General features: G+C 42.6%; 2 protein-coding genes, 2 long non-coding RNA genes and 1 pseudogene across 6 annotated transcripts; 3 read left to right on the forward strand and 2 right to left on the reverse strand.

Moving 5' to 3' along the window:
- The first annotated feature begins 20,228 nt into the window (after nt 1–20,228).
- LOC120660398 lies at nt 20,229–21,086 on the forward strand. The gene is made up of 2 exons (XR_005669584.1): nt 20,229–20,662; nt 20,916–21,086. It is a non-coding gene; the product is annotated as an uncharacterized LOC120660398 (long non-coding RNA).
- A 3,059-nt stretch (nt 21,087–24,145) lies between these two features.
- Nucleotides 24,146–25,041, forward strand: LOC120658825. Its single transcript, XR_005668860.1, has 4 exons — nt 24,146–24,333; nt 24,411–24,489; nt 24,571–24,672; nt 24,761–25,041. It is a non-coding gene; the product is annotated as an uncharacterized LOC120658825 (long non-coding RNA).
- Nucleotides 25,042–33,727: 8,686 nt separating this feature from the next.
- LOC120662592 lies at nt 33,728–39,202 on the forward strand (annotated as a pseudogene).
- A 2,536-nt stretch (nt 39,203–41,738) lies between these two features.
- Nucleotides 41,739–46,348, reverse strand: LOC120660399 (signal recognition particle receptor subunit alpha-like). 3 transcript variants are annotated; one of them, XM_039938919.1, is made up of 9 exons: nt 46,200–46,348; nt 44,970–45,938; nt 44,033–44,117; nt 43,846–43,941; nt 43,478–43,738; nt 42,569–42,688; nt 42,336–42,461; nt 42,138–42,221; nt 41,739–42,067 (listed from the first exon to the last, which is right to left on the reverse strand). In XM_039938919.1, exons 2-9 carry the CDS (start codon nt 45,926–45,928, stop codon nt 41,942–41,944), a joined length of 1,857 nt encoding a protein of 618 aa, XP_039794853.1. In that variant the 5' UTR covers nt 45,929–45,938; nt 46,200–46,348; the 3' UTR covers nt 41,739–41,941. The 3 variants fall into 3 exon arrangements, with proteins under 3 accessions (XP_039794853.1, XP_039794854.1, XP_039794855.1); XM_039938920.1 differs by having other exon boundaries at nt 44,970–45,942; nt 46,201–46,337; XM_039938921.1 differs by having other exon boundaries at nt 44,970–45,945; nt 46,201–46,302.
- A 20,463-nt stretch (nt 46,349–66,811) lies between these two features.
- Nucleotides 66,812–71,105, reverse strand: LOC120660400 (signal recognition particle receptor subunit alpha-like). The gene is made up of 9 exons (XM_039938922.1): nt 71,087–71,105; nt 69,994–70,962; nt 69,095–69,179; nt 68,908–69,003; nt 68,540–68,800; nt 67,633–67,752; nt 67,400–67,525; nt 67,202–67,285; nt 66,812–67,131 (listed from the first exon to the last, which is right to left on the reverse strand). Coding segments are annotated over exons 1-9 (1,869 nt in total). The 5' UTR covers nt 71,089–71,105; the 3' UTR covers nt 66,812–67,005.
- Between the last annotated feature and the right edge of the window lie 984 nt (nt 71,106–72,089).

Consider the following 72,089-nt stretch of genomic DNA (forward strand, 5'->3'; position numbering starts at 1 on the left):
TGCGCCACCGAGCACCGCTCCCATGCGCCGCCGCCGTCGACGCTCCTCGCTCTGCAGCTCTGCGCCGCCGCCACCGAGCACCGCTCCCGTGCATCGCCACCGTCGATCCGCCGCCCCGCCGTGCCACTTCGCCGCCCGTTCGTCACCGGAGCTAGGTGAGGTGGTGAGGAAGCCCCATACCCCCTTTCCTCTCTCTCTGTCGCTCTATCTCACCGGCGATTCCTCGCCGAAGCCGCGGCTCCGCCCCCTCGCCGCCGAGCGGCCACCTCCGGCCACCGCCGCACCTCCTGGACCCCCTATCCGCGTTCCCCGTCGACCCCTCTCCCTCCCCGGCCAAACCCCGCCACAAACTGAGCCCCGGAGTACCGTTTTCGGTGTACTCTGGCAGTCCGCCGCCGCCTCTGTTCGCCGCCGGCGCAAAGCGCCGCCCGCCCGAGCCGCCGGCTCCGCCTAGCGCCAAGCCGCGGCGTTGCCAGAGCCGCTAGCCAAGCCACTGTACGCCTGAGCCGTCGCCCGAGCAGAGCCGAGCCGCAGCTGAGCCAGCAGCCACGTCTCAAGCCGCCCCCACCCTGTTTCAGCCATTAGATCGAGATCCAACGGATCGGATCTAATCCGAGCCGAACCAGAGCCGCCCCGGCGCTTTTGCTAAAGAGACCCTAAGTTTCTTCAAAATTAACCCGCAGTCCTTCCTAGTTCAAAAGAAATTCCAGAGAGGCCTTTTCTAGATTTTTCTTGTAAATAAGCCCCAAGAATCTTGTTTTAGCCATATCTTTCACATTTTGACTCCGATTTTAGCAATTTTTGCGCTCACGCGATCCTTGCATCGTGCTCTACATCTTTTCAACTTTTCCAGTACTTTTCCAGTACATCGTTGTGCCGTGCCTCTATTATTAGTCTTATGTATAGTGTACAATGTTTTCATTATATATAGTGTATAATTTAGTTATAGAATTTAGTTATTAGAGAGACTTTATTTAATCATGTATTTAAATAGAGAGTGAATAATACTTGTATTTATGTATTTATCATGTATTTCTGTAACTCATGTATTTATCATGTAACTCATGTATTTATCATGTAACTCGTGTATTTCTGTAACTCATGCATGTATTTATGTATTATGAATTCTTCATTCTTAATTATGAAATCAAACACGACGCTCTCTCCTTCTTAACGACTTCTTAATGGCGATCGATCTCTTGCTAACTCTTGTTGTCTCCTTGTCCCCGACGCTCTCTTGCTGTCTCCCCACCGACGCTCTCTCGCTGTCTCCTCACCGATGCTCGGTCTCTCGCTCACACACACGCGCACACACAACACACACACACACACACACACACACACTCACTCACACACTCACTCACACACACTCACACTGACTCACACACACACTAACTCTCTCTCTCTTTCTCTGTCCCACTAACACACAAACACACACACACACTCACTAACTCTCTCTCTCTTTCTCTGTCCCACTAACACACAAACACACACACTCTCTCTCCCTCTAACATACATACACTCTCTCTCTCACACACACACACACTCTCTCTCTCTCTCTTTCAAACACGCATATTCGTTCAAAGAATTGAATTCTCCTGCTTCATTTAAGGATGGACACATACTCTAACACATTTTTACGGTTTCAGTTAAGGATGGACCCCTTCGGTGATGACGAGGTCACCAAGCAATACATGTTGGACGCAATAAACGAAGATACGAGGGCCAACACCACCCAGCCAATCGCTGAAGAAGATGCTCGGACAACTGATTCGTTCCTGAATATGTCTGTAGATGCCGATGAAGAAGATGATGACTTTGCGCCGCCGCCCAATCAACAGCAGCATGTTCCAGTATGAATATTAAAACTATATGCATAGTGACTTCAGTAGATTAGTTTTGCGATTAACATATCTTTTCTATAATTTAGTCGACCTCCGCATCGACTTCGTTGAGCCAGTCAAAAGGGAGATGCCGGCCAACCAAGAAAATGGAGGGAAGACAGGTCATCACAGAAGTGGACGCAGAGGGTTGTCCAAGTGCTCCAGAGGCTGCTAGCACAAAATTTGTCAACCAATGTGGGGTTATTGTTCGGGCAAGAATTCCGATCACCACAAGACTATGGAAAACGAGCAAAGCCGAAGAACAGCAACACGCCGTGCCTGCACATCAGAAGGAAATGCTATGGGCAGAACTCAAGGATATGTTCACTCTTCCTGAAGGAGTTGACCAAGAACTTGTGAAAAAATGTGCCTTGAAAAAGATGGCCCTTGCCTTTGCAACTTTCAAGAAGTTGTACATCAATTACATCAAGAAGGATAAGGAGCCGAACTGGGACGATCTTCCTCAGGTTAAACCATACTGGGAGGAGTTCAAACAATACAAACTATCAGAGGAAGCCCAAGAAAAATCCGAACAGGCCAAGGTGAATGCAGCAAATAAGAAGTACAACCACCACCTTGGGGCTGCCGGGTACAAGAAGTCAATAAAAAATGGCAGAAGATGGAGTAAGACCTTATGGATAGAGGCATCAGGCCGACGACTTGGGATTGGCCGGATAGATCCAAGTGGTGGTTATTTCCTAATGGCGTGACACTGAACCAGTTGGATGGAAATTTGGTCGTGCCCGAGCATATGCAAGAAGTGTCCCGCGATCTAGTCGCTGCAATAGATGAGACCCAACAAGGAACATTCCAGCCTCAAAGGGAGAATGATGAGCTGACAAGGGCATTAAAGAATCCGGAACACCCTGGACGAGCCCGCGGCATCGGCGTGGTCCCATGGAAAGTTGCTTGGGCCGGAGATTCCTCTTACAAGACTCACCGAAAGAGCAAAGTCGAACAGGAAGAGAAACTTCATGCCATGCAAGAAGAGATGACAAGGAAGGTTGCGTTCATGGAATCTCAGATGGACGCTAGGGTCAATAAGGCAGTGCAGCTAGCTCTGAGCCAAAGGGGCACTGCTGGGTCGCACCCGGATGTTGTGATAAGCCTGGTCTCTCAGCGACGCAGCAGCTGTGCATCCACAGCGGCGCCCGACGTACAAGCGGAACAGCAACCCCAGATTGTGCAAACGGCGGTATATGACCAGAGGTATCCAGTGGACGATGTCACCATGCCGACACCGTGCGAGCTTCATGTGCGAGCAAGAAATATATCCATTCATGTCGCATACGGGTCAGCCCTACCCTTGAATCCTTCTACTACAATTCATGGAAGGCTGATACCCCCTGGCTACACCTCCGTCACAGTCGAGCAGATAGTTGGAAACAATGAGGATCTTGAGCTCGAATTTGTTGGAGGGGATGGAGAGAAGACATTGGGAGATGCACTGCACGGGGTCGTTCTATGGCGCAAGGCCGACATCAAACTTACTGCAAGCACAACGGCTCCTGTGCAGACCGATCGCCCGTCTCCGCGGTCTCCCTCACCGCCGTCCCCACAACCACCTCCTTCACCACCGTCTCCGCCGGCGCAAAGGGCCACGAGTACTCCAACTCCTCCTGACCCAGAAAAAGGAAAGAAAAAGACAGCATCCCTCCCAGCGGCTGGACCCTCAAAGAAGAAGCAGAAAACGGTCGAAAGAAAATTAACCAACGAGAAAACCGCTGAGGAGTTAGAAGAGGAGACTGCTCGATATATAAAAGAACAATTGAAGCCTAAAGTCCCCCCGCCGAGGGAAAAGGTACCTCTAGAACTAGGGAAAAAGCTTCTCGCAAACCTAGACAACCCACCAAAACCGAAAAGCTTACCCTCGGACTATGATCGTACTCTGACAAAAGCATACAAGGTGAGAAATCTGAAGAAAAAATATGGCAAGACCATTCCTCAGCTTCGCACACAACAAAAAGGACTCGAGCCCCTCCGGGTGCCAGGGTTGCCACTCCTACACCCGACGGACGTACAACTCCAGACGGACCTACAGGCCGCGATATTTCTTTCTGAAACTGGATTAACGCTAGAGGAGACAACGGGGCAAGTGGAGGCGGAAATCCCTGTCGCTCCCGTTCTTACTCCATTCCAGCATGGAAAATCTTTTGTCACTGAGGAAGAGGAGAAAAGTCTAGGCACGCAGATGTTTAATTTGCATAGATGGTACCTGCGAATGTCGAATGACGAAGGGAAAATGTTTGGAGTCAAGTATCGTGACCATGATTTCTTCCGCGGGGAGGACGACTTCTGGGTGTACTTCGAAAATTTATATCACATTTACCATCGACCAGCCCTCGACGCCTCTATCATCATCATTTGGGTTTTGTAAGTATCACTTACCTCTACATTAATACTTTTTGTTAACAAGAACATAATTATATGTGTGCATTATAAAATTTCTATTGTATCATTTAGACAGGAGACCCAAAGAAGCCGAAAACATGGATGGCACCATCAGATCGGCTTCATGTCTCCTTTGCTAGTCAACCAGAAAGTGCTCAACGAAAATTACAAGGAAACATGCCAAAACATGTACGATTCGTTGACTAGGCAAAATTACAAATCCTATATATTCATACCATACAATTTTGGGTAAGGACTCAATCCTCAGTTATATTACTAAATAAATACTAAGTCGTCTAATGCATGTATATATACCCTATCTATATCCGCAGTTATCATTGGATTTTACTCATACTTTCCGTAGAGACCGGCAATCTTATAGTCTTTGACTCAATGAGAAATCCAAAGGCCGCAATCTAACATATCCTAGACCCCTTGAACAGGTAAGTTCAATTTGCACAATCAAATCTTTTTTCTGTTAATAACAATTCCTGAATATCAAACTTAACTTTAAGCGTAGGGTTTGGAAAAAAATTGTGAAAAATAACAAAGGACGTGGTCAATGGAGGCCCGAACTGAACGTTAACATGGATTATCCGGTATGTTGATTCATAAAGATTTGTCTAGTTAAGTATATAATCCCAAATTGTTCTAAATTGAGTAATTTATTTGTTTCTCCTTAAGTGTGCGAGACAACAACAAGGAACTAATTGGTGCGGGTACTACGTATGCGACTACTTGCACATCATGACTCCATGCGGGAAGGCTACTGATGAAGACACGAGAGTACGTCCAAACCGTTCACTAGTATATTTTCATAATTGTACTAACACACATGATGTTAATCCTTTTTTTCTAAATGATAGATGTCTCAAATGGGGGATGAATGTTACTCTACTGATCGGATCAACGCCGTGTGCGAGCAGCTCGCCGGATTCATTTTGAACAAGATCTTGGATCCTAGAGGCGAGTTCTACCACGACGGTCACATCCATAGAGGGCTTCCATCGACCTCCTGAGGGGACCAGTAGTTGGACTACAAACATGACTTGTACATTTGTAAATATTTTTAAACATTATGTCTTGATGTTTGTAAATTTGTAAATATATTAGTTCATCTAATTAGTTTAATTATATGCTCGCATTTCACTTTTAGTTAGCTTCAAATATTCTCTGAAAACGAACACGAATGACCAATGAACGTATAGTACTGTAGAGCTTAAGTGCGTTTAGCAATTATAAAAGAATAAACAATAATAAATATAACAAACAAAACTGGATTTAGGAAAAAAAGGGAAAAGATCATTGGTACCGGTTGGAAAGACCAACCGGTACCAAAGGGGCTGCCACCTTGCGTCAGCGTGGCAGCCTCTTTGGTACCGGTTGGACTTTCCAACCGGTACCAATGGGTGCCTAAGGCACCGGGTTAAATACCCGGTGTCCTAAGGCGAGGCCATTGGTCTCGGTTGGCAGGAACCGATTGGAAAACCGGTGCCTAAGGCCATTTCCAACCGGTTCCCATGGCCCGTTTTCTAGTAGTGTATATTGTTGAATTTTTGTTGCCTCCTGAACTTTTGGAATTAGCGTAATAATACCAAAGTTTAGGCTGAAGAGGTTCAAATCCTCGTTGTGGAAGTCCGCAAAAAGAGCCATAAGGTCGTCCTTAATTACTTCCCAGAAGACTTATAGAATTCAGCCGGGAAGCCATCAGGACCAGGAGCTTTGTTGTGTTCCATTTGGAACATAGCATTTTTCACCTCAGACTCAGTGAACTCACTAGTGAGCAGGTCATTATCCTCTTGGGTCACTTGTGGAATATCCTGAATTCGATCTTCCTCAAGTGTAATCTCCGAAACATCCAAAGGCCCGAACAGGTCCTTATAAAACTGGGTGATATAGCTCTTAAGCTGGGCATCACCAATAACAATTCCTCGATCATTTTCAAGTTTATAAATATGTTGTTTTCGGTGTTTCCCATCCTTGATCAGGTCAGAGTATCTCCCAAGGAGTGCGACACTTTCGCTGCATGAAATCTAATATGGTGGTGAAGTGGAAAGAAATAATCTTGTCGAGATAGTGAAGAACTGCTTGAAACCCCCTACGTACTGAGCACAACATTTTCATCACACTAGGTGCTCAAGCCGGCCTTGCAATGTTGCACCCACCATGACGAACCACTGGGGCCACAAGGTAGAGACACCAAGCATAAGTACAACGCTACCGAGGGGTGGCTCTGCTCAGATTTACAACTAGTAGCATGAGGAGGAGCGAAGGCGCAGGTCTGCATGCCAACGAGGCCCTCCCAGCTGCCCCCCCCAACCAACCTCAGAATCGCCGATGATGGGGCCCTACCCTAGGAGCAAGTGTAGAGGGGTTGCCAACCTAATGACCGAGGAAAGGGAGCCTATGAGGCGCTCGGGTGAGTAGCTCAGGAGGTCGGACCTAGGAACGGGGAAAATCTCGCTTAGGAAAGATTGTACTTCTACATTCATGACTTGCTACATTAACAGACCTTCCAGCATATGCAATCGTCGAGCTCTTTCACACTGTTCATCTTCCAATGTTGCTCCTGCTCCTTCACAGTAAGAAACATGGTCCATTTGGCCATAGTTTGATGGGACTAATAAAGTTTGTGAGTGCATATTTGTATGATTTAGGTCCCATGGATGTAGTCCAATCCATAGTCAAGATGTCCAAATTATAGTGAAAACCAGAGAGAATACTTTAGAAGTGTCCAAATGAAAGCCGAGACGAATTGAACTAGTGCCAGCAAGAATCAATGGACCGGTTGAACCGATGGTATCAAGAATCAACTGGTCAGTGCATTGAGAAATTGCAACCATGAACAGGTGCAGAAAAACTAGTGGCACCTGTTAAACTGACACTACTAGAAGATATGCGTCGGTGCAATGCTGAGTTGACAAAGCGATCAAGTGAAGAAATGATAGAGGCACGAGTTGAACCGACAATGCAAAAAGAAGGCGTCGGTGCAAGCGTGCTATGATTACCTAGAGAGCATGTCAAGCGGTAGAAGAGGGCGAGGGATAAAGCCTTCAGGACCGGTTAAACCGACGTAGGTTGGTGGAAGGCTTCGTTGCAATGATGGCAGCAGAAGTGGGTAGTTGGAGTTCAACGGCCAGTTGCAGACTTAGTGTAACCGGTTAACCGACACCAATGATCGGTTTAATCAATGCTTTATGCTTTTTGGTAGATCAGCTAGTAACGGTTATGTGCTGCCCTCTAGCCTATATAAGGCTATCCGCACCACACAGCTCCTTATTGGTTTGCCGATGGGGATAGAGGCGGGGCGGCGGCGTAGAGCTGCGTTTTTTACTGATCTCTAAATCGGCTTTGACAGGTGGGCCATGCTCGTTTAGAGGTGAGTTTATGGTGCAGTGCAGATAGCCTAACCGCCTCACCCCAGATCATTTGAGGTTGTTGGAGTTCAAAGAAGTTACCTACACACTGAAGAAGTCCTCCAAGCCACTAGAGAGCCAATTGATCACATCAATAGGCTTTAGTACATTCTTTGAGAGTGTTAGTGCTAGGGTCGCTCTAGAGAGAGTGAGAGAGAGCAAGGTGTGGTGATTTGTGTTTGGTTCTAGAGTGAACTACAGTAGTATTCTTGATGAGCTGGCCCCTTGGATTCTTGATGACTCACGGCAAGTCTTCGACCCTCCAGCTTGGTATGGAGTGGCATCGACGATGTTGTGCGGGGGGACGTGGAGCCCCTCTTCCTTCGTGGAGAAGCTTCTTAGTGCAAAGTGGCATCAAGGTAACCAGGGAACTTGGCGTGAGCCTTTGTGACAAGTCAAGGGGTTCCAGAAGAGACTTGGTGACCGATAAGCAATACTCTTAGTGAGTGATTCAACAACGTGGACTAGGGGTGCCTTAGTGTCTACCGATATCATGGAATAAATCCTCATGTTAAGAGTTTGCTTCCCTTCGTCCCTTCTTTTATGTTTCCGTATTTCATACTTGCAACTTGTATGCTTTTTACATTCTTAGTGTAGTATCTTGCTAGTATTAGCTATAGGTTGGAAAACTTTTTTTAGGCACACTAGTTGAACCATACACTGCTGGAAACCAAAATTTTTCTGTGTGCCAGAAACCATTAGGGATATAGGGGAAAACCATCCGGGAAATTATTTCGGATAGTAAACCGATAGGCAAATCCCGACAGGGATAAAGTGATAGAGAAATTACAATTTCTTGTCGATTTACCGATAGAAATGATTTCCCTGATGGGATTTCCATGTGTGATGACTCACAAGAATATTAGGATTTGTCAGGTTAAAGGATTCGTCGGGAATCATTTCCCTGTAGGACGTTCCCGACAGGGAAATCGAATGTCCTTGTCGGTTCCCCATCGGTGTTATTAATTTATCCCTGACGGTAAACTACTGATAGAAAAATTGACAAACCGACCGAAAAAATTGAGTTATTTCTTGTCGGGCACAACCAACAAGGTTTTCAAGTTATTCTGCTGACTAGCATTTCAGGCACTAATATAGCATTTTGCAGTAATAGTATTGTAACAAATATTCAAGCTCAAGATAACATTATACGTTTCATAATTTCACATCTCTAGCATCCAGATTACAAAGCTAGAGTTCAACCAAATACATCGGCAACTAGATACACAAATATCTTTACCATCACTACATAAAGTTGACAAGTACATGATCACATGAGTAATCATTGTTCTACCGTGCCTATGTTCAAAAGAAAAGATACCGAATAGCTATACAGTTTTCAAAACACAAAAGCCATATGTTCTAAAGATAAAAATTAGATGCTATTGCTGGTTGCTGTCGATTCAGGTTTGTGCCAATAGCCATGATTAGACTTATAGTATACCCATCCTATAAAGCAAAATAGATCATTAGGTCCTGTTTCAAGAATATTGAATTCATCCATGTTCTTACAAGCTCAGAACGTTAAAAAGCTACGCTCATCAAGTCATGCTATATCAAGTTAACAGATTGTACTGAACTTTTTTTCTTGCACAAGGAAACATAGTGATGCGCATGTATCATGCTTACATGCTATTGTTACCATCATGCATGCATAATTGGTGTAGCATGCAATAAAAAAAATATTGTAAAGAACCTGATATACATGCATGCAGCTTAACACTATATACATACATTCAGCTTAACCTGGTTACGATCATGCATGTCTTATTAGCTTTGCACATTAAAAGTTCTACATACTCCAAGCCTGGTGAAGAAATGTGAGAAGTAAAGCAGAGAAACTGTAATTTTTCTGCTAAATCCTGGGAATTGTGGCCTGAATATGGAACATAGCTGTTGATGTCACAAACTAAGAATCAGAACACAGCCTAACCACATTTAACAGATCATACAAGAATATGATCGTCCAAAATATAAAAGATGCAACACAGTTTTGATATATCCCATGACAGATGCAAAAAAATAAAATAAAAGATAACTCTCTTGTAGAACTTCACCATGTATCACAATAGGTACTGAACACATTAGTTTTGGAATCCAAGAAAAGAGATTACCTTCCCATTTATAAACTTGCACCAACATGTAATCTCTTATCCTGAAATCCATTATCACCATGTATTGTTAACATAACTCATTGGGGATGGGCATGTTAGCTAGATGTATGAAAACCAAACAGTTGTGTGTAATTCACCAAAGAAGCTACCCAGCAAGTAAATTTACCAAAGAATTTGCTAGCTGACATGCGATAAGACTTGCACAAATGAACTGCATCTCTTTACCATTAATTTGGCCAAAGCTAGGCTTGCACTTGCACAAGCACTTCTACATAATCTAAAGATTCCTTCTTGCAGATAAGTAATAATCATTACAACAGATGATAAATAGAAAAGATAATGAAGAGAAGTGCTCAAGCATTTACTTTTCAAGAGACTTAAGAAAAAACACATCCATAATTCCTATGTAATGCCTACAGTACTGGTCATCACAACAACTAGATAAAACAAGCAGATGGCTCAAATCAATAAATTGTAGCATGCTGAATTATTTATAATGTTGGGAGAATGATGAGGACGCACGCTAAGTACCTTATTGATCTTCTCGAAGGAGTCAGCACGGCGCGGGAGCAGTGGTTGATTGCCTCCCAAGATGTCATTTGATAATCTTGGGCGGTTCTCGAGAATACAAAGCCATTGAAAAGCATGTTCTTGCTTCTTCCTTGCAAGCGCATTTGATGGATCCAGTTCAGATATAGGGAACTCCACATTAAAGTATAGTGGGTGATTGCCGCTATTATTCTGAATATTTGACCTCAAGCAATATAGTAAAGGATGTATTTAAAGATAAACTTGACAATTGTCCAATTAACAACTGATAAAAATGATTTCACATAGGCAAACACATGTAACCATTTAGCCAGCACATGCCCAATTTCCAACCAGGTGACGAGCACATGAATTTTTCAGAGACTTATACTACTAGGCCGGGTTCCACAGGTCATATGTTGCATCACGAGTATAATCTGTACAACCTCACTAGGCCAAGATAAATCGATCTTCTAGAGTGCCAGAGCATGCTACATTTTAGTAGAGAAAGAACAGAGAACTAGGAAAAGGGAGTACTGACCAGTGAGCAGCTATGGCCAGCTGCAATTCCAGCCGGCCAGTGAACACGATAAAGGGCAAGCATATGACTACGCGGAAGCATGATAGCAAACACAAAATTGGTGCTCCCGAGGGAAGAGTCGACATGGAGCTAGGCAAGGGCAAGGGTGAGCAGGGTGGCGCCAGAGAACACGAAGAGCCCGCGCCGACCTCCCATACACAGTGTTTGCCGAAGCCGTGGTAGCCGAGCGGGTGCAGGGTGCAGCGCCGGAGCCCAAGCTGCCGAGGTCACTGCAGCTGGTTGCCCATCGAGATCCCGCCCTGCTGCCAGCAGGCCAGCCGCTGCACCTGCTTATTGGCCCCGCCAGCTACCGATCCGGTGCGCCAATGCACCAGCCCGCGGCAAGGGATTCCGTGGCGGCAGGCGATGAAGGGGATGATGTGTAGGGCGCCTCCTCCTGCGCCAGATTTGGCCGTGCCGCAGCCCCACACACCACTGCCTAGCCACCACTACCGGAAACCGGCCATTTTCCGTGTGCCCAAGTCTTTGCCGTGTGAATTCTAGTGGTTCATGTGCCGCCCAAGCATGGAGAGGGAGAGAGAGGGATGGAGGGAGGTGCGACGTGTGACAATGGCCATGGAGGTGGCGATGACTTGGATCTTGTGGGGGAAGTGGAGGTTCGTAGAGGGAGAAGGGGGAAGGGAGAAAGGGTTAGGGTTTCATGCAGGTGTTGCCGACCCGGTGACATCGCCTTTTATTCTAGTGCGGGGCGAATGACAAGTGTCTGATCGAGATTGGACGGTGCGCAACTGATCTAGGACGAGATACTAATTTATTTGGGCTATGATGGGCTGATTTAGATGTTTTAGCCCAATATTACTCGATATTTTACCAAACTAATTATTAGATCATCCTTGTGAAGCAACTCATAAAAATAATTATCTTACATACCCCCCATATATTTTTTATATATAGTACACAACATCTGAGTTGCCTTGTATAAGTTTCAAAAATTTTCTAACTCAATTAATATTTTTAATAGTTTAAATGAATTTATGTGAGTTTATTGAATGTAATGACAATTTGAACTACATGTATCTCAAATAATACTTGAACAATTTTACAAAAATATTTTTTTAAGTATCTATGTTCTATTATAGCTCGTATCTTGAAAATAGATGAAAATTTCAAATGTTTGCTTGGGATAATTCAAACTTTTACATGCAACCATGTTACAAAATAATGATAATAATACCTAAAACATCTCCAAAAATTCTAAAAATTGGCACATATTCAATTTATGGACGTTTAAGATTAAAATAAATTTTTCATTAGATTTGAAAAAATTAGGGTATACATTGTTCACAAAATGGATGGATCCTTGAAGTTTGTACACCTAAAGTGTTTTCCTAATCATATATACCTCGAACAAAATCTAACTTTACCCTATCATTAATATTTGTAGATTTACATTGCCACTTGTTGTGCAAAGAAATTATTTTTCTATTTTTAAATAACTAATTAACATAACCTTGTGAAGTAAATCGCAAAACTAACTATTCTATAGATCCAAATATAATTTTTACATGTAATAGACAACATCTAAGTTGTTAGGAGTTTCAAGAATTATAGAATAGATTTGGTATTTTCTATTTAGATAAATTTATACATGCTTGTTGAATGTAATTAGAATTTAAACTACAATTATCTCTCAAATAATATCTAAAAAAATCCCAAAAAATAAATTTATGCAAACGTATAGAACTTAGCCCATATCCTGAGAAATAGATGAACAACTCAAATGTTTGTTAGGGATAATATTAGCCCATATCATAGTGTTAGTTTGAGTCAATTTCCCTACGAGTTACACATAAACCGACAAGAAAATTAGTATTTCGTTGAGTTCCATTGAAACCGACAAGGAAATTGCAATATTCTGTGAGTTTAGGAAACCAACAAGGAAATTAGAATTTCTCTGTGAGCCTTTGTGGTACCATCAAAAAATTTCCTGACACACATGGAAATTTCAATGACCGGTCACTACTAGAAAACGGGCCAAAGGTCTTGGCCAAAGGTACCAACTACTGTTGCAGCCGGTACTAATGCCACGCATCAGTACCGATTGCAACAGCAGCTGGTACCTTTGGCCAGCGGCGCTCAAAGAGAGGGCTTTTGGTACCGGGTTAAAGCACCACCCGGTACCAAAACTCACAAATAGGTTGTCCTTCCCCCGCCGTGTAAGTGTGGCCGCCGGCCAACATTTCATTTTTTCTTTTAACATTTTATTTTTTAGTAAATCTATTTTTATTTATTTATAGAGTTTATTAGGCAATTTAATTATACATATAGTGTTTGTATTTTTAGATATATTAACTACAATTTAATTATAGATATAGTGTTTGTATTATTAGATATATTAACTAGAATTGAATTATAAAGATATTTTTAGAATTCAATTATGGATATAGTGTTTCCATTATTAGATATTAACTAGAATTTAATTATAGAGATATTTTTAGAATTCAATTATAGATATAGTGTTTCCATTATTATATATTTACTAGAATTTAATTTCCTTTATGGTTATCAATGATAAATTTTCATTAATTATCCTTATTCAATGTACATGTCAATTTTTTTAAATTACTTTTCTTTACATGTGTAATTCTATGTCCTTATTCAATGTACATGTCTTCAAAGATATTAATTTATCATGTACTTATTATTTAATTATGTAATTCTTAATTCAAAGGTGTCATTACAATGGATATCTTTGTAGCTTAGGAGGGTGCGAATCGCATCAGGATATAACAATGCTTCTTCGATTGTTATATGCATACCCATAGGGAGTACAATAGTGGCTCGTCCATATCCCACTATCGTAGCATCGCGTCCAGCGATGGTTAAAACATTTCCCTAAGCACAGTATTTGATGAACAACTGTCCACCAGGCATATCTCTTCCTCCATCGGATCTACTCCCGTAGAAAAATCTATATAATTTGCTGAATTTGAACATAAAAACTCATGCAAATATATAGAAACACATACGAATGTCATAGATATTTTAAATAAAGTGCTAGTACAAACCAAAGTAAGGACAACATCTGTCACAATATTACAGGCCTTGTAAATCAAATTATCCGAATACATAACAAATAGGATAATTAATCTAGTTAAGGTCCCCGAAGATGTCATTGGACTCATATTTCATGATCATCTTGTCGTCACCCAAAGAATTCTCCCCCCAGATGGAGAGTCTTGGTCTCACTTGGTCCCGCTCCATTGGAGCCCGGGGCCGAAGTGCCAGTCTCATGCTCATGAGTGATGAAGTGTGCTTCATACTTCATGCCTTGAGCCTTCTGCCCATTGCCTGTGGATTTCTGATACAGATCCACCAGAAGTTGTGGGGTCTTGCACTTCTTAGCAAAATGATCGTAACAACCACACTTGAAGCAAGCCTTGTTGCTGTTGTTACTTTTAGGCTTAGAAATGCCTTTACCCTTGTTGTTGAAGTTTCCCTGAGGCTTATGGAACTTCTTTCGCTTACCACGAATGGTTTCTAAGATGACTGCTAGAGCCATCCCTCCCAGTCCTTTGAGTGACATGCACTTCAGGCAGAGGAGCAGTACCCGGAGGGCAATGTTGTGAGTTCCAAACAGTGAGCTCATGATTTTTCTCCGCCTGATGCAAAATCTATATTAGATTTGCATAGACTGTGAAACCCTTCTCGCGGTACTGCTGAGTGATGAGTCGCTCTAATGGAAGCATTGTGGACAATGTCTTCTCAATCTTTTCAGTATCAGAGGGCTCCTTCTCACAGAACTTGAGTTTCTGGCTTATCTTATGAACATCATGGTTGTATGCATCCACGGATTTGAAATCCTGGATGCGCAACTGGTTCAACTCATAGGAAGCCTAGAAAAGACAATCGTCTTTTGCTGTTCATACCTTTGCTTCAGGGAGTCCCACAACTTCAGTGGGTCCATCTCCAACATATACTCAGACTTCAAATCTGGGTGAATATGGTTCCTTATAATATATAAGGCCTCATACTTCACTGTTTCTGGTATAGGTGGATCATTTGTACCAGGTGGAGTCAAACACTGGTACACTTCACGGGTCGACAGACTAACCTTGATGTCCGTCGCGCCATTGAGGAAAGTTGGACCCATCGAGTACGAGAACCTCGAACTCTTTGGCTGCCATTTTTCCTACAAAATCTAATGCCAAATATAAATTATTTGGCATAAACAATGCAATTATGCGAATTCAATGAACTTGAATTCCAGCAATAAATTCTCAACCTGATTTGGAATAATTATGACGGCAATCATCAGTATAGAGTAGACCTTATAACTCAAAATTCAAAATTAGATACGCACGTTGAGGATAGTTACTATGCAGAACATAGTGTAGATCCCGCAGTAGTATAGAGATACTACCTTGTGTATGAACAATTTTAAAATGAATTAAGATAATATGTAATTTGATGTAATCCATTACGAATTCAATCTTCAAATTGAATTCATGGTTATCACCCAAAATGGTGTAGATCTTCTGTCCAAATTTTTTGTTGGAATCTCACTTAGAAATAGTCACTATGTAGAAACATAGCGTAGATTCCTCCTCGTGTATGACCAACATCTAAGAAAATGGGCCAAATTATTCCAAAATTTGAGAATCAATATATTGCATTGTATGAAGCATAGTAAAATGGACCATAATGATAAATTTGCAATGTAATATTAAAATGACATGGCAATGAACCAAACTTGAGTACAAACACATATTTACAATTACATATGACCAATCATGAACAGTACTAGAAAACATGAAGCAAATGCACTTAGTACTGCATAATTGAAATTGGCTGAAAATAACAAAGTTAATCGGCTGGCAGCTGCTCTGGCATGCTCGCCCTGTGTTGGCCCGAGTCACGCTGGCCAAAATCACCGGTCTGCAAGCCAAGTCGCGCAGGACCGCTTGCCACACCGGCCCTTCAGCCATGCTGGCCCAGTGCTGAGCCGGCCTGGCAGTCTCGCCCGCCCAGCGCCGGCCCGCTCGCCGCAACGCCGGCCCGCTTGCTGCAGCACCGGCCCGCTCGCCGCATCGCTGGCCCGCTCACCATATCGCCGGCCTGCCAGCGGCTTCGCTCCGGGCCGCTTGCAGTGCGCCGGCCCGCTCGCCCCGCGCTGGCCCGCTCGCCATGCGCCGGCCTGCTCGCCGCGCGGAAGTTTTTTCTTTTTTATATTTAAAAAAAATTAAAATTTCAAAAATATATGTCGGTTTTGAAAAATTTCAAAAATATACCCCGATCGCCCTATGGGGGGCGACAGGGCTCAAATGTAATTTTTTTTCTTCAAATTTGCAACGAAGTCCTTGGAAAAAAAAAGAGGGGGGCCTGTCGCCCCCCCAACGGGCGACAGGCCCCTGTCGCCCACCCCAGGGGCAATAGGCCAGTGGGCCCGCCAGGGGGGCCAGTCGCCCCTCCTGCGGGCGACAGGGGGGTCCTGTCGCCCCCCCCCACGGGCGATCGGGTCAGCCCGCCTATATAAGGCCTCCCCCTCATTCCCTCCTCTCATTTCACCTCAAAAAATCCAGAAAATAGAGAGGGGTGAGAAGAAGGGAAGCAGCGAAGCTCTGCCGAATTCCGCACTTGTGATCTACCGGTAACTTTCGTATAAATTCGTTGATATTGTATAACAATTTAATTTAATTAGCAGATTAGCTGAATTAGATTTGGTGCTTTAGAACACTGGTTTAGTATTACAATTTGAGTACTATTACAGACTTTTTCAAATAAAATAATTATACATTAGAATAGAATTATGATAGTACCTTATTGATATTGCAGTATAAGACAATAGAATTATAACAGTACCTATATTTTCACGCATCGATTTGGTATACGATATGTGCATTGCTTAAATTATGGTTTGTTATTTGGCGCACCACACTATAGCGCCAATGTCTTCGTCAGGATCAACCTACATTCCGTGGAGCAAGTGTAAAGCCACCGTACCCAAAGAAATTGATGTGCCAATGTGCTTCTGCGGTTCGTTATGCAAGTTCATGCAATCTGAGGTTTTAGGAGATGACTACGGCATGAGGTTCTTTATGTGTGAGAACTACGAATATGATCCACCTAAGCGATATGGCAAAGACCGGGCCAAGGTAGCAGGACAACATACGCTATTTTTCTATATGACCTAACATTGAGTTATGATTCTAACTTGTGTTGGATAAAGTCTCCTCCGCCTCTTTGTGATTTTATGCAGTGGTTCGACACCGTGCAGTCGCAGCAGGCAAAGGACATTGTCGAACAAAAAGCAAGATGGGCTGCAGAACGTTGGCGCCGAATGAAGCACGAGGAACAGCAAGAGGAGAAGCGCAACAAAGAGCAAGAAGAGATCCGCAAGAGGATGGAGGAGGTGGATCGTAAGGCGGCGGCCGAACGTGAAGCTGACAGGGGGAGAAAGCGAGAGAGGGCAAGCCGTGCGAAGGAAGCCGGGCCCGAAGCAATTAGGAAGGGCAAATATCCTAGGTGCACTCAGTAGAGTAGTACCATGTAATCCTGGCATTTTACATTCCATAAGGCATGGTAGGTTTAGATGCAACAAGAAATTATCTTGTCGCGTGCACATGCCACTGCAATTAGTTGTTTGTGTTTTAAGTTGAGAGCTTAACTCTGTGTGTTGTAGCCTTTACCATTAATTTGCAGTTGTAGCCGGGAGTCTATGAAATCTTTGAACTTTTCTTTAATATTTTCGGAGCTTTTCATGTCACTAGAATACTAAAAAACACACATTAATATAACGATAAGAATTAAGAACTAAGAAATACATCAGGGTCTGCTGCTAAAAAGCTCGAATAGCTCAAAATAGGAACCATAGTGTATCTAGCTGCGAGTACGAGATCACAGGTTGCCACTGCTCAGCACGGCGATCACGGGTTTCCCAAATGTCGCATTCTTTGCCCAGACATACGTGACAAAAGACGACAACCCAATAGCAGTGCTCTTCCAACATTTCAAAAAGATGTGACAACACGGCAACCACACCAGCTCACCTTCAAAGCAGTCTCTCTGGCGAGGACGACGGACCTGTCATTCTACAGCGAAGGTCTGTGGCGTGTAGTGGGGAAGGCGGCATCCAGGCGCGATCGACCGAGCGGCAGTAATGCAGTGCTGTGAGTCTGCATGCACAGAGATGCATCGAGTAGTCATTTCGAGAATCGAATCTAGCCTTTTCAGTGTTAGGTCAGCTAGCCTCTTCACTGTGTTGTCATGTAGGTTTTTTAGGTGCATTTACACTCCACACTCCGGGTATCAGACCTTTGTGCGCCTATAAATACTCCCAAGTTTGTGAACTCCCAGCACAACTCAAACATCAAACCTCATTGTATACCCAATGTCTGGAGGTGGGTCTAGCGAGAAGAATTACTATGGTTTTGGGAAAGGAAAAGGGGGAAGAAAGGGAGACCCCATAATATGGGAGGGGCCTCTTGGACCTGATTCCTTTCCGGAACCAGTGTTTGAGTTTCCGCCACAGCACAAGAGTGAATTTACCAATGAAACTCCTCTTCGACAATACGATAACCGTAGAGAACCGTGGCCAAAATGCAGACATGGTGAGGACTGCTTAGTGCAGATGTGCACCGACGGGATGGATGGCGGTCGGCGTTTCTTTAAATGTCCACATGCATGGGTAATACTCGGTTGTTTCATTTCTTTATCTTCAATGAGACACCTTACATGGAATTTGTTTTGCAGTCTTCCGATGCACCAGAAAACTGTGGTTTTACTAGGTGGGTAGATCCTGCACCAATTGATTCTATTCAGGAGTTCATCGAGTACCTCCAGATAAAGATCTTTGATCTGGAATGTAAGGTGAACCATTATGAGGAAGTGAGTGAGGGTAACAAAGACGACGAAGTTGATGATATCAGCAATGCAGCCGTTTCACAGGATGAACCATGCACTATTCCTTACTGCAACTGCCCTTGTCACAAGAAGAAGGGCCATGCGCCTCCGGCACCACCGCCTGCACCACCTGCAATGGGTGGATACTGCGGAGAAGGCTCAACGCAGTTTGCTACGTGGGGGTACGGCTACTAAGACTACCCTAGTGCTAGTGACATGCTGTATCATTGTGTTTATTCTAGTTTTTTTTAAATTACCTAAGGCATGTTAGGTTAGTCCAGAATCTGTTTACCGTAGTTTGCAACGGGTTCTGACATGCCACTGCATGTGTGATGTGTGTTTCATTATCGTTGTATTATGATGTAAAATTTGGTGGTTCACATTACGTAATGCATTTCTTAGTTCTTATTTCTTATCGTTATATTAATTACATGTGTGCTTTTAAGTTACCTGTAGATCAGGAGTACGCAATTCGGCAGAGCTTCGCCGCTTTTCTTCTCCTCACCCCTCTCTTTTTTTCTGAATTTTTAGGCTCAAATGACAAAGGGAATGGTGGCGAATGGTGGCCAGGGTTTAAGCAATAACGGAAGCAGCAGCAATTAGTGGATTCATGTTGAGTTCCTCGTGTCAAAAAAAAAGAAATGGTTAAGGATACAATCAACCAAGAAATTATTACTTCGAACTTGTAAGCTCTATTGGTAGAAGTAACTAATAAGTACAAGTAAATGATAATCGAAATCGTCCGAATTGCTTCGAGACCTCGTTTTTTGTTTCTAATCATTATAGGTTTGTGTAAATCAACGTGAAATCTGCATCTACCAGACATCCGCGCTGACAAAAAAGTTTATAGTTTGAAATCACATGAAAAGTAGTTTATCTAGTGTCATCCTTTAGAGGCCGTATCACCCACCAAAATTGACATCCGACACCTTCCGTAAATTTCATGATAATTCGAACTCGATTTCCAAATCCTTCTGCAAATATATCACAATAAATTTTCGGACGCTGGAGGAATTTTATGCAATTCAATAGGCTTTGTTGGCCAAACACAGGATCCTGTCGCCCCCCCAACGGGCGACAGGGGCCTGTCGCCCCTGGGGTGGGCGATAGGGGCCTGTCGCCCGTTGGGGGGGCGACAGGCCCCCCTCTTTTTTTTCCAGGGACTTCGTTGCAAATTTGAAGAAAAAAAATTTACATTTGAGCCCTGTCGCCCCCCATAGGGCGACCGGGGTATATTTTTGAAATTTTCCAAAACCGACATATATTTTTGAAATTTTAATTTTTTTTAAATATAAAAAAGAAAAAACCGCCGCCGCGCGCTGGCCTGCTCGCCATGCGCCGGCCTGCTAGCGACGCGCGGCCTGCTCGCCATGCGCCGGCCTGCTAGCGACGCCGGTCCGCCAGCCCATTGCTGAGTACAAGACCGAGCCGTTTGGGTTTTGGAACCCTAACCGGTCTTCTCAGCCTCAGCATCCGCCGCCGTTGTCTCCTCCTCTGGAAGTGCCGCCGCCGCCTCTGATCCAGCGCCGCCACCGCCGCACCACCAACTTGCTCGCCGGATCCATGGCCACCGGTGCCAGATCGGCTCATGGCTCGGCCGTATCCGGCCATCCTTCCCCCTTCCCCTCCCCTCCCCCAAGACTAGGCGGCCATCGCTCAAACCCCCTCGGAGGAGGGCTCAAGACAGAGGGGCGAGAGCAGGGTCGATGGGAGGCCACATTGCCGGTTCTCCACGGCGTGCGGTCACGTGCCCCGGCGCTCTGGGCCGGCAGGCGCGGGCGAAGGAGGCACGACGAAAGAGGACGACGATCTCACGGCGGCGCCGGCCTCGAAGTTGGCGACGGCGAGGAAGACGAAGAACAGGGCCATTGATTGATTCCATGGACGGTAACCCTCTCGGCATGTACCTTGCATCGAGTCGCCAGGAGTTTGTCTCCTCTCGTGAAGTCGAAACCGATTTCCCGTCGATCGAGTTCGAGTTTTTCAGTCCTGTTCTTCTTCACGATCTTCTCCTATTCTTCTTAGTGGCCAAGCAAAGTGCCTGATAACGTGTAACAAGTAATTAGATTCGCGAGTAGACAAAGTGAAAAGCAAAGCAACCAGTGATCCTTTCATTGATCTTGTGTTCATATATATACAGGATGAAGCGACGCCATGAACGGGCGTCTCCTTGCACGCACGCAGTAACTGCCCCTTGAAGGGACACACCGATTCACCAAGAGGGATGGATGAGATCAACCCTTAATTATTTATAACAATTATGAGATGTACATGTATTACGTGTCCTTATATAGAGAATTTTTATACTTTTCATTTCAAAATCACTCACGCAAACACTTGCTCAAACTCTCGCTGTCTCCTCTCACATGCCCGATCTCTCGCTGTCACTCTCTCTCGCTCTCGCACACACATTCTCTCTCACATACATACATATTCGTTCAAAGAATTAAATTCTTGTACTTTAGTTAAGTATGGACATAGAGGCTAACATATTTTTACAATTTCAGTTAAGGATGGACACCTTCGGTGATGAGGAGGCCGCCGGGCAATACATGTTGGACGCAATAAACAAAGATACGAGGGCCAACGCTGCCCAGCAAATCGGTGAATAAGAGGCTCGGACAGCTGATTTGTTTCTGAATATGTCTGGAGATAGTGATGAAGAAGATGATGACTTTGCGCCACTGCCCAATCAGCAGCACGTTTCAATATGTATTTTAATTATGCATTGTGACTTACGTAGATTAGTTTTGTGATTAACATATCTTTTCTGTAATTTAGTCGATCTCCGCATCGACTTTGTTGAGCTAATCAAAAGGGAGACGTCGGCCGACCAAGAAAATAGAGGGAAGACATGTCGTCACAGAAGTGGACGCAGAGGGCTTTCCAAGTGCTCCAGAGGCTGCTAGCACGAAATTTATCAACCAATGTGGGGTTATTGTTCGGGCAAGAATTTCGATCATCACAAGACTATGGAAATCGAGCAAACCAGAAGAACAGTAACACACCGTGCCTCCACATCAGAAGGAAATGCTATGGATAGAGCTCAAGGATATGTTCACTCTTTCTGAAGGAGTTGATTAAGAACTTGTGAAGATATGTGCCTTGAAAAAGATGGCCCTTGACTTTGTAACTTTTAAGAAGAAGTTGTACACCAATTACATCAAGAAGGATAAGAAACCGAACTGGACGATCTTTCTCAGGTTAAACCATACTGGGAGGAGTTCAAACAATACAAACTATCAGAGGAAGCCCAAGGAAAATCTGAACAGGCCAAGACGAATGCATCAAAGAAAAAGTATAGCCACCACCTTGGGGCTGGAGGGTACACGAAGGCAGTTAAAAAATAGCAGAAGATGGAGCAAAACCTTATGGATAGAGGCATCAGACCGGCAATTTGGGAATGGCCGAATAGATCCAAGTGGTGGTTATTTGCTAACGGCGTGACATTAAACCAATTGGATGGAACTTTGGTCGTGCCAGAGCATATGCAAGAAGTGTCCCGCGATCTGGTCACAGCAATAGATGAGGCCCAACAAGGAACATTCCAGCCTCAAAGGGAGAATGATGAACTGACCAGGGCATTAAAGAATCCGGAACACCCTGGACGAACCCGCGGCATTGGCGTGGTCCCATGGAAAATTGATTGGGCCGGAGATTGCTCTTACAAGACTCACCGAAAGAGCGAAGCCGAACAAGAAGAGAAACTTCGTGCCTTACAAGAAGAGATGAACAGGAAGGTTGCGTCCTTGGAATCTCAAATGGACGCCAGGGTCAATGAGGCAGTGCAACTAGCTCTGAGCCAAAGGGGCACTGCTGGGTCGACCCGGATGTGGTGATAAGGCCGACCTCTCAGCGACGCAGCAGCTGTGCATCCACAGCGGCGCCCGATGTACAAGCTGAGCACCCCCAGATTGAGGCACCGGCGGTAGATGACCAGAGGTATCTAGGGGATGATATCACCATGCCAACAGCATGCGAGCTACATGTGCGAGCAAAGAATATATCCGTTCATGTAGCATACGGGTCAGCCCTGCCACTGAGTCCTTCTACTACAATTCATGGAAGGACGGTACCCCCTGGCTACGCCTCGTCACTGTTGGGCAGATAGTTAGAAACAATGACAATCTTGGGCTCAACTTCGTTGGTGGGGATGGAGAGAAGGGAGACGCACTCCACGGGGTCGTTCTATGGCGGAAGGCCGACATCAAACTTATTGCAAATACAACGGCTTCCGTGGATCCCGACGATCGTCCGTCTCTGCATCCTCCCTCACCACCATCCCCACATTCTGCCTCACCACCGTCTCCGCCCGAGCAAAGGGCCATGAGTACTCCAACTCCTCCAGCACCGGAAAAGGGAAAGAAATGGACTTCATCGTTCCCAGCGGTTGGAACCCAAACCAAGAAGCAGAAAAAGGTCGAGAAGGATACAGCCCCGCGGAAAAAATTAACCTACGAGAAGACCGCTGAGGAGTTGGAAGCGAATACTGCTCGATATATAAAAGAACAGTTGAAGGCTAAAGTCCCCCCGAAGAGGCAACCAGTACCTCTAGATGTAGGAAAAAAACTTCTCGCAGACCTAGACAATCCACCAAAACCAAAAAGTTTACCCTCGGACTATGATCGGACTGTGGTAAAGGCCCACAAGCAGAGAAATTAGAAGAAATGTGGAAAGACCATTCCTCAGCTTGGCACACAACAAAAAGAACTCGAGCCCCTCCGGGTGCCAAGGTTGCCAGTCCTACACGAGTCAGACCTACACAAGGCGCAATTTCTTGCTGAAACAGGATTAACGCTAGAGCAGGCAAGGGGCGAAGAGAAGGATATCCCTGTCACTCCCGTTGTTGCTCCATACGAACATGGAAAACCTTTTGTCACTGAGAAACAGGAGATGTGTCTGGACACGCAGATGTTCAATTTGCATAGATGGTACATGCGAATGTCTAATGACAAAATGAAAATATTTGGAGTCAAGTATCGTGACCATGATTTCTTCCGCGGGGAGGACGACTTCTGGGTGTACTTTGACAATCTATATCACATATACCATCGACAAGCCCTCGACGCCTCTATCATCACCATTTGAGTTCTGTAAGTATCACTTACCTCTACATTAATATTTTTTATTAATAAGCAACATAAATATCTGTGTGCATTATATAATTTCTATTGTATCGTTTAGTATGGAGATTCAAAGATCTTGAAAAGAAGGATGTCAACATCAGATCGGCTTCATGTCTACGTTGCTAGTCAACCAAAAAGTGCTCAACGAAAATTACAAGGAAACGTGCCAAAACATGTACGATTCGTTGACTAGGCAAAATTACAAATCCTATATATTCATACCATACAACTATGGGTAAGTCTTGGTCGACTCAATTCTTTTTTATATTTTTAAATAAATACTAAGTCTAATGCATGTATATATGCTATCTATTTCTGCAGTTATTATTGGATTTTACTCATACTTGCCGTAGAGAGCGGCAATCTTGTACTGTTTGACTCAATGAGAAAACCAAAGTCTGCAATCTAACATATCATAGACCCCTTAAACAGGTAAGTTCAGTTTGCACAATCAAATCTTTTTTCAGTTTATAACAATAGTTGAATATCAAACTTAACTTTGAGCGTAGGGTGTGGAAAAAATTTGTGAAAACGAACAAAGGATGTGGTCAATGGAGGCCCGAACTGAATGTTAAAATGGATTATCCGGTATGTTGATTCATGAACCTTTTTCTAATTAAGTAATCCCAATTTTTTTTGTATTGAGTAATTTATTTGTTTCTCCTTAAGTATGCGAGACAAAAACAAGGAACAGATTGTTGCGGGTACTACATATGCGACTTCTTGCACATCATGACTCCATGCGGGAAGTCTACTACGGAGGACCTAAGAGTACGTACAAACCGTTCACTAGTACATTTTCCTAATTATACTAACGCGATGAAATTAATATATCAGTCCATTTTTTTCTAAATAATAGATGTCTCGGATCACGGATGAAGTTTATTCTACCGATCGGATCAACGCCATGTGCGAGCAGCTCGCCGGATTCATTTTGAACGAGATCCTGGATCCTAGAGAAGAGTTCTACCACGACGATTACATCCATAGAGGATTTACATCGACATCCTGAGGGCCTATTAGACTATAAACATGACTTGTACATTTATAAATATTTCTAAACGTGATGTCTTGTTGTTTGTATATTTGTAAATATATTAGTTTAGCTAATTAGCTTAATTATATGTTTGCATTTGACTTTTAGTTAGTTCAAATATTTTGTGAAATTGAACACGACCAATGAACGTATAGTATTGTAGAGCTCGAGTATGCTTAGCAATTATAAAAGCATAAATAGTAATAAATAAAACAAACAAAACTGGATTTGGTCAAAATAGGAAAAACTCATTGGTACCGGTTGGAAAGTCCAACAGGTACCAAAGGGGCTGCCAGTTTGCGTCAGCGTGGCAGTCTCTTTGGTACCGGTTGGTCTTTCCAACCGGTTCCAATGAGTGCCTAAGGCACCAGTTGAAAAACCCGGTGTCTTAGAACGAGGCCATTTGTCTCGGTTTGGGGGAACCGGTTGGAAAACCGGTTCCTAATGCCGTTTCCAACCGGTTCCCATGGGCCATTTTCTAGTAGTGAGTAGTGATAGTAGCACGTCCAGATGCATGATATAGTTCATGATTTATGCTAAATTAGATTGATCCATAGGTTAAGGTCATAAGTATGGTTAATTCACCTCTCCTTTTAGGCTAGGAGCACCGATTCCTTTCATGGACCGAATTGCATAACGCATGAACTCTTGGTACTTGAACTCTAATATTTTCTAATATGCCATACCATTCAGTGAGAACAAAAGTACTTCAAATATATGTTAGGCCGATGATTTTGCTGAAATTTTTTGAAAGGGAATCTTACTAATTTGGAGTATTAAATAAAATTTATTTACAAATTTTTTTACACATATAGATTGTAAATCGCGAGGCGAATCTAATAAACTTAATTAATTCATAATTAGCGTATAGTTACTGTAGTATTACTGTTGCAAATCATGGATTAAGTAGGCTCATTAGATTCGTCTTGCAATTTACAATCTATCCGTGCAAAAAATTTTGTAAATAGATTTTATTTAATACTCCATGCATATGTCCAAATATTTAATGTGATGTTTTTGCATGTAAAATTTTGGAATCTAAACACAGCCTTAGTTCCATTGATTTGATCATGTTGCCGCTCAATAAAAAATACACAAAAGAGCACCATGATTCAGATAAACTGAAACTGTACCACGTAAGCTTAGTTAATCACTTAATCGGCATGGTAATAAGGTCCGGTCGGGGGCAGCAGTTTTCGGTACGCCACCTTTCAAATCCACTTTTGTGTTTGTTACATTAAAAATCCGATGCGTTGCTCCACTTTGCAATGTTCGATAACATGCGACTATCCTAAACATTCTTTTCGTGTAAGTAGAGGAAACAAAAAAGAATATTTGGACCAAAGCGCATGTTGAGCAACAGATCGAGCAGCTAATAATAGCATGGCCCCACACAAAAGGGAATGCTTCATTTCTCGCAATGCATCCGCTCCCTTGCATTGGCGTAACAGAAAAATGTGACACTAGAGGTGCAAATTGATGACTATTAGGTGCACTACAGAACATTGTTGTACCTAGATTGCAAACAAGGCCAAAAGAAGTTGGGCACCACATTGGAATTGTTGCAATGGAAGGCATCAAATGATTTGTCTGACAAGGGATTCGAGGAGTTGCTGAAACTTATAAAAAACTTACTCCCTGAGGGTAACACCTTGCCGGAGACAACATACGAAGCAAAAAAGGTTGTTTGTCCTTTAGGATTAGAGACACAGAAGATACTTGCTTGTCCTAATGACTGCATCCTATATCGAGGAGAGTATGAAAATTTGGATTCATGCCCTATATGCAACGCATGCCGGTATAAGATCCCTCGAGATGATCCGGGTGATGTTGAGGGGATGCGTGTCAAGAAGAGGGTGCCTGCCAAGGTGATGTTGTATTTCCCTCTAATACCACATCTGAAACATTTATTCATGAACAAAACAAATGCTAAATTGATGCGATGGCACAAAGAAGAACGTAAGCAAGACAATTTGTTGAGGCACCCCGCTGATGGGCCGCAGTGGAGAAAGGTGGACAGAACATTCCCAACATTTGCAAATGATGCGAGGAATATAAGGTTCGGCTTAAGTACGGATGGTATGAATCCTTTCGGTGAGCAAAGCAATGGCCATAGTACCTGGCCTGTGACACTCTATATATACAACCTTCCTCCTTGGTTGTGTATGAAGCGGAAATTCATTATGATGCCGGTGCTTATTCCCGGCCCGAAGCAACCTGGTAACGATATAGATGTATATCTAAAACCACTAATTGAGGATCTTCTATTGTTGTGGAAAGAGTAGGGTGTTTGTATGTGGGATGCGCACGCAGAGGAACATTTGAACCTTCGTGCATTGCTTTTCATAACCACCAACGACTGGCCAGCACTAAGCAACCTCTCCGGACATTCCAATAAGGGTTATGGGGTATGCACCCATTGTTTAGAAGAAACCGACAGCACATATCTCAAGCACTGTAGGAAGATTGTGTATATGGGTCATCGTCGATTTCTTCCGATCAAGCACCCATTAAGAAGGAGGCATGCTCACTACGGTGGAAAGGCAGATCATCGTACCAAACCTAGGCACTATTGTGGAAAAATAGTGTTTAAAATGGTTAAAGATATAAAAGTAGTATTCGGAAAAGGACCTGGCAGCAGATCAGTGCAGAGTGATGACGGAAGTGCACCTATGTGGAAGATGAAGAGTATTTTTTGGGAGTTACATTATTGGGAAGTATTAGAGGTCCGCCACGCAATTGATGTGATGCACCTAACGAAGAATCTTTGTGTGAACTTTCTAGGCTTCCTTGGTGTCTACGGTAAGCCAAAGGATACACTGGAAGCGCGGCAAGATCTTCAACGTATGAAACAACGGACCGCCCTACATCCAGAAAAAAGAGACAAAGGACGGCATTATCTAGGTCCTGCGTGCTACACTCTTAGTAAGGAAGAGAAGCAAAGTATGTTCGACTGTTTGTACAGTATCAAGGTCCCATCAGGCTACTCTTCAAATATAAAGAGGTTACTGAACCTGAAGGAGAAGAAATTTGCACACATAAAGTCCCATGACTGTCACGTGTTGATGACGCAATTAATTCTAGTTGCACTTAGAGGTATTCTACCAGCTAATGTTCGGGCAACAATCGTAAATCTATGCACATTTCTGAACACAATTTCTCAGAAGGCAATCGATCCATCGAGTCTAAGCAGGCTACAAGAGGATGTTGTCCAAAGTTTAGTTAGTCTTGAGATGATATTTCCTCAATCATTCTTCAATATTATGATACATCTTCTAGTTCACCTGGTCAAAGAGATTGGTATTCTCGGTCCTATTTTCCTTCATAATATGTTCCCTTTTGAACGATACTTTGCAGTCCTAAAGAAATGTGTTCGTAATCGGGCTCGTCCAGAAGGAAGCATTGCCAAGGGTTACGTCACAGAGGAGGTCATTGAGTTTTATGTTGATTATCTGGAAGAACTCTGCCAATTGGGATTCCAGTATCACGTCATGAGGGGCGACTGATTGGAAAGGGCACACTTGGAAGGAAATCAGTAAATGCCACTGATCATGCCACGTTGAGCAAAGCACATCTCACAGTTCTGCAATAATTAGCCTTGGTGGCTCCATATATGGAGGAGCACATGTAAATTGTGCGAAGCATGTACCCTTTGAAGTCTCAGACATGGATTACAAAACATCATAACGATACATTCGCCACCTGGTTGCAAAAGGAAGTCATGGCCAACGATGAAATTCACGAGCAGCTAGCTTGGCTGGCCAGGGGTCCTGCAAATTCAATCCTGATGTACCAAGGATATGAAATTAATGGATACATATTTTATACAAGAGCCCAAGATAACAAGAGCACCAATCAAAATAGTGGTGTCCGTATAGATGCCACTGACTTTAGTGGGCAAACGAACTTATATTTTGGTTATATTGAAGAGATCTGGGAACTCGACTATGGGCCGCTGAGATCCCTCTATTTCATTGCCAATGGGTTAAACTCACAGGAAAAGGTGTCGATATCGATGAGTACGGAATGACAACAGTAGATCTCAAAGAGCTTGGCTATCGAGACAAACCATTCGTCCTAGCTAAGGATGTCACTCAAGTTTTCTATGTGCAGGATATGTCCAGAAATAAATCAAATTTTCTAGGTGCTGGAGATGAGTCAAAGCGCCACATAGATGAAGAAGAATACAACAAGGTTGAAGATATGACTCCATTCGCAGTGGAGGTTGACACAAGTATTCTTTTAGTCGAAGAGGAGGCTCCCTACGCACGCCATGGTCACAATGAAGGGACGATTGTAAAGCGAACCACCGTTAATATTCCATTTGTTGAATGATTATGTCTTGTAATACTTATTTTGCAATTATCAAATTTATTATGCATTTAAATGATTTATTATGCAATGATCCGATTTATTATGCAGTTAAATGATTTATTATGCAATTATCTGATTTATTATACATTTAAATGATTTATTATGCAATTATCAGATTTATTATGCATTTAAATGATTTATTATTTAATTATCCGATTTATTATGCATTTAAATGATTTATTATGCAATTATATGATTTATTATGCAATTATCCAATTTATTGTGAATTTTAATGATTTATTATTCAGTTATCAGATTTATTATGCATTTAAATGATTTATTATGTAATTACCAGATTTATTATACATTTAAATGATTTATTATGTAATTAATAGAATTATTGTGCATTTAAATAATTTATTATACAATTATCAGAATCATTATGCATTTAAATGATTTACTATGCTATTATCAGATTTATTATACAATTAAATGATTTACTATTCAATTATCCGATTTTGTAAATAACCTATTGGTACCGGTTGAAATTTCCAACCGGTAACAAAATGGCTTGACAAAAAAAGTTGGTGCGCAGAAGTCGAACGCGGGCCGCGGGGAACAGAATGGTTTGGGCTACCACTGAGTTACTCGCAGTTTATCGACTCATGGGCGGCAATACACTTAAAATACAAAAAATTCAATTGCCTTAGGCATCGGTTTTGGTTTACCAACCGGTGCCTTAGGCACTTTTCAATTCTCGCCCGTTGAGGCCTTTGGTACCGGTTGGATTCCGAACCGGTGCCTATGGGGTGCCTTTGGTACCGGTTGGATTCCTAACCGGTGCCTTAGGCCGTTTTAGGCACTGGGTGGAGTTTTCACCCGGTACCAAAGGTCTCTACGGTATAAAAGGTACTGCTCTGTTCACTCTTTTTCCCCACTTCGCCGCCCAGTCCTCGACGGCCCATCCGCCGACGATCGTCCTCCGCCGCCCCCTCCGACGCCGCCACCTGGTCGTCCACCGCCGCACCGTCTTGACGCCGCCGCGTCGTCTCGACGCCGCCGCCAATCACTCCTCCACCGCCGCACCTCCTCCACCGCCGCGCCTTCTCCACTACCTCCCCGTTCGCCTCACGAGCACCCGAGCCTCCCAAGCGCCCGAGCTCCGCCGCCGTTCGCCGTTCCGGCCGAACCCCGTCGACCTCCCCCTTCCGGCCTTCCTCCGCCCGATTGAACCCCGCGGTGAGCTTCCCCGCGATCCCTTCCCGCTCCCCGACCCCTTTCCCCTCCCTTTCTCGCGCCACCGCCGGCAGAATGCCGGCGCGGCCGCCATGGCCGCCGCTGCGTCGTCGCGGGCCGCCCCTGCGCGGGCCCTTGTGGCGCCGCCGGGCGCTCCTGCTCCGCCGGCCCGCCCTGGCCGCGGGCCTGCCATGCCGCGCCGCCACGGCCACTCGGCCAGGGCTGGCTACTGCGCCGGCCGTGGCCACGGCGCGCGCGCTGGCAGCCAGGGGCTGCCCTGTGCCTCCCACTGACGGGTGGGGCCTAGTCGTCAGCCCAGTTTAGGGTTTTATTTCTTTTATTGTTTAAATGGCTGAAGCCTTTGAAAATGTGTAGAAAATTATAAAAAAATGCTAAAAATACAAAATAAATTTTTTTAGTTTACTTAAATCAAGATCTTGAGATGAAAAATATTAGTTCATGTTAAATGTTAGTTTCCTATTTTATATATTAAATAGAATTGAATTATAGAGATATTCTTAGAATTGAATTATGGAGATATTCTTAGAATTCAATTATGGATATAATGTTTCCTTTATTATATATTAAGTAGAATTGAATTATAGACATATTCTTAGAATTCAATTATGGATATAATGTTTCCTTTATTATATATTAAATATATAAGTAGAAGTGAATTATAGAGATATTCTTAGAATTGAATTATGGATAGAGTGTTTTCTTTAATTACTTTTTCTTTACATGTGTATTTCTATGTCCTTATTCAATGTACATGTCAATTATGTAATTTTTAATTCTTAATTCAAATGTGTCATTATGAGATGTACATTTATTGCATGTCCTTATATAGTGAATTTTTATACTTTCATTTCAAACTAACTCACGCAAACACTCGCGCAATTATGGGTAAGTCTTGCTCGACTCGATCCTCTTTTATAAATTTTGTGCTAGCAGCCTCTGGAGCACTTGGACAGCCATCTGCGTCCACTTCTGTGACGACCTGTCTTTCCTCCATTTTCTTTGTTGGCCGGCGTCTCCCTTTTGATTGGCTCAACGAAGTCGATGCGGAGGTTGACTAAATTACAGAAAAGATATGTTAATTGCAAAACTATTCACTATATATTCATACCATACAATGGGTAAGTCTTGCTCGACTCGATCCTCTTTTATATTTCTAAATAAATACTAAGTCCTCTAATGCATATATGTATATATACTATTTATATCTGCAGGTATCATTGGGTTTTACTTATACTTGTCGTAGAGACTGGCAATCTCGTAGTGTTTGACACAATGAGAAAACTAAAGTCCGCAATCCAACATATCATAGACCCCTTGAACAGGTAAGTTCAGTTTGCACAATCAAATCCGTTTTCAGTTAATAACAATTGTTGAATATCAAACTTAACTTTGAGCGCAAGGTGTGGAAAAAATTTGTGAAAACGAACAAAGGACGTGGTCAATGGAGGCCCGAACGAAACATTAAAATGGATTATTCGGTATGTAGATTCACGAACATTTTTCTAATTAAGTAATCCTAAATTGTTCTAAATTGAGTAATTTATTTGTTTCTTCTTAAATGCGCGAGACAAAAACAAGGAACTGATTGGTGCGGGTACTACGTATGCAACTTCTTGCACATCATGACTCCATGCGGGAAGTCTACTACGGAGGACCTAAGAGTACGTACAAACCGTTCACTAGTACATTTTCATAATTATACTAACGCACATGATGTTAATATATCAGTCCTTTTTTCCTAAATGATAGATGGCTCGACTCGGGGATGAATGTTATTCTACCGACCGGATCAACGTCGTGTGCGAGCAGCTCGCCGGATTCATTTTGAACGAGATCCTGTTCGCAACATCAGTAATAAACAAAGCGTCAAACCGTCAATCCTCAGAAATCCATTTAAAATCCTGAAGTATTCAAACTTCTTTACATTTTTCAATCGTATAAAGTACGTAGTACTGGAAATTTATAGGGTCGCTTTGTTTGCATTGAGTACAATCAAAAGCCAAAAAAAAAGAAGTCTAGCTAGCTGTTACATTTTAATCCTACTAATCTAGTTATAATAAACTAATTTCCTAATTTACAAAACTCATATTTTAACTAATATCTATGTTTAACAAAAAATTTAAGTTGAGCAAATTAAACTAATAAAACGAATAAAAAATGGCAAGACACTATTAGGTTGTTGATGTTATAGGTTTTATCAAGATAAATCCAAAGTAATCCTGGGACAGATCCTATATATACATCCCTACGGTTCTACTTCTCGCATCCATAATATCATAAGAATAATACAAAATTTTATCCATATATACAAACCTAAGAGATTTTTTTGGCTTCTCCAACAACTCTTCGCAACACCACCATTTGAAGAATATGATACCAGGAACCGTCCTCCTCACAAAATCATTGAATCAAAGCAGGTCCTTGGCTGATGATTGTGTAGGAAGATACATATTATGCTTATTGTATCTATTAGAGAGAATCTCCAGCAATGGCAGAAGTAAACTTGTGAAGTACTCATATAATGGACTGCTGCCAGTGTCGGTCTGTGTGTTTGATTCTTCTGTTCAGACAGCTCCTCAAATAAACATGTGCTTGCGATATTGGCAAGTAAAATGCAACCATAAAGAAACAATGTAATGTATCTCCAGGGTTCACATGTCATCCCTCATATCTGATGGCAATTTGAGCCGGGTGGCATGTCAAGAAAAATCGTTTTCTAGTAGTGCCTAAAAAGTATGGGTGCATGAAATCTCACAACTGTTAAATCAGTATGCAATGGACTAACAAAAAACTCGACATTGATTCCGGCAACAGTGAGCTGGGTTAGGGTGTCCAGCAGATGGTGTCGCTGCGGTGGAGTTGTAAATAATGGCCCTAGATTTTCTATTCATTGTTGGTCAACCTCATATATTATTATTATCTTTTTCTTGGTGACAGATTGATGTGCTCCTAAAGTTTTCTTCCAAAAAGCGTACAGTCCAGACATGGAATCAGATCCTAGACGTCCGACAAAAGGGAGATTAGCAAAAAGAAAAGCCAAGCTTCCAACATGCAGTAGCAGAGCAGCATATATAATAAAACTGTCCCGATTGGGTTTGAACGAACAACCGACCCCCCTTATACATTGAGCAATAATCCAAGTGCAATTAGGAAGTTCAAGGGACAGAGGGAGTTGCAACTTATGGCACAGCCGCCGCCTGCCCGCCTCCTAGCTTCGCCATGGCGGCTGATGCTCGAGAAGTGGCCATGGATGCCAAAATGATGGTGGCCACCGATCATGGGGATTGCCAGCGCCTGAGAGAACTGGTGACCAAGGAGGAAGCTACTACCATGGTGGTGGTAATGTCTAGGAAAGAAGCGCCGGCCAAGAAGCCTACACCGGCGAGCATGGACCCGCTGCTAGCAGAGGCCGCATGCAGAGGCGACTGGGAAGAAATTAACTTTCTTCTCGACAGGGAAGACCTGCAAGAAGGGCATTCAACAAGTAAGACTCCTAGCCAAAAGTTTCTTGACAAGCTAGCGGCATATCCTCCCCAGGGCCAGCTGATGCTACTGACGTGGAACAAGGCATCAGTAGTGCAGTGCCACTTCTGAAGGGTGTTACCGTGGAGGGAGACACCGCACTACATTTGGTGGCAGCCAATGGGGAGGACAGTAACTTCGTCAGGTGTGCCGTCCTCATCCACGGCAAGGATAAAGGCTTGCTGTCCAAGCAAAAACTGCAAGGGTGACACGCCACTGCACTGCGCTGCAAGGGCAGGGAAACCCCAAATGGTGTCTCATCTTATTGTTCTAGCAACTGGCGACAACATAATTGAAGACCTCGTTAGGCGGGAGAACAATAGTAAGGAGACCATTCTGCATGTGGCTGTCCGTAATGGGGCTCATCAATTGGTCATGGATTTGTTGGCAACCGATCCAAAGTTGGTTTGTTTTCCCCAAGAAGACACTTCACCACTGTATCTAGCAATCCTACTGAAACACAACACCATTGCACAGACGCTGTATGAGAAAAGTGAAAATAATGTCCTCTCCTATTCCGGCCCAAAAGGACAAAATGCGTTGCATGCTGCGGTTATGCGAGGCCCAGGTACATTCTCTAGAAGCATGCATTTATTTACTATAATTCTTAATTATACTTACGCCCATGCTTGTTATTAGGGATGTGGATCGGATTTGGAAAGAAAAAAAAAGAAACTATGAGTACCTGCAGTACGGAGATATTTTTACATATTTATATTTCTACACGGCACATATTTCTTGTATATTAGATTGTTATTTTTTTACGAAACACAGTACAAAAGCAGACAGTCACAAACACATGTACTGTTTTACCAGGTTACAGATCTGAATTAAGTTTGAAATATCACGCTACGAGTCTATATATGAATGATCACCTTTTTTTCAGGATATCATATATGGGCTTCTAAGAGTCATTTACTTATAACTTTCAAAATGTGTCAGAACTCACATTTTGCAATGAGTGCTCGCAGACTCACTGTAGATACCTGCAATAATGATATATTAAATGAGAAAAGCCATGGGCCAAATAGCTAGTTTCCAGCAGACGAAATAAAGCTCGATTCCAAAATGTAAAAAAAAAACATCATGGAAATGTTAGGAGCTAATACAATCTTTGTATATATGTACACAAGGGCTAGTGTACCATTTTCCACATCAATTATAATTTTTTTACGTGTACTTTCTTTGTAGATTGAGTGACTTTCCTTTACTTAAAAATTAAAATAGATGCTGTCATGAATACTTAAATCAAACCTTAAAACCTCATGAAGATATTTGGGTTTCTAATTGTCGATCATTAACATTTGATCATTCTAGATGGGATCTTAGTGATGTTATATAAATATACCTCCCAAACAATATATAGTTTTAGTTTTTCCTACACACGTTCTTTGCAGTTTGTGAATTTTATAACTTAAAAGTTTAGTTATTTTGATCCAAAAGTTTTATAGGCTTTTGTTCTATCGGAAGAAGCTTTATGTTGATACATTCTTGAAATGTTTGGAATTTTAATGTCTATGGTGATATGGATTTCCCTAGATTGATAGAATTGGCATGGATATATTCCCTATCAGTCTCTGCTGACCCCTAAGCAACCAAACATGGCCTTAGGGTTTTTTCACGATTTCACTTGGAAGCAGGTTTCGGTTTGCATTCCTCACAAAAGGAAACACTATGGGCCAAATAATTTGGCGCGGAGGAAAAATGTTTGATTAGAAAATACTAGTCCAACAGCTCTTATTAGTCCTACATGAGCTAGCTAATTAAATTTCTAATCTTTTGCCTCCAACACGATACTACCAATAATATACTTTGCTTCTCATCAACTACTCTATGATTTTCCATCTCTATTCGTATTCCCCCCTCTACATCTATCTATGTCCAACATGTGTCTAGTTGAAACCTTGGCTAGAGCTATGCCTGCTCTTGTTACATCCTATTCACCATAACTTATTAGTGAACCTAGATTTTGGATTCCCATCATTGACCCTAAGTCTTGTATGAATTTGTAATAAAATAATTTTTGAGACAGTAATTTTTTCTCCACACGTAAAGTAATTAAACCACTAGCAGTTGTTGTACATCTTATTGTTGTTGTAGGCCCAATCTGTGGAATTTTTCTCCACACAATTACTTACTGCATGGCATAAAAAGAACTTAGGTGATTATACATAAAACTATTGATGCATATATGTCATAATGTTTAAGTCAAATATAATAATAAGTTTTTTTCTAAGGTAGAATTTACATAATTCATTTTTATGAAATATAAATATAATTAACAGGGACTGATATTATAATTAATATGTCCCTCATTGATGAAATATCTTTTATAATTAATAAACCGTGAAAATGGATATGCTCACACTCTGAGCATCCATGAATACAGTATATATGTTCTATATGGTGGCACACGCCATGCACGTATACATTATGTTAGGCTTTTCATAAATCATAATCTTAGAGTCGGGTAATTTAGAAGCAAATACATTGGATACTTCATATTATTTTTCCATTCTTAGCAGTATATAAGTATGAATTTATTTTTTTTTGAGAATTTCTAGGTTTTCTTTATTTTTCTAGTGCATCTCATGAAAATTAATATGGAGTCATAGAAAACTCTCCAATTAGTAATAGTTTGAAGATTTTGGTGGTTATTTTAGCTTATTAATCATGCCTTATATATGTAATGGAGATCTAAATTACGTGGTTACTTTGGATTACATAACATAATGGAGGGCATGGAAGTTTAGCTACAAGACTGGGGGGTTACTTCACATTTTGCCCATAATATCAGATTTGGGAAATTTAAATACAAATTTATGGGCTACTTTAGATTATTTTGGTAATGGCAGCATCTAGGATAATTTAGATGAAACTTTGGGGTTGCCTTAACTTATTTGTATAATTAAGTCATGTGGATAATTTAGAAACATACAAAGCCCATACAATCAATAATGGTTGGATGCTTTTTTAGAAGTTCTATGTTTTATTTATTTTCTATTTTTTCTCTCAAGGGAATTATTAACATGCAGGCTTGAAAAGAAACCTCTAGTAGGAAATGTAACTTAAAACGTCTATACATTACTCCGGTAGATTATATTATGCATCGGATTTAATTTTCTGACATACACAAAACAAAAACCAGCTAGAGTTAGACATCTGTCATAATTTAATATAATATGGTAGACAAAAATATCACTTGTAATGATATTTAGCTGTTTTCAAAGTGAGTGCGTGTCATTTTTACGAGTGTTGATTTTTTTTGAATGTGTTGATTAGATTAACAAAAGAGTTCGTCAATTTTGTAGACATTACAAGAAAGTTATTGGAATGGAACAAGAATAAGGACCTCACAACAGAAACAGATAGGGATGCAAATGGTAGTACTCCTCTTCACTTTGCAGCAGGCCTGCCATGGGCAGGAAATCGAGGAAGCCCGTGCATACAAGTTTTTGACGCCACCACATCTGTACTCTACCTACTGGACAATGATGGATTATCGCCCATACACGTGGCGGCGGCTGCGAAAGAGGCCAGTGCCAATCTTTTTTTCAATAGTTCCCATTGCCAAGTTCGTGAGAAAATGCCCCAGTATTGCCGGTTTGCGTGACGCTAAGGGGAGGACGTTCCTCCATGTTGCTGTTGAGAAGAAGAATCTGAGGGTGGTCAGATATGCTTGCAGAGATCGATCTCTAGCATGGATTTTGAATATGCAAGACAACCAAGGGAACACTGCACTGCACCTGGCCGTAAAAGATGAAAGCCTTGACATATTTCGTCTTCTTTTTGGGAATAGGCAAGTCAACTTGAACTTAACAAATGAGGACGGGCAAACTCCTCTAGATATAGCACGGTATAATGTCCGCCCGTCTTTCTATGACGTAACGGTAAGACCTTGTTCAGTTCATGAAATTTTTTGGGTTGTGATACTGTAGTACTTTCGTTGTTATTTATCAACTAATATCTAATCATGGACTAATTAGACTTAAAAGATTCGTCTCATTATTTACAGTTAAATTATGTAATTAGTTATTTGTAACAGCATTTAATGCTCCATGCATGTGTCCGAAGATTCGATATGATATGTACTGTAGAAATTTTTTTGGTAACTAAACATGACCTAAATATGTTCTCTCCTTGATGGCCCTCGTTTAACTAATTGAAAGAGGGGGAGTAATTAATATGAATATCTTAATATAACTTTTTAACCTATTTTTTATTTCTTATAGGCGGACCCTGAAGTGTGGGTTCAAAGGGCTCTCGAACTTGCCGGTGCTACAAGAGGTGCATCTCGGCAGGATCATTTCTATGCGAAGTATGAAGATCGTCACGGAGTAAAGAGGAATTACAAAGAAAAAGAGCTGGAGATGCTGAAGGATTCGACTCAATCCCAATCCATTGGCCCGGTTCTAATAGCCACCGTAACGTTCGGTGCAATGTTTGCCTTGCCTGGTGGTTACAGAGCTGATACTAGTAAAAACGGAGGTACACCTACACTGGCTGGGTCGTTTGCCTTCCATGCATTCATGATAGCCAACACACTAGCTTTCATCTGTTCCACAATTGCTACCCTTGCTTCCATGTATGCTGGGTCTGCAAGGCTTAACGTGGTGAGACGCAAAGACCACTTTGGCCACAGCATAGGCTTTATGCATAATTCCATCATGGCCTTGGCAGTTGCCTTTGCAGTCGGTGTGTACACGGTGCTATCTCCTGTTGCTCGAAAGACTGCCATTGCAATCTGTGTCATGAGTCCTCTCGTGGTACTATACAACTTCAAGGACTTTTGTCTGAATTGGGCCCTTTTTGCACGACCATTGTTTGTTAGGAAAGGGGCAATCTGGACATTAAGTCTGTACACATCCATAGTCCTGGTAAATATGGTCAGCGTATCTTGGCTCATACTAGTGTTAGCTTGGGCCGCCTATGGAAGGGACCACCCCGTTTCAAAGGCGGTATCGCCAGCACAAGCTCCAGCCATGTTTGCTTGAAGACAGCAGATCAATATAATCATCATGTGCCGTACGTATCTCCACTCATCATAATTATTTTCTATTTTGAAACTCCCCCAGTCTACGTACTCTGTTGTGCTTGTATCCTGCTGTTTAAGACTTTGAGCTCAATACTGTGATTTAAAGCTGTGAATGAAGACTGTATTTTCCAGCGTAATTAATATATATATATATATATATGATGCTATTATTGGACCTAAATTTGTTCATTTGTGCAAAACTTCATCAAGCACTTGATAGATTTTGCATTATACGATCTTGCAAGTCTAATACCTGCTTAATTAAGTTTAATTTGGAGTAGTGCAAAACGGGTATATATGCTGAGTGCACGTGTTCATCGCACTAACACTCATAATAAGACCCAATTGGTTGCTTATCTTATTTTCGATTCACTAGGTAAGTGCCCGTACGTTGCTACAGGAGCTAAACAATTAAGTGTAAAATGACACAAATCAACCTACAAATGATGATAATAATCGAGAAGAAATGTATAAAGCAAATCACATACATAGGTACACCATTGCCACCAAATCCAGCTAAATATGCAAACAAATAGAAAATAAATTCTGTTTTATATACTTGCCTATGATGACTAAATAAACAAGATAGAGGGCATGGCTAAATGTGTTATACACATCATATTTCACAGGGTGATCGTCAACAGGACAATATTAAAATCCGTCCAATCACTAAAAAGATATAGACATGGTCAATTTGCTTATATACTTTGCTTATGATTGTGTACATGACACTGTGGCAAGTTTTTCCGTCATATATTTTTAATATGCTTCCAAACATGTGCCAGAAACATTTCCCCTCTCTTGACACCCTCATCATGCAGTTCGAAGTACTTGCAATCTAGATACGATCCTGTTCAAAGAACAAAAAGACATGAAAAGTTAATGATTTCTTTTACCATGATCAAATCCAACACTATATAAACCAATTTCACAATACGATCAGGAAATACATTAGATTAAGAGCGAGCAGGAAGTAACATGTTACGGTTCAACTCAATACTTTCCGATTGCACTGGAGTGCAAGCATTACTCAAATATTTGCACTAATAAAAGAATTATTCTATTTCCTGAGCATCACATACGTTATCTAAGTTGTTTTGCTAGGCACGGCAATACTTTCCATGTGCACCGGAGTGCAAGCATTACTCAAATTGGATCATACATCAAGCACCAGTTTTTTAAACTATTATTGGGCCAGACACTAAACACCAATTTGTTCACAAGATTAAAGACTGAATAAGGATCTAAGCATGCCAATGTATTCACACCTAGATGATGGACAATTAAATAAGACATATAATAATCCAATAAATAGGAACACTGCATCCTTTCCATTACAGTTTTGTAGGCCAATTAGCAGATATTTAGCACCACAAGAGTTCTACCCTAAAAAAATAATGTTGTTTTGTTAGGACTCGACTTACTGCATTCAGTAAAGTGCCATTTAGATCATAGGTGTTTGCCATTCAGATGGCAACTGCATTATGTAAAGTGCACGCAATTTCAAAGGAATATAAGCATTACAATCATCACTTTGGAAATAATTAAAACCAACCTGATAGTTCACATTGCATACCAGACATGAGTACACCAGAGAGACACTCATGAGATAAAGATGACATAGTGGGCTACTTCAAATTAGATGACAATTGATACCTTGACCAACCTAGGGCAATTAACATTAATTGTAACCATGGTAATTAATATTAACTCTAACAGATCAGAGCAGTACCCCCCCCGGCCGAGCCGAAGCCGGCTCCGCCTGCATCGTCGTCTTCTCCTTTCTTCTCCTGTCCCATTCCTCCTCCCGCCCCACGACCTCGCCGTTCCTCGGCGCCGCCGGGGTTGGGGGTGAGGGCGTGTACAAGTTGGCGACTACCGGTGGCTGATCAAGGGGGGACGAACCGTCCTTGACGGCCGACGCGTGGCGACGACCGACCAAGCTCGATCTTGCTATGGGCGAGCAGGGGAGCAGCTAAAATAGAAAACCGTCTGGTGTCCCAAGCCGACCGTCCACTACCAAAACTTTCAAACATCCGAACCGTGCATTAAAAGACGTTCGGACACCTAATGCTGGGGAACTATCAACCTCTTACCCGCGAACCGTTCGCTTTGCACTGCTCAAATTTGAATAGAAGGATGACACTTTAAAGTTGGTCGGAAGTTCCGACGTGTCGTAAGGACCAAAGAACCTCCGATAGACATAGGAAGTTTCGACACATGATTGGAAATTCCAATGGGTCCAAATTAGCTCCAAGGAGATGGAATTTGAGATTGAGTCAATTTTGACTCAATTTTGACTAACAAAAGCTTAAAATTTCGTACTGCAACTTTATGTTTGGCCAAAATGAATGTTGTAGAGGAAGAAAAGATTTACAACGGCAAAATTTGATTTGAACCTTGGATTTGGGAGAGAACAAGAATTAGAGCTCAGCTAACATAAATTGTAACTAACCAAGCATGCTTAGCACTAATGATGATGCTTAGCTATGATTAACAATTAATGAGCATGATTAACACTGGGGTGTGACAATCTAAATATTCGGAGCAAATTCAGACCACTATTAATGTTGTTCACGTTGGGACTGCCTGATGTGCTGCAGAAACGGTGTCCAGTCCAGTTACCGAGCAGCCTCCATCTTAGGGCAATCTGGCAAACTCGAGAATATCCAGTTCACTTGTACCCATTTGAACTCATACGTTGTATTATTGAAGCAAGACGACCAAGTAAACACAAGTACACAGGGCAAGAGTTACCCATACACAAGTACAGCAGTATCACAGATCCACGACGTCCAACATGAACATGACAAGGTCACTGGGGATATAAAGATGGAACAGAATTGTGCGGTACAGCTCCACACAATGCATTTCCTTCACTTCAGGAGGGTCTTAACGATGGATTTCACATTCAGCTTCTTCAGGTCCGTGTAGGACTGGCCACAACCGACGAACATGACCGGAGCTCCAGATATATACACCATGGAAAGCGCTGCCCCAACCTGCATGTTTCGGACGCTTGTATCAGAACACCCGCAAACAGAATATGCCCATAGTGAGGGGAGTTCAGACCTTGTCGTCAATGGTGTCAAACTTGGTGAGCAGGATACCATCAATTAATCTAGCAGTAGGAACAGCAGACAGGTTTGCTAATTTCTGTGCAACAAATAAAATTGTTCAGTACAGTTAGCGATGAAAGCCAAATTCCACAGGGCTATGAATAGATAGGGGCATGATTCAACACTATCCGTCTTCGGAAGATGAGCATACCTGGTTGAACTTAGTGAGCTGATCGACAGCATCATTCCCAACCAATGCTTCTCCAACAAACAAAACTAAATCTGGGCTGTTAAGATTGATGAGCTTGGAGAGCGCCCTCATGAGTGGCTCATTATCCTTACAGAGATTCAGTTAGAAAGAGACCATCAGGGCAACTTGAAAGCAAAGGCTACATCTTCCAGTACAAGGAAACAAAGATACTCAAACAAAGCCACTCAGCCTACCTGCATACGTCCAGCAGTATCAACAAGAACAACGTTTGATTTGTTTCGGCTTGCTTCCTGAATAGCTTCCCTCGCTACAACTGCTGGATCTTTTTCATAACCCTTCTCGAAAATAGGTATCTGCACACAATACCATCACCATCAATCTCCATGTACAAATAACGACGCTACATAATAGAAACTAGTTAGATGGCCACTAAGAAAGAGGGGCATGGACAGGTTTTTGCCAAGAAGAGCAGTTGCACAGGAATTTGCATGGTTATCACCAAAAGATTTGCTGAACGAAAAATTGATTATGAACAAATATGACGCACGGCAAAACAAAAGAAAGGCTACAGAAACACCAGCAAACTACTATGACCATGACCAGGCTCGGAACACATAAATCATTGGATTTTAAATGATATGCATCCGACAGTATCTGCCTGCAAAGCAAAGTTCATTCATGATTTCTCCTTGGTTACTGACAGTAAAGTCTAAATAATCCCCTTTAATAACAAAATGGATACATTCTCTGTAATTTCTTTTTTCTTGTTTTATTTCATTTTTTCTTTAAAAATGTAATCAGTAGCACCTCCAGTTTCTTAAAAAAATAAAATGGTAAGTCAATTGCATCCCATCTGCAACTGATGGAGAAAATTGAAGATGGTGACATTTCATTAGGCCAAAAATTGGCACGATTTTCTAGGATATGACCAAGTTTGGTATGGAAGGCATTTTCTTTTTCTTAGCTTCATCATAAAACAAGTACTTGTTCAGAAAGGAAACTCCAGATGAACAAATTTACAATTTCAAACTACTCTTTCACAAAACTATCTTAATGAACTGTAAAACAAAATCCGAGTTCATAAACTGACAAGAACTGAAACATGGCAGTGAAATCACTGGATGTAGAACTTAGATCACCACCTGAAGCCTGCGTGCATGAGTCCGCAGCTGCTCAACAGCACCAGATCTGAAGGTGTCACATGCTGCAAGCGTTACACTGAGGTTATGCTGAAGAAGCCAATAAGCAACCTTCGCAAGATTGGTTGATTTGCCAACTCCATTCACCCCAACAAAAACAATGACATATGGCTTCCCACGCTCCTTGGCAGCGTGTACATCCCTCAGTATGTCAATAGACCGCCTTGGGGTCAAAATGCGAAGAAGAGCCTCCTCCATAGCTGTCTGCAGGAGCAACCATAAAATGGACCATATAACCAACCTATAGAGTAGATGCATAGGTTGCACTAAAGATAAGATGCTTTGGTGAGATAAGAAGGTGTGCTAAAAACCTGGACTGTAGATGATATTCTTGTGAATGATCCTAGCTTCTTGCCCTCAAGGCTAGCTGCAACAGATTCACAAAGCTTCTCCGCAATTTCCTCTGCCTGCATAAGTAAGACCACCTTCTTTATCCAAACAGAAAAGGCTATGTATTGATAAGTATACAAAATAAACAACTACAGAATAAGCACATACCACATTCTTTGTCATCAGTCTATCTTTGAGAGCCTTGAGAGCAGGTTGCAAATCAGACTTCTCCAATACATTGTTACCAGCAATACTGAGCACAACAAAGCACAATACATTTTATTGCATGCATAGATTTGGAGATCATATAAAAGTTACATGCAATTGACCTGTTTGTTTGGTGCCAGAAGGTTAAAAAAATGATAAGAAAAGGGGGAAAAAACCTAGCGGACACTGCAAAATCTAGCATTACATCATGAATGAGTCTAAGCTTTATTTCGCTATCATACTTACAAAATATTGCATAGTTACATGCAATTGACCTGTCTGTTTGGTGCCAGAAGGTTAAAAAAATGATAAGAAAAGTGGGAAAAAACCTAGCGGACACTGCAAAATCTAGCATTACATCATGAATGAGTCTAAGCTTTATTTCGCTATCATACTTACAAAATATTGCATAGGACAGAGCACCATACTAGGAAAGTGGCATGGTTACGTATCAGGTTTTCACATATCAATGGTTTGGCCTAATCAGGGCATGTTGTCATCTAACTATAGGAAAAATATTTCAATCTTTCTCATCCGGAAAAGGAGTTGCATAAATACATGTCACTAACAATGGACATTCAAACAAAACAAATCCAGAAAGCATCAGAGAGTAGACATCAACATCAGAGAGCATCATATTTTTGGCTGGTTCGGATATCAAATGCGTCTCATAAGCCAATTAATAAAGCAGTATGCTCCTCTTCTCTCTCTTTTAAGGCAAAAGTAGCATGCTCCTCTTCTCTCTCTCTTTTTTTAAGGCAAAAGCAGTATGCAACTCAGATAATTTTAAGTGCGTGACTAATGAAGGAAACAAAGAGGAACAATTGTTGAGCCAAGTTAATTGAGTATAGACTATATGTCCAAATAATATACGAAAAATGGGGAGTGCATGGATTACCTCTGAAACATTGAGGAGAACCAGCCTTTCTTCTTCGGTCCATCTTCGACCACTTCCTCCTCGCTGTCGCTGCTGAGGTTCTCATCCTTATCCATCATGCTATCTCCCTGGTTGAGTGCCACATGTTCTGTCACCTCATCCCCTCTCTCATCGGCTGGGTCTGTGAAATCCAACTTCTTGTTAGAAGGTTTGTCATCCCACACCCTGTCTTGCTTCCCTTTCTTCTTTGTGTCAGGTTTGGTCAGCTGCTTGGTTGCGTTGTCAGCACCAGTGTTTTTCCTGTCATTCTTTCGCAACCTCTGTAGTTTAGTTACATCGAAGGCCCCGTTGTCTTTGGGGCCCCCGTTCTCCTTGCCCTTAACAACAGCAGGGCGGGTATGAGAGCTGTCCTTGGGAGCAGCATTCTCGTGGCTACCATTTGCCAGAGTGTGGTGGTCCTTGCCGGATGATTCCCCATCAGAGTCATCCTTCCTAGAGGCGCCACCCTTGGTCGTAGCACGGGTGCCAGCGCCGCGAGCCTTGGGAGCAGTCTTGTGGGAGACGGCTGGCAGCGGACGGGACGAAATGGCCTGCTTGGACTTGTTCATGTCCTCGGCACGCGCTTGGGCCTCGAGATGGAGCTGGCGGAATATGTCGGTGAAGTCGTCATAGTTGGTGCGCTTGGGATCATAAATCTGGGAGAAGTCCTTGCGGACGGCGGCGAGGAGATCATCGACGTAGAGGAGATGGAGAATCTTCTGGTAGACGGCGACAAAGACAAGGCCGAGGTCGTTGTGGAAGGTCCACTTGAGGGCGTAGTTGTCCTGGGAGAAGCTGGCGTCGGCGGAGCGGTCCTCGAGGAGACAGGATCGGATGAGGGCGTCGATGGGCGAGCCCTTGAGGGCGGCGGCGCCGAGCGCCCGGCACGAGGACCAGAGGATGAGGCCGCCCCGCGTGAAGATGAGCAGCTCCTCCAACATGGCGGCGAACCTGGTTGGATGGGATTGGATTTTCAGGGCAGATTGTAAGTATTATTGTAGATCCAGATCGAGGTTTATTTGTTAAATATTAGCCTATAAGTAGCGGCAGGAAGAGGATTTGGTGGTGGATCGGACATGGATCGGCGGAGACGATCGAAATCGATTGGGTTTGCTTTGCTGGGCGGCGACGGTCCGTCGGAGATTGGGATCTCACGCAGGCGGAAAGGAAAAATCTAATAATCTAACGAAGAGGAAACAGCTGATTACTTACCAGCAGGAGGAGGACCGACGGCGGCGGGTCGGGAAGAGCGGAGGAGTCTCGATTCGTGGGGGTTGGGACTTGGGAAGGGTTTCCTCTTTCTCACGGTCCCGAAGAAACCGGCGGCTTGTAGTTAGTTATAGTTATGGGAAGGAATCAGGAGGAAGAGGAAGTGGGGTCGGGGAGGGAGAGGGAGATCGATCGAGGAAGGCCGTCCGCGTGGGCTGGGCCTGGGCGTCTGCGGCTTGGTCAATTCCGCGTGCCGCCGTCCGCCGACCTGTGCGTGGCGGGGACGGTTATGCGTCGCACAAGGTGATAATTTTTTTTCCGATCCAAACCTGCACTAATCTACTACGGTTCAATTGAATTTTGGTCCATATAAAAATCAACACGTGACTCACCATCTATACATGTGTAGTATGCACATGCAACATGCAAAAGAGACAAATTTTCTTACTTCATCTGCATGCAAACATGTTGAAGATTTAAAAAAAATTAACCATATATCTAAATTAAATTCTGAGTGCGCCATGGTGTTTCTTATGATAAAATTTTCAAAACATGACCACACATGAATATATCTGAATGATTTTATTAAAAACTATTTCTTAATACTAGATAATTAATTTTGAATTCTGGGAATAAAAAATTTAACAACACGAACAAATAATATTTTTACAAACAAAAAGGACGAGAGTAGTTGCCAATTTGTTGCTGACGACATATTTTTTAGTATTTTTTGCACAATATTGGCGCGCTACGCGCCCGGATTCGAACTCGCAACTTTCTTCTCACGTAGTCTTCTCTACCACTGCACCACACTCTTACTTGTGTCTATACTCTGTTTTCTTTCTCCACGTATTATACTAAATCGAGTGTAAATTGCTTGTTTTAGGTTCTAAACCAATTCAAATAAAAAAGTAGTCAACCACCGAGTTTCATAACTTTTTTTCAATTTTCTTGTGACCTTCTTCTTTTTTTCTGTTCTTCTAAATGATTACGATGCACTTTGAATATACCTTGTCAAAATCACTCAAGTATATGTATTTAATTTTTCTACTCATGTTAATCATTATTTTATGCGGTTATAGATCACATTCAATTTATATTAGTTCTGTAATTGCACTTGATACACTAAAATTATCAAACGGTTCATTACCAAAATGGCAAACTCTGGATTTTCAAAAGATGAGCTGAACCCTAGGGGCGGACGGTCCGCCCCTCCTTGAAGTTTTTTAGTCAGAGACACAAGTGTTTCTGGTGGGTGTGGAAAGTTGAACTGCGGACGGTCCGGCCTTCGGGAACGGATAATCCGCTAGCTCGGACGTCCGAACTTCACTCCAGAAGGTTCGGATGTCCAAATGTCTTTACACGCGGACGGTCCGCGTAGGTGGAGCAGAAAGTCTGCCCCTCCTCAAAGTTTTTTTAGTCAGAGACACAAGTGTTTCTAGTGGGTGTTGAAAGTTGAACTACGGACGGTCCGGTCTTCGGGGGCGGACAGTACGCCAACTCGGATGTCCGAACTTCAGTGCAGAAGGTTCGGATGTCCGAACATCTTTACAGGCGGACAGTCCACCCAGGTAGTGCAGACGATCCGCCCCTCCTTGAAGTTTTTTTGTCCAAGACACAAGTGTTTCTGGTGGGTGTCGAGAGTTGAACTGTGAACGGTCCGGCCTTTGGGGCCAAACATGTGACACCCTAGGTGTCTGCACAATCGAATTACCTTCATTGTATGCATCTTGTGCTCTTTTTAATTGAAAAAGGATCTTTTTGTAAATAATAAAGGTTATATGTGTAATTGTGATTTTATGCAAGGTCTTTTCTGTAGTTTATTTGAATAGGGTGTGCAATTATAGCTTTTGTGGAGGGTGTTTTTGCAAAATGTGGTGTAATCATTACATGGCAGGAAACTTTTCAAATCAGCCCAAGTTTGAAGTGAAATTTCATTGAAAAAGACAAGTTTCCTTTAAATTCAAATTCCCTTCTATGTTTTCAAATTTAGCTCTCTATCCTTTGATCAAATAAATTTTTGCACAATATCAAAGTTGTAGATCTTGAAAAGTTGAACAACTTTCATGTTGGGCACTTTTTCATTTGAGCTTTAGTTTAAAAGTTATTGCCTATTTACAGAATGGTCCCTGGAAGTTTTGGAAATTGCAAAACAGCCCTTTTCTTCCACCTCCAGCTCCTTCCCCTGTTTTCCCCGGCGCCGCTGTGCAGAGCCTGTCGCCGGCGCCGTGGAGAGCCCGCTCGGCCGCGTTTTGCATCGCGCTGGCGCCCACGCGTCGAGCTTCCCCTCCTCCACCGCCCTTGCCATCGCATTGTGCCTTCCCCTACCGTGCCACGCGCCCCCGCCGAGCTCAGAGCTGCCCCCGCGGCCGCCACCGCGACCCCGCCGTGGAGCGCCCCCTGTAGAGCCCGCCGCCCATGCCTAGCGCGCGCACGGGCACTACAAAAGCCCCAGAAACCGAATCCCCTCACTCTTTTGCTCTCTCCTCGCCCTCACGCCCCAGAACAGCGCCGCCGCCCCCGCTCGAAACCCCGGTGAGCTCACCCCCACCGTGGAGCCGCCACCACAGACCTGCTCCAACCCTATAGCCCCCACCATTAGCCGCGCCTCGACCTCGCGCAGCTCCCCAGCCCTTTCCCCTCGCCTATTCGCCACCGGAGTCACCCCGCCGCCGCGTTCCGAGCTCGCAAGCCGCCGCTCGCCGTCGACACGCCATCTCCAACCCTCCTTTCGAGCTCCAAAGCCGCCCAGAGGTCCACGTTGGCCTGCTGATCTTTTTCCCCAACTCCACCCTCGCCGCCGACGCTCACCGTCGCCGGATTCGGCCGGTCAACGTCGCTCCCCCTCTCTGACCTTGGCTAAGGGCCTCGGGTTGGAATTCGATGAAGCCCAGGGGGCTGTCTGCAAACCCAAGACACATATGAATAGTGCCTTCAGGGACTTGTTTGTTAAGATTTGCCGTAAACTTTGAAATTCAGTATAAATTCATAGGAAATTCATAAAATAGCAAATCTTGATGTTTTGGAATCCTCTTGAAGAGATCTTTGTAGTAGAATCAAAAACATGTTAGGCTTTAGTTGCATGTTTTTGCTGAAAAGTTTGATTTGTGTTACTAGTGCATAAATATTAGTTGATTTTATCTTTTTCTTAACTACTGTTTAAAGTCTTGTCTTCCAGTGAAATTTTTATGGTGAACTACTCATGTGAATATAGTGTTGCTATAAAAATTTCGTGCTCAGTTCTCATGTGTAGCTATTTATTTTATTTAATGTTTGTTTAGTAGACTTTAATTATGGTAACTAGTTTCTGTTCATGATAAATCATGAACATTTTTTTTCTTGAGTGTTCTTCTGGAGTATCTTAGCTTGTACATGAAGTTTGAGCATCATTTCATGAATATAACAGGATCTAAAAATGAATCTTGCTAAATTGATGTCTGTTTTGTTTATTTTTCTAAGAATTAATTCTGTGTAGATAAAATCATGAAAAATTCACAGTAGCTAGTTTATTTCTGTGTAGATATCCAGTTAAATTTTGAGCTTCTGGTTTGCTATAGTTTGACCTATATAATTCAATCTTGTTCTAGGTGTGGTCTGAATGTTTGAATTGTTATGAATAATTGGCTACATGTCTTGGCATGATTTTTACAGGGTAGCTTAATCTGTTCATGTTCTGTTTAGGGTAATTTTTGCTAAATTTATTTCTGTTTGTGCTTTGAGTTGTTTATTTATTAGCAAACCATGACTTACTTGCTATAAGATATCACCCCCACTTGTTTATGAAGTTAGTAAACTTCATTGGTGCTGTTGATCATGATGTCTTGTGTAGTTAGATTTGTTATTTAACTACTCTATAAATGTTTGCCCATGTGTGTTTATAATATGGTTCTTGCATTACATATAGATACGACTGCCTTATCAGACGGGACGTACGAGCTGATCCTGGAGTCTGACAGAGGTGATCCAGAAGTTCAGGTGAACGCCGCTGAACTAACTGAAGCCCCGAACCAAAGTTCGGAAGAGCCTAGAGCTGAAATAGTTAGCGACTACCGAGAAGGCAAGCCCCGGACATAACCTACTTTTCAAATTATTATCATTTACTATTATTTTTTTACTTGTGCATTTACAGTTCTTAGGATTTGAATTGAAACCCTAGATGCATGATCCTAGGAACCTATGTACTGAACACTAGACCTGAGTTCGACTACTTGCTAAGCTTGTAGGACCGGTAAAAGTCGAGTGATTGCCTGTCACTCGCGAGCTTTATAGGAATTGCTTGTTTACTTTCTGTTATCAATATAAGGACGACGGACGGGGTTGTGTTCGATATCATGACCTTTGGTGAGACCCCGTCTGTATTGATGAACTTGCTAAGGTCGCGGTGTGTGGTAGCGGTGGTTAAGTTTTTGAAAGTACTAGCCACATGCCGTAAATATGGTACGCGGCAAGCCTAGTAGCCGATTGGACCGGGGAGTGGATATACCTTTCACTCTCTCTTTAGAGATAGGTTTTTAAATGTTATTGTTGATCAACACTGCGACTTCAAGGGACAAGGGTGGACCTCGTAGAAGGGTGGACCTTGGAGCCCTGTAGTCGGGGAGAGTGACCCTATCCACAAGCCGGAAAGAAAGGTCAACGGTTGTTTGGGAACGACCCGACGGTGTTCCAGACGTGTGTGTTAGGTTTGCCTGGCCAGGTTAAGAAATTCGATTCGAATCGTCTGCTTCTCACAGTTTGGGACTGCTTGATCCCTTTGCCACACAGAGTAATAAGAGCAACAATATTATTTATCAATCTTGATGTTTGCTTAGTTTTCTACCATGATTGGATAGTAGTTGCTTACATAGAATGGTTAATAAACTAGAATCTTGAAAGCTAAAACTTGAAAGTAAGGACCTACTCTTTATTACTTTTCAGCAAAAAGGAAAACCAGAGCCTCACAAACCATGCATAGTCTAGCTAAAGTGGGCTACTTATACCCGTTGTCGGTTAAGTCTTGCTGAGTATTAGAATATTCAGCCTTGCTGTTGAACCCCTTTTTCAGGTATGAGTTTTGAGGAGCAAATCGCTAGCTTGACCTATCCTTGCTCGTTGCCTCCTGGCTGGTCCATAGAGTGGGATACGTCTGCGACCGGCAATGACTATGACGAGTGATACCATGCTTGGGCTAGCCTGGTATCCCTTTTGCGACGTGTTGTAGCCGTCGTGTTTTATCTTCTGCTGTTTTAAACTCTGAACTTTTAGTTATGGCTTGTATAACTGCTTTACTAAGGATGGTCTTGTAATAATGCTTTAGAACTGGTTTGTAATAACTTTTATGCCTGTGATGTAAAAATTGTGGTTGTAATATCTCTGGACTCGCCTTCGTGCGGGGTATGCTTGTTCGATCTGAGAACCGGTGGTTGTATCGGGACGTTACCCGACAGACCAAGGATTGTTCCGTTTGAAGTGCGTTTGACCTGGTGTTGCCTTTATGGCGATGGCCTGCGCACTTGAGTCGGGATAATTCAGGTGGTTCTGCCACAAAACAGTCCACCAGCTCAGACATCCGAACTTCATAGCAAAAGGTTCGGATGTACGAATGTCTTTAAATGCAGACGATCCGCCCTTGTAATCCCGACGGTCCACCAGCCACTGACCGGTTTAGTCAGAGATGTTTTCTTCTCTGGGGTGTTCTTTTCCATAACATGTTTTAACAAAATTTTCAAACGTACATTTAAATTACCTTACCAAATACACTCAACACATTTTATATTTAATGCTTCAATGAAAAATATTCCATTATTTCATGCAGTATTTGTTCAAATTCAATTTGTATCAATTTCAAATCTATAATTGCAAAAAAAAATTAAAATTACCAAAGAGATTCCAAAATTAACCAAGATTTGACATGAAACAATCTATGATGTATATTGCCTATACAAAAAGTTTTGAAGTCAAATTTCAATTTGATCGTCACTTTGACTCCAAATCTTAACGAATCCTTCACAACTCTCTATAACTTCTTCGAAGATGTTTCGATTTGTAAGCAACGCACATGTCAACTTTTGCGAAACCTCCCCAATTTTTTACCACAACCTCCACGTATGATATCATGACAAATCTCATGATTTTCAGACTTCATTTGCTTTTTATAGAATTTAAAAATTATCTAGCCACACATTCATGGTCATGTTTCGTGAACAAGATGTTCGAATTTTCCTTTCAATTCTTCAACAATGCCTTACATCCTGCAACGAGGCGCGGGTATCTAACCTGTCATCGCCGCCACTCCCCCTGGGCAAACTACCCTAGCCCATTTCCTCCCCTCCTCATGCGTCCTCATCTTCTGCCTTGGCTGCCCTGACTCAAGACCCTCGCCTTCCACCTCTCTGGCCGGCGGTCCACAGCCGCCGCTGACTGCCGCCACTTGGTGATGGCCGATAGCCCAGGCCATCTTGTCTCTTACACCCTCGCGCCCCTCCTCCCATCCTCCTCCCTGTCCGGCTAGCGATCTTACGCCACCGCTGGGCTACATCCCGACTCTTTCGCTCCTACGACTCTTATCCTCCTCTGTCCTCCTACTCTGCTTTCTTGAGTTCTATCTGATTTTTTTCTTTTTATGGCTCTGGATAAGTAGTGCCATTGAGGAACCAGACACTGGCGATGGATGACGATGGGCACTCTGTCAATGTTGATATTCAAATGATGGGGGGGATCGGAGATGATAAAGAAGACTTGCTCATGGGGCTGGAGGAGCTCTTTGGACCCAGTGCCGATACGCCTATCAACCTTGCTGTTGATGGCGATGGAGATGTTGTCGGTGCTGAGCCCGACTCCGAGAGCATTGGCACAAAGAGGAATCAGTCATGCACCTCTGACATTTGGGTTGACTACGAGAAGATCTACAAGGTGGTGAATGGTAAGAAAGTCTGATTCCAAGCTAAGTGTTTTCATTGTGGTAAGATTTACTTTCTATTTCTATTTTTGGCACTGGAACTCTCAAGCAGCATAAGAAAGCATGCTCTGTTAGGAATCAAAAGTCTCCTTTGTCTCAGCCCTTGATCCACTTCATCTCAGACGGTATTGTAGGTCGCCGAGAGTGTGCAGTCCCGAGGTCGCATGTACACAATTTTGTTGTTTGATCGCTAGACTTGATCTTTCTTTAGATTTTAGTGATTGTGATGCATTTGAAAAGTACATTAAAGTTGCACATAATCCTCGATTTGCTAGTCCGCTAGCTCAGATGTTCAAACTTCACTACAGAAGGTTCAGATGTCCAAACGTCTTTAGAGGTGGACGGTCCGCCCAGGTGGTGCGTGTTGGCACTCCTTAGCCTAAATGAATTACTCCACAAGCATACAGAGACCTATTGTAGCTTTCACCAGGGAGTATACCTGGGATATCGAATCCAAGGAACAATAAGCTTCGAATAGTGGTCTAGAATGTTTCAGTCGGACCTGCCAAGGAAGAAGAGGTACGACGGTATCAACGATCCAGCACGCTGAAGAACAGGACAGATGGGATCCAGAGAAGGATGACCGAACCTCTGGTTTCCCTCAGTTCCCTCTTCTTTCTTTTCAAATGATGGTTTGTCCAAACACACTCCTCATACTCACTAAGTCTTTGAGTTTAATTGATTTTAATGCTAATTACTAAAAACTGAACTCAATAAACCTTGTCAATCACCTTATGCACTCCATGCGCTTCCATGAATAAATTTGCATACTCTTTATTTCTTGTATTCTCTAGTTCTTGTGAACAAATTATATTCATAGGGACCCCATACTCTCTAAGTAATTGACAAATATGATATGATTAAGATGAATATAACCATGATCTTCTTTGCAAAGTACTTGAGATTTTTTTAAAAAAATCTATACTATAAAAGTTGAAACATTCTAATACATTTCTCACCAAGATTAACCCACACACCCACCTCACAAAACACCTTTTAAAGGCCCACATGTAAGGCCGGGTGGTTGACAGGATCAGGGTGGACCGAAAAAACAGAGAGAAGGAAAATGATTCCACCTAAAGTGAATTCTTTTTGTCACCATGGCCTCCTCTACCCACCCGCATGTACCCACATTCACTTTACTTTTTTTGTCCTTCGTCCTTTCCATCTCGCGCTCCCTGATTCACACGGTGCGATCATTATTCTCCCATAATTTGTGTCATTATTTATTTTGGAAGGATAATAATTGACATCATTATTTTATGGAAGGAAAAGAAAGGTGTGTGCAATTATGGGAGAAAATTTATCCCCATATATTTCTTTCCTCATACGCATATAGGAAAAAGATAGTATAAATGGAGGGGTATAAATTAAGTAATATAAATTTTTCCACAAAAATAAATTAAGGTAATCTATTTACCAATCAATGAGTTAATTGGTGATGCCCTAATTACCGCATAAAGCCTTTCCAAAAAGCATGATCTCTCTTTACCTTCCATCACCGTACCTATAAAGCCATACATCTATAGAGTTAATCATTCACCCAATTATTGCCATTGTCGCGTCAAGAAGCTGGTACCATCTAATTTCTTCTTCCAAGATAGGATCTCTCCACCGATCGGAAGGGGGTTAAAGCTGTGCTAAGCATCTGATGCCACAAGAGCAATATGTTGTCGCATCCAGCACCAAGGTCTGCCTCCTGCCCCCATGTTACAAGTTTATTGTGATAGAGATTTTATTTTGTTGGTTAGAAAGGAAGTGATGTTCATTAGGGTGTTGGAATCATGTCTTAGGTCACCGCATCCCACGTCATCTACGTTCCACTGGTCGTTGCTGCCAGCGTTCCCCGTTCTCTCTACCCTTCATAATATGCACATTGTATGGTCGTCGGCACCGGCCCCTGTTATCCTGGAGGTCAGCAGTAGTTACCTATCCTAATTCCAGCATTTGTCTTGATCAGGATTGCTGGGTATGTACTTAATATTTTTCAAATATTTATTTAGTTATTTTATCCATCAATTTGGACCCTCCTTTTTTCCCTCTATGGAAAATATTGCGGCTGATGTGCTAATGTTGATACCCCCGGCGGTATAGAGTGCTAATTGGAGCACACAAAAAAGGACAGGGACAAGTCAGCCTGCCTAGGGAGCTAATCAGAGTTTGCTTTTCTCAAAAGTAGCAGTCTTCAATCTTCGTGATTCCTCTCTATTTGGTTCCTTTCATTTCTCTATGTTTATAGAATTAAATATTTATGTTTATAGAATTAAATATTTATTCCTTTCTTTCCTCTACGTTTATGGAATTAAATATTTCCTACATGCATGGATTTGATTGGACCAAATAAACTCATGTAAACTTCAGTTGGTAATAAATCAAACTATATATTCCTTTCTATTAAGCTAGCTCACCCTGTTCCTCGCCAATCTGTTGACTAACTAATTCTATAAACATCTAAGTGAAAACAATATGCTTCCATATTTAATCAAGGGTTGTCTTATATAGATACTAAATGTTGTTTCCCTTTTAGACTTTTTGATAGCAAATATAATTGGTTATTTAATCATGCAACAAATGAGAATTTCTTTAGTAGTAATTCGATGCAATCCAATTATTTTTAAATAATTTGATTTTAAATACGTGCCTGGCACGTACATCTCCACTAGTAAATAATAATAATAATAATAATAATAATAATAATAATAATAATAATAATAATAATAATAATAAATAGCTTGACTCCCCAAATTCAAAAATTCCTACCAAAGCCAAAAGTTTGTTTTTCATGTTCAAACCTTACAAATGATGTTTGACTTTGCTGTGAGTTTTGTCAAATTCTTTTACCCTTGTTAGAACCTTGTCATACTCCCATGATCAAGATCACATACACTCTACAAATACACGCTGATTTCCACACTGGAAGTCATGCAAAACATGTCATCCATACACCTACAAAATAAACTCCATGTCATGACATGTCTCTCTCAAAAACCACCATCAAAGATATGGGCTATGCAAAAAAGAAATAAGGTACATGGTCAAGAAAGCATGATGAAAAAAGAGAAAAGATGCATACCCAAAAAAGGTATGCCACATGCTCACATGGCATGTCGAAATAAAAGATGCATACCCAAAGAAGGTATGCCACATACTCTTAGAGCATGTCAAAAAAAAGAGTAGAAAAGATAACGCATATCTTGAAAGAAAAAAAAAGAGAAGAGAGGGATGGTTCATGACAAGGAACTTCCTCCACTATCCACCAAAAAGATCCACACACTCGCACATCTTGATCAAGGTGTATGACTCATTTCTACTTGGATCTTGTTTTTGACTTAACAATATAAACAAAGCAAACATGCCTCTTACCACTACCCAAAGCTCCATATAGGCCTGATTAGATGGTAGGACACAACTTTGCCTTGGTGAGGATTATACACAATTAAAAAGAGTGATTCGAGAGAATAATTTGAGGAGCAAATCTATCTCTTTTATTTGAAAATACAAAAACCCAAGTTTCGAAGCAAGAAGAGCTAGAAACCTAAAATTTGCATCATTCCATTCTTCAATTACCCAAGAAAGCATGGTAGCTACTAAAAAAAATCACAAGGTTTGGAAGAAGCTTGAAATAACTTGTATGCAGGTTATATTCAAGGAGTGGCATCCACCTTAGTCCTCACACATTTACTCGAGGACGAGCAAAGGGCTACGTGTGGGGGTGTTGTTGACGGTCCTTAAGTCAGAAATAGAACCGTCAACTCTTGCATCTTTTCATGATATTTAATCACCAAACTTAGTTGTAGGGTTTAATTCTAACAAGTTCCATAAGTTTTAATGAATCTTGGTTTGCAGGGACCCATAAGTGAAACAAGGAGAAAACAAACATAAGACGCAACACAATTGCACAAAAGATCGCATCCTGCGTCACACATACAAAAAGGCCCATTTGACAGGTCAAACCGACGTATAAAGCCCGGGCACACAAATACACAAGATGGAGGCCCACCTTGCAGTGTCCAAGATGAAAGGTGACGTGAGAGGCGGTACCTGGGGGTCGGCTGACCCGCCCGAACCTGGACGGGCACTTGTCCAAGTGAGGTTTGGCGGGAACATCGATCTTATCCTCCCTAGGTGGTTCCTAGTGTTTCCATACTTGATTCCCCCAAGCACTGACCTATCCAAGCTATAAAAGTTGGTGGGGAGACCCTCTCATGATCAATCAAGAAGATACACAACACAAGTTGGAGAAGAAGGAGTAGAGGGACTTCTACTTGTATCATTAGAGTAGGGAGTGTATGAGGATGAGGATCGGTGAAGAGCCGGACTTGTCGACCTCTCTTCGTCTTTGTACCTCGATGGATATGATTCGTTTGAGTAAGTATCTGGAGTTCATCTATTGGTGAGTTCTTGGCTAAGTATTCTTAAGTTATCATTCGCTTATGGTTTTATCGTCTGTTCTCGTAATGGATACTCTGATAGAGGGCCCTTGATAAAGACGGGTTACCCTGCGCAACGCTAGAGTAGTAGTCGAAGGCTTAAACGTGGTGTTTAGGCCTTAGATTGCCTTTGTTTGCCTTGTACTCAACATAATTGCGGGGTAGATCGTGGGTGGCGACAACCCCATTGGTCCGCTACGAAGCTGCTTCGTGGTTAGTGTAGTCCCTCCTGTCCGAGTGCGGCGTAGAGCTAATAGCCGGAGGTCCCTTAGATAAACCACACTACCCAAAGCTCTCCTACACCTTGTTCTTCAAGGGTACACTAGTTAGAAGGTTGTTACACCTCTATTCCTTGAGGAAATACGATACCCTGAGTACTCTCCGAGAGAAGTGCTACAACGATATCTTAAGTGCGCTTGAGGATCTTATCTACGAACGTTAAGAAATACCAACACTTACTACGAACACGTGCAAAGACCTCCTCATTAAGGTTGTCGGTATAATCAGTGGTAGGTCTTCATCTGGTCTTTGTCCAAATGACATGGAGTTGATTTCTTCTTCGAGTTTTTCTTCATCCAAGTGTTGTTTTGACTTATTTGAGCTATCTAGGACCGAGCTTGAGCAAGTGTGCAAGATTTCTAAGGCAACTCATGCTAGGTCAAGCTACTAATTCAAGAACCCCACTTAATAGTACAATCAAAGAATAAAAAATATATAACCTAAAGTAAATCAAGTGCCCTTCATCTCCTTGTGACACTTGATACTAGAAAGGTCATCAGTCTACAATTCTAATGTTGACACGTAGAATCTCAAATTGAGGGGTCTCCTTTAACATTTCACATGAGACGTAACTGATAATTGATATTTCCTTCTTCAGCGGATGTCATTGATCACCGAAACTTACCATGTGCATCTATCGGCCTAGATGCTTTCACATCTTCAGCGGGATTGTTGTGAAAGGCTCATACATATCTTTTAGCACAGGATAATGGCTCTCACAATCTGACTGCAGTGTAGCATATTAATTTAAATCTCATCATAACATGCACCGATAGCAGATTTAATGCTTTCGTGCACATCATAGTCCGAGTGTATATTGTTTCTAACTCCTGTAAAAAATGTTGATACACTTTATATTAAATTGAAGTTTAAGTCATTGTTTAAAATCACCTTCAAATATTGACTGCCATGGATACCCTTCGGTTCCATAAATGTGATTGAAGTGTGATCGGAAGCCACCGAGCATCCTATAAGGTCGTCGCTAATTTTGCAATGGATATCTGCAGGGAGGCTTCCCTACCTGTGGTCGCTGCCCCACCACCTCGTCCTTGTGTGCATTCTACACCAAAATGGTGGCTATCCGGCGCAGCGAGCGGCTTGCAAGAAAGTCCAGGCACCGGGCCACCAAGCCCGCGATCCAGGCGCAAAACGTCCTCATGAGGAGCCTCGTCATGGCTCCCACTAATGCTGCTCCGGATACTTCTTCGTACCAGTAGTTTGTGGATACATTCTCAGGCACCCTCTCCGTGTCGCAATGTGAGGCCCTTGATGTGCTACTGCCAAACTCTGCACCAATGGCGGTAGCTGATGTCTAGTGCTGTTTCTTTCCTTGGTCGCAAAACTGTTCTCTGTGAATTGTGAAAACTTGTTAATCTGGAATGCCCATGGTCTAAATTCACGGGCAAGAGAGATTTTCTCCTGTTACCTTGCATGAAACAAAACTTGATGAGTGTCCGGCTTCGCTTGTCTTGGAACTGCTCGGCGCTGGTTTTGACTTCTTTCACCTCCCTGCTTCTCATACACGTGGTGGTATTCTCTTTGCTTGGCATAGAGACATCAGGGTGTGCACTACCCCCATCCTTCATGACTTCTCACTGACAGTATAGCTTGTCAATGGAGCCTCTAGTGATGAGTTGTGGGTGAGCCCCAAAGTGACATTAACAAAATCGCTTTCCTGGATGAGCTACGTGCTATCAGAGATGGCTGCAGCGGTCCTTTGTTGTTGTGTGGTGATTTCAACATGATCTACAAAGCTGAATACAAAAGTAATTCCATTCTCAATCGTAGAATGATGGGTCGCTTTTGCAGGTTTATCGACAACACCGAATTGCAGGAGCTGCACTTGAATGGTCGACGCTTCACAAGGAGTAATGAAAGGGACAACCCAATGCTCCGGCGCCTTGACAGGGTGTTTGCATCTGAGGATGGATGCCCTTATACCCGAATCACGTCCTCTCCGCTCTTGCATCCTAGTGTTCGGATCATGCCCCGTGTTGCCTCTCAACTGCAACACCCCTACATTGTTTCAAGCGGTTTCACTTTGAAAATATTTGGCCGAAGTTTGATGAGTTCATGCAAGTGGTCGAGGAGGTGTGGACTTGCCATGGAGGGATGCAGATGACTTCCACATTTTAGACTAGAAACTACGCAACACTGCTAAAGCTCTGCAGAGCTGGAGTGCCAAGCATGTTGGCTCGGTACACTTGCAATTGGCGATCGCCAAGGAGCTAGTACTCCGTTTTTGACTGTGCCCAAGATTTTAGGCCGCTTGCCCCTCATGAGTAGAGATTACGCTAGAAAGCTAAGCTCAATTGCCTTGGTTTGGCATAGTTGCTGCACACAATCACAAGGCAGCATTCTCGTCTAACTTTTCTAGCAGAGGGTGACACTAATACAAGATTCTTCCTCCTGCAAGCGTGTCACCGTAACCGGAAGAGTTTAGTGGGTACATTTTTTGGTTGATGACATGGTCCTGATCCAGGACGAGGAGAAGGCAGGTGCTTTCTTCAAGCACTATGATCACCTGTTGGGCACTTGTGCCCACAAACCACTGAAGCTAGACCTTGATCTGCTTGATCTGCCAAAGAAAGACTTATCAGGGATTGATGTTTTTTTTTTACCGAAGTCAGCAATGAAGGCCCCTACTTATTTTTTATATAAATAAAGAAATAACAGAGATATGTACAGGATTACAAGGCCGCAGGCCCAAAGAAAAAAACAAGCTATTAAAAAATATTACTACTCAGCCAAGAGCTAATCTTATCTTTCAGGGATTGATGTTTGCTTGAGTGAAGAGGAGATTTGGCAAACTATTAAAGAGATCCCACTGGACAAGGCCCCCGATCATGACGGTTTCACAGGGTTATTCTACAGAACAGCATGTCCGATCATCAAGGTGGACATTATCAGGGCCTTTCAGGCACTCTGGTCGCTTGATGGAAGAAGCTTGTACTTAGTAAACTAGGCTTACATGATACTCTTGAGGAAAAAGAAAGATGCATCCACTTTACATGATTTCAGGCCAATCAGTCTAATTCATAGCTTTGCCAAGCTATTTGCAAAAGTGCTAGCCAGATGACTATCTCCACATATGAATGACCTAGTTCGTCTCAATCAGAGTGCATTCATCCCAGGTCATCTCATTCATGAAAACTTTAAAGCGGTGTAATTAACAGCTTCTCGTGATCGTAGCTTCGAGCCCTCTCTTTTAGCGTGTTCTTGTAATGCTTCTCTTTTGTTTAGTGCTTTGTTCTTAGTTGTGATTGTTTTGCTTGCTTGTATGTTTGTTCCCGATGCCTATCGCGAGTAGAAAGGAACACAGTTTGAGAGCTGTGAAGATGAAGATCGAGACACAAGAACAAGAGTTGAAGACTTTGAGCAGTTATTATATGGATTTAAGGCAAGTATATTCCTTGATCATATTTGGTCCTACTCACATTTAATTTATGCTTGCATGCATTAAATTGATCGGGTACCTATTATCCTTATTGATTATCCATGTCCTTGAATAGCCGGGTTACTTTTATAAAATCTTTTGGGTAGTTTGCGTAGTTGTTGAACAATGGTTATGGGTGATTTAGAATAATGATACACGAGACATGATTCTATACTTTATATCTTTTGGAGTAATATGATGAATTGGTGAACTTAATTAAAATCAACCATGGAGCGGCCACCCGAGAAAACAGCGCAACCACAAGGACTATATGGCTCTGGTCTTGGCCGATTAATTAGATTTCTCTAGCTTGTTAGTAGCTTACCGAAAGGCGCAAGGGGGGTGCCTAGGTTTAAGAGTGGTACGCTGCCTGCCAAGAGTGTCCGTATTTGTTTGGTTTTTGTCACGCCTTGGGGGAGGTACACTTGCCCAGTTGCTGAAACCTCAGTGGGTTACTACTGGTTAGGGAGTCTTTGTAAAGGCCTCGTAGTGAATTCCTACCACTCACCAAAGGAAGTGTTTAAGGGCCTTGCAAATCCAGGCATCAAGGAAGACACGACCTGTGGGTAAAGTGTGCGACCTCGCAGAGTGAAAACTAGTATATCAGGCGTGCTCACGGTCATGAGCGGCTTGGACCCTCACATGTCTACTTAATTGAAATCATTGTTTAATTCAGATGCTTAATTGTTCCAAGGTTTATTTATTTCAGTTATCAATATCTTTTTCCATAAATGTGGGATGGTTTCATTCATGATTAGTAAATAGGCTGTTAATGTTCAACTGTTATTGAAAATGCTTACCTCTTATTTCAGCCAGCCTTTATTCCTTGATTAAGCCTTGCATGTCATTTATGTTTCAATATACTTGCTGAGTACGATATGTGCTCACCCTTGCTATCACCACACTGCTCAGAGGAGAAAACTGCTTGAAGTGTGTTAAAGATGTTGCTGAGTTCTAGGCGTACGCAACCCCCGATCGATTGCCTCTAAAGTGTGGAGTCTTCGTTTCCAGTTGAAGCTGTGTATCTCTGATAGAACTTTTAATTTACGTGACATTATTGCTCATTATGCCATTATGACGTCACTATATGTATGGAACTTGATCCTGGCATACATATAGTTATGCATTCATTTTTTTAAAAAAAACCGGGTGTGACACCGTTACTTGAGCTCCATCTGGAACATCCTCAAGAGTAGTGTAATGCACGTGCTGGGCTTAAAATGAGCCACTTTCTTCTTTTGATCCTGCTGGTTGGAATTCTGACCTCGCTTAGGTGGCATCCGACAGTCACGTGCAAAATAGCCAATCTGACCACAGTCGTAGCAGGGAGGTAAATTTGGGCGTACACCCTACTGCTGCACCCACATCCTTTGCATATTCTATTGAGGAACACGAGGTCTAGCTACCTGCTGTGGCTGTGGGTACTGAGGTGGCCTATATCCCAACTGTACCCGAACTGGTGCTGCTCATTGGTTGATGCTGATAGTGGGCTCGGGGTGTCCCAATCTATACAAGGCAGAACCTTTGCGGAGAGCTGATAGAAGATCCCGCAGCTAGTGCCTTCCTTTTCTTATCTACCTTGTGAACTAAATGAGCGTCCTCCTGAGAGCAATCCTGAAGATTACTGCTAAGCCCTTGCTTGAAACAAGCTTGTTTCTTCTCATCAGTGTCCACATGATATCCCGCATACTGAGACAGAGTGTTAAAAGCCTAAACATACTACAACACATTGTTATTGCCCTGTTCCAGAGCTAGGAACACAGCGAGCTAGCTTCCTTCGGATGACCCCTGCTGGGATATGGTGTGCCCTGAAAGCTTCTTTAAATTCTTCCCAAGTAAGTCAGGTGCCAACAAGCTACATGGCAATATGATTATCCCACCATGTGCGTGTAGGACCTCTGAGCTACTGAGCTACAAATGAAGCCTTGTCCCCATCATTGCATTGATACAAGGTGAACTTGGACTCCATGGTCCAGAGCCAACTGTTAGCTTTCAACGGGTCATCCGCCTTATGAAAAAGTGGTGGTTGAGTGCCTAGGAACTCGTGATACCCAGGAACAGGCGGCTAATGGTGAATATGATTCCCATGCCTCGTGCAGCGCCCTGCTGCACGAGCTGACGGAGGAGTGCCGTCTGCTCATCGCACCCAGTCAGCATAGCCGCAATTGCCCCAACCAATTTGGGAGGCGGTGGCAGCTGTTCCTCCGAGCCACTGGTACCAGAGGGGCTGTTGCATAGACTTGCCGTTCTGCAATTATCCATGATTGGATTAGTCATCTAACCCTGATTAAATAAAAATAATCATGATAGTAACTAATACTCAATTCATAGAAAATGCAAAATTTAGAGCATTGGATCAAATTGTATGATGTTTGAGTTGATCAGTCTGGCCCAGGCGATCAGACCGGTCGTCACCACTCCAAAATGAGTTTCTGTGTCGAGTCCGGAGACACTGGGTTTTTGTCCAGAATGTCCGAACACAATGTCCAGACTATCCGAACATATATTTAGAATATCCGGGTACCCCTGCACCAAAGTTGTGCATTTTTACAATCAACGAACTCATCAGATAATAGCCATAAGTCAAATTCTAGGATGCATTTTTACAATGATGGATGACATGATGCATGATCGTCCTACGTCCTTCCCAACAAAATTTACCGATCAAATATAGGGCGATATACGTGGACTTGCGGTGGCGTACATACGTACATCTAGTCATTTTGTACTTGTCCTAACTAATGCAATCATTTGTTAGTGTACCGGCGGAAAATTATAAACTACATATCCGAATCTTTCATGCCAGCACTCATGAAAAGATCACGACAAATGTAGTTATTGGTTGTGCAAGAAAGTAAGTTTTAACGGAAAATAAATGTATATTGCCACCAACTATAGTTTAACCGGTTACTATAAAGGGCTATTACGAATAACTACTCTGCACGGCAAAATAATTTTCATTTTAGAAATTCATTCTTTCATTTTTTAAAGAACTTTAAAATTAGTCATACTCGTGCTGCACCTTGTGTATGTCAGCTCTGATACCAGTTGTGACAGAACTGCTAAGTTTGCATGAATACATCAATCAATGTGGATAGATACTTCTTTACTACGATGTGACGATGAGACCAAGACTCTCATATACGCGAGTCACGATGAATCGATTCGATTTAACCTTGTAAGGTGGACGTAACCAACATGACATGTATATGACCCGTCGGACTATATGCGCCAAATATTCCCCTTCCCGCCTCGAACTTCAGAACCGCTCCACCATCATATTACGAGAGATCACCAAAAATAAAATGCATGCATCCCCAATTCACCGCGGCCACTTGACTACCCTAAGGGGTGAGATGGAGTTCTGAACTTTCAAAGTGAGGCAGTACTAGGCTTACCGATTTCAATTACTTCCTACTCTTGGCATGTGGTTAGTACTATTCAATCCCCGATCAGCACATCCAACAACTGTTCGGTCCATAATTGACACAGATGGGGCTAAAACACCCAGGAACCTGTCTTGTTGTGCCATAACATACATTTTCACCATTCCCCGCCCAGTCTCCAATTCCATTCATTCCATCTTGCTTTCAATACTAATGTACCAAAATATAACAACCTCCTGTATCTTGCGAGTGACATGAAATCACTCGACTTCTACCGAGACCTATTAAGCATAGCAGTGCTATCGACCTACACATACTAGTATCAAACAAAGGGAACCTAGTGATCATGCGGCTAAGGTTCCAAACAATTCTCGAAAACTTAACGCACAGGTAATAAACATATAATGATTCATAATATAAAATAGTAGGTTATGCTCCGGAGCTTGCCTTCAGGCTGCTGCTCTGCACTAGGATTTACTGGGCCTTGGGTCGGGTTCTCGCGAATCTCCTCCTAGGCTTGCTCCTGCAATTCATGATTTCTACATGTATGCATATGATATAAGTAAATGCAGGTATGGTTCTATAATTACATATAATAATTACAAGTAACCAATGACCGGGTACAAATACTAACTATCTACAAAAAATTTACGCCGACACAGGGTTATCTGCTTAAATCCTAGCGCCACCGGTCAGACCGGCTTGCAAAACTGGCCAAACCGGTTATGACCGCATACCGGTCAGACCGGCTGGCCGAGACGTGCCCAACCAGGGTCAGGGTTGGCGGCGCGGCGCGCCATTCCCGCCAGCGGCGTGGTCGACCGATGGCGAGGTTGGCACCTACACGATCTATGCGACGAGGAAAACCTAACCATGGGTGTTGTGCACGATGAATACCGGCCTACCATGGCCAGCGGCGAGCTGCAGCTCCGGCTGGCGGCGAGGCTCGGGAACGAGCGCGTAAACAACTCAAACGTGGAAGAATGAGGGAAGCATGATCATCACTGGCTCACTTACAGTCGGTTTGAGCTGCTGCGTAGTGGAAACGGTGGCCCGAGATGGGAGTTCGACGTCGAGGTGGATCTCGGGCGCAAAGGTGGCCAGCGGCCGGGAATCCGCGATTCCCGGCGAGGTGGGGGTCGGGGCTGGGGTTGAAGGGGTTGGGGAGGGAGCTATGGAGGTGGATGAGCTTGGGGTGCGATGGATTTGGAATCCATGGAGGGAAGCTCACGATTTTGGCCGGAGACGACGAGCTGGTCGTGCTCTGTCAATGGTGGCCAGAGGTGGAAGGAGCTGAGCGAGGGAGAGAGAGCTGGAGCTCAGGGCCGGGGTTGGGGATGAGGGCGTGTACAAGTTGGCGACTGCCGGTGGCTGATCAAGGGGGGACGAACCGTTCTTGACGGCCGACGCGTGGCGACGACCGACCGAGCTCGGTCTTGCTATGGGCGAGCAGGGGAGCAGCTAAAACAGAAAACTGTCTGGTGTCCCAAGCGGACCGTCCACTACCAAGACTTTCAAACATCTGAACCATGCATTAAAAGACATTCGGACACCCGATGCTGGGGAACTATCAACCTCTTACCTGCGAACCGTTCGCTTTGCACTGCTCAAATTTGAATAGAAGGATGACACTTTAAAGTTGGTCGGAAGTTCCGACGTGTCATAAGGACCAAAGAACCTCCGATAGACATAGGAAGTTTTGACACATGATTGGAAATTCCAATGGGTCCAAATTAGCTCCAAGGAGATGGAATTTGAGATTGAGTCAATTTTGACTAACAAAAGCTTAAAATTTCGTACTGCAACTTTATGTTTGGCCAAAATGAATGTTGTAGAGGAAGAAAAGATTTACAACAGCAAAATTTGATTTGAACCTTGGATTTGGGAGAGAACAAGAATTAGAGCTCAGCTAACATGAATTGTAACTAACCAAGCATGCTTAGCACTAATGATGATGCTTAGCTATGATTAACAATTAATGATCATGATTAACACTGGGGTGTGACAATCTAAATATTCGGAGCAAATTCAGACCACTATTAATGTTGTTCACGTTGGGACTGCCTGATGTGCTGCAGAAACGGTGTCCAGTCCAGTTACCGAGCAGCCTCCATCTTAGGGCAATCTGGCAGACTCGAGAATATCCATTTCACTTGTACCCATTTGAACTCATACGTTGTATTATTGAAGCAAGACGACCAAGTAAACACAAGTACACATGACAAGAGTTACCCATACAAGTATCACAGATCCACGACGTCCAACATGAACATGACAAGGTCACTGGGGATAGAAAGATGGTACAGAATTGTGCGGTACAGCTCAACACAATGCATTTCCTTCACTTCAGGAGGGTCTTAACGATGGATTTCACATTCAGCTTCTTCAGGTCCGTGTGGGACTGGCCACAACCGACGAACATGACCGGAGCTCCAGATATATACACCATGGAAAGCGCTGCCCCAACCTGCATGTTTCGGACGCTTGTATCAGAACACCCGCAAACAGAATATGCCCATAGTGAGGGGAGTTCAGACCTTGTCGTCAATGGTGTCAAACTTGGCGAGCAGAATACCATCAATTAATCTAGCAGTAGGAACAGCAGACAGGTCTGCTAATTTCTGTGCAACAAATAAAATTGTTCAGTACAGTTAGCGATGAAAGCCAAATTCCACAGGGCTATGAATAGATAGGGGCATGATTCAACACTATCCGTCTTCGAAAGATGGGCATACCTGGTTGAACTTAGTGAGCTGATCGATGGCATCATTCCCAACCAATGCTTCTCCAACAAACAAAACTAAATCTGGGCTGTTAAGATTGATGAGCTTGGAGAGCGCCCTCATGAGTGGCTCATTATCCTTACAGAGATTCAGTTAGAAAGAGACCATCAGGGCAACTTGAAAGCAAAGGCTACATCTTCCAGTACAAGGAAACAAAGATACTCAAACAAAACCACTCAGCCTACCTGCATACGTCCAGCAGTATCAACAAGAACAACGTTTGATTTGTTTCGGCTTGCTTCCTGAATAGCTTCCCTCGCTACAACTGCTGGATCTTTTTCATAACCCTTCTCAAAAATAGGTATCTGCACACAATACCATCACCATCAATCTCCATGTACAAATAACGACGCTACATAATAGAAACTAGTTAGATGGCCACTAAGAAAGAGGGGCATGGACAGGTTTTTGCCAAGAAGAGCAGTTGCACAGGAATTTGCATGGTTATCACCAAAAGATTCGCTGAACGAAAAATTGATTATGAACAAATATGACGCACGGCAAAACAAAAGAAAGGCTACAGAAACACCAGCAAACTACAATGACCATGACCAGGCTCGGAACACATAAATCATTGGATTTTAAATGATATGCATCCGACGGTATCTGCCTGCAAAGCAAAGTTCATTCATGATTTCTCCATGGTTACTGACAGTAAAGTCTAAATAATCCCCTTTAATAACAAAATGGATACATTCTCTGTAATTTCTTTTTCCTTGTTTTATTTCATTTTTCTTTAAAAATGTAATCAGTAGCACCTCCAGTTTCTTAAAAAAATAAAATGGTAAGTCAATTGCATCCCATCTGCAACTGATGGAGAAAATTGAAGATGGTGACATTTCATTAGGCCAAAAATTGGCACGATTTTCTAGGATATGATCAAGTTTGGTATGGAAGGCATTTTCTTTTTCTTAGCTTCATCATAAAACAAGTACTTGTTCAGAAAGGAAACTCCAGATGAACAAATTTACAATTTCAAACTACTCTTTCACAAACTATCTTAATGAACTGTAAAATAAAATCCGAGTTCATAAACTGACAAGAACTGAAACATGGCAGTGAAATCACTGGATGTAGAACTTAGATCACCACCTGAAGCCTGCGTGCATGAGTCCGCAGCTGCTCAACAGCACCAGATCTGAAGGTGTCACATGCTGCAAGCGTTACACTGAGGTTATGCTGAAGAAGCCAATAAGCAACCTTCGCAAGATTGGTTGATTTGCCAACTCCATTCACCCCAACAAAAACAATGACATATGGCTTCCCACGCTCCTTGGCAGCGTGTACATCCCTCAGTATGTCAATAGACCGCCTTGGGGTCAAAATGCGAAGAAGAGCCTCCTCCATAGCCGTCTGCAGGAGCAACCATAAAATGGACCATATAACCAACCTATAGAGTAGATGCATAGGTTGCACTAAAGATAAGATGATTTGGTGAGATAAGAAGATGTGCTAAAAACCTGGACTGTAGATGATATTCTTGTGAATGATCCTAGCTTCTTGCCCTCAAGGCTAGCTGCAACAGATTCACAAAGCTTCTCCGCAATTTCCTCTGCCTGCATAAGTAAGACCACCTTCTTTATCCAAACAGAAAAGGCTATGTATTGATAAGTATACAAAATAAACAACTACAGAATAAGCACATACCACATTCTTTGTCATCAGTCTATCTTTGAGAGCCTTGAGAGCAGGTTGCAAATCAGACTTCTCCAATACACTGTTACCAGCAATACTGAGCACAACAAAGCACAATACATTTTATTGCATGCATAGATTTGGAGATCATATAAAAGTTACATGCAATTGACCTGTTTGTTTGGTGCCAGAAGGTTAAAAAATGATAAGAAAAGAGGGAAAAAAACCTAGCGGACACTGCAAAATCTAGCATTACATCATGAATGAGTCTAAGCTTTATTTCGCTATCATACTTATAAAATATTGCATAGTTACATGCAATTGACCTGTTTGTTTGGTGCCAGAAGGTTAAAAAAATGATAAGAAAAGGGGGAAAAACCTAGCGGACACCGCAAAATCTAGCATTACATCATGAATGAGTCTAAGCTTTATTTCGCTATCATACTTACAAAATATTGCATAGGACAGAGCACCATACTAGGAAAGTGGCATGGTTACGTATCAGGTTTTCACATATCAATGGTTTGGCCTAATCAGGGCATGTTGTCATTTAACTATAGGAAAAATATTTCAATCTTTCTCATCCGGAAAAGGAGTTGCATAAATACATGTCACTAACAATGGACATTCAAACAAAACAAATCCAGAAAGCATCAGAGAGTAGACATCAACATCAGAGAGCATCATATTTTTGGCTGGTTCGGATATCAAATGCGTCTCATAAGCCAATTAATAAAGCAGTATGCTCCTCTTCTCTCTCTTTTTTTTAAGACAAAAGCAGTATGCAGCTCAGATAATTTTAAGTGCGTGACTAATGAAGGAAACAAAGAGGAACAATTGTTGAGCCAAGTTAATTGAGTATAGACTATATGTCCAAATAATATACGAAAAATGGGGAGTGCATGGATTACCTCTGAAACATTGAGGAGAACCAGCCTTTCTTCTTCGGTCCATCTTCGACCACTTCCTCCTCGCTGTCGCTGCTGAGGTTCTCATCCTTATCCATCATGCTATCTCCCTGGTTGAGTGCCACATGTTCTGTCACCTCATCCCCTCTCTCATCGGCTGGGTCTGTGAAATCCAACTTCTTGTTGGAAGGTTTGTCATCCCACACCCTGTCTTGCTTCCCTTTCTTCTTTGTGTCAGGTTTGGTCAGCTGCTTGGTTGCGTTGTCAGCACCAGTGTTTTTCCTGTCATTCTTTCGCAACCTCTGTAGTTTAGTTACATCGAAGGCCCCGTTGTCTTTGGGGCCCCCGTTCTCCTTGCCCTTAACAACAGCAGGGCGGGTATGAGAGCTGTCCTTGGGAGCAGCATTCTCGTGGCTACCATTTGCCAGAGCGTGGTGGTCCTTGCCGGATGATTCCCCATCAGAGTCATCCTTCCTAGAGGCGCCACCCTTGGTCGTAGCACGGGTGCCAGCGCCGCGAGCCTTGGGAGCAGTCTTGTGGGAGACGGCTGGCAGCGGACGGGACGAAATGGCCTGCTTGGACTTGTTCATGTCCTCGGCACGCGCTTGGGCCTCGAGATGGAGCTGGCGGAATATGTCGGTGAAGTCGTCATAGTTGGTGCACTTGGGATCATAAATCTGGGAGAAGTCCTTGCGGACGGCGGCGAGGAGATCATCAACGTAGAGGAGATGGAGAATCTTCTGGTAGACGGCGACAAAGACAAGGCCGAGCTCGTTGTGGAAGGTCCACTTGAGGGCGTAGTTGTCCTGGGAGAAGCTGGCGTCGGCGGAGCGGTCCTCGAGGAGACAGGATCGGATGAGGGCGTCGATGGGCGAGCCCTTGAGGGCGGCGGCGCCGAGCGCCCGGCACGAGGACCAGAGGATGAGGCCGCCCCGCGTGAAGATGAGCAGCTCCTCCAACATGGCGGCGAACCTGGTTGGATGGGATTGGATTTTCAGGGCAGATTGTAAGTATTATTGTAGATCCAGATCGAGGTTTATTTGTTAAATATTAGCCTATAAGTATGGCAGGAAGAGGATTTGGTGGTGGATCGGACATGGATCGGCGGAGACGATCGAAATCGATTGGGTTTGCTTTGCTGGGCGGCGACGGTCCGTCGGAGATTGGGATCTCACGCAGGCGGAAAGGAAAAATCTAATAATCTAACGAAGAGGAAACAGCTGATTCGTGGGGGGTTGGGACTTATGGAATCGGACCGGATAAGTATGAAATCGAATTCGAATAGTATTTTTTACTACATTTTAATTCGGATATGGATACAGATTCGGATGTTATTGGATATGATGCAAAACGGATGTCTCGAATTCGGATTCGGATATTTATTTGATTTGGAACATAGTTATATTCATTTGTTTTATTCATTATAAACATATTTCGAAAGTATCGCTAAGTCATTATACAATAAGAATTAAAGTATGTAATTTTTGTAGTTAAGAAAACGACATCTCATCAAAACATATTTATCAATGAATATTGAAATATTAAATGAATAAATATTTATTGGAAATATCAATAGTTATAAAGAATAAATGGAATAAAGTATATTTATAATTTTATCAATAAGTGGATAAACCAAAGTAAATTAAAATCAATATGATTATCCATATCAAAATATAGTTAATTAAATTGAAATTAATTAAACTTAATTTTTATATATCATTAGTAATATTAAACCTAGTAGCACATGTCATTTATTCATGATCACTCTTAAATAGTTCCACTAAATACATTATTACTAATATTAAAATTAATATATCACTAATCATTAGTTGTATATATAATTTTTTAATAGTTTTCTATGTGCTTATTTTTATTCGAATACGGATGTTGTGGATATTGTCGAATACGGATGTGGAATCGGATAGAGAAAAATGAGGCAAAACGAATTCGAATATATCCACTTTAGTACCACATTACAATCGGATACGGATATCCATATTAGGTGCGGATACGGATACAGATGCAAAAAATTTGGATAACCATTTCCACATTCCCACCCTTAGGGACTTGGGAATGGTTTCCTCTTTCTCACGGTCCCG

Source organism: Panicum virgatum, chromosome 2N, assembly GCF_016808335.1.
Source record: "Panicum virgatum strain AP13 chromosome 2N, P.virgatum_v5, whole genome shotgun sequence".
Taxonomy (NCBI): domain Eukaryota; kingdom Viridiplantae; phylum Streptophyta; class Magnoliopsida; order Poales; family Poaceae; genus Panicum; species Panicum virgatum.

Coding starts and splice junctions, on each gene's coding strand:
- LOC120660399 (XM_039938919.1), bottom strand. CDS start 45,928: ATGTTGGAGGAGCTGCTCATCTTCACGCGGGGCGGCCTCATCCTCTGG. Junction 43,942..44,032: donor GACTGATGACAAAGAATGTG/GTATGTGCTTAT, acceptor TTACTTATGCAG/GCAGAGGAAATTGCGGAGAA. Junction 42,068..42,137: donor TTGACACCATTGACGACAAG/GTCTGAACTCCC, acceptor CGAAACATGCAG/GTTGGGGCAGCGCTTTCCAT.
- LOC120660400 (XM_039938922.1), bottom strand. Junction 67,286..67,399: donor AGCTCACTAAGTTCAACCAG/GTATGCCCATCT, acceptor TTTGTTGCACAG/AAATTAGCAGACCTGTCTGC. Junction 67,132..67,201: donor TTGACACCATTGACGACAAG/GTCTGAACTCCC, acceptor CGAAACATGCAG/GTTGGGGCAGCGCTTTCCAT.